Raw genomic sequence first — 71,473 nt, 5'->3', positions numbered from 1 at the left:
GTTTGATCAAGAGAAGGTGATGATTACTAGCATGTATCTTTTAGGAGATGCTAGGTTAGGGTGGAGAACTTGTGTGGAAGATGATGCAGATGCTGGTAGAGGGAAAATTGACTCCAGTTCTTGCCTATCAATACTGTCTGGGTTGCAAGAGATTTCTTGAAGAAATTGAAACACACTGGTACGATGCAAGAATATATCACGACATTCAGTTCTTTGATGCTAGATATTAAGAATATGTCTGAGGAGGACAAGCTATTCAATTTCATGTTTGGTTTACAACCTTGGGCACATTTGGAATTAAAGAGGCAAGCTGTGTGTGATCAGCTTGCTGCAATATCTGCTGCAAATGCCTTTGTGGACTACAAATACACTAAGCCTTGTGGGGATGATGAGAAGCGTAAGTCCAAGGACAAAGGCAAAGACAAACAGAAGAAAGATGGCAAGAAGAACAAGGATAAGTAGAAAAAGACTTAAGCTAACAAGAGTAAGTGGGAGAGTTCTAACTCTCAACAAAGTAAAGAACAACCACAATTTAATGTAGACTGTTTTATCTACAATGACCCTCATCAAGCAAGAGACCACCCTAAGCATGAGAGACTTAATGTAATTAAAGTACCATAGAATTATTTAATTTTATTTAGAACATGAGTATAACTTGTGCTTATCACCAAATTTAATTGTATGTTCACCTTTTGTTCATTCTCTTGAGAAACAAACTCAAACTTTATATTTGATTAATTTATTTTTCCCCATATATAGGACCAACATTTTACCCCTTCATAACTAAATTATAATTAATAATTCAAGATATATTAAGGGCATATTTGATAGACTGTAATAGACACTGTAATGTAATAGTTATTCCTATGGTTTAGCTATTTTTTAGTTTGGTTAAGTTTTTATTATATGGAATAGTTATTCTTTATGAATGACTATTCTTTAACATGAGGAATAATTATTCATCTCTAAAAGTACTGTAATAATTATTTCTTAATAGTGTGTAATAATTTCTAAAATTAATATATTTTCAAATAAACAAACTTTCCATATGTATGTATCAATTATAAAAATTAAAAATCATAAAAAAGAACTCAGCTCTCTCTTAAATTAATTTTTTTTTAAAGAAAATATATTTATATGAGTAAGATATTTCTTAAAATAAATCTTTAGTTTTATTCTAAATTACAAATCACAACCAAACTTATAAATATGGTTAGTTATTTCGTAATTCCATTACAAAATATTTTATTTTCAATAATAAAGATTACAATTTAAGTTGCAATTCTCATTCAATGTTCTAAACATACCGAAGATAGGTTTGTTGAAAATGCAAATGCTTCAAATTTTAAATTGACACTGCGTGGATGATAGCTGGTGTCTATCATTACTCTAGTTGACAGAATTAATGCATGTGGCAGGTGAAAATTTAAAATAGGAATTGCAGTTTCCTAATAATGATGTCTTTTAATGAGATGGAAAACAATAGAGGAAAAATATTACTACAAATTAGCTAAAATGAGGTATAAAGAAATAAATATTGGAAAAAGTTAACTGATGTTCTAAAAATGAGGGTCTTTTGAAAAGTGAGGTTATTTTCCCTAAGGAGGTAGGCAGTGGGAATCCTAGGGGCATGCCTGCGTGCACGCCGCGCTGCATCGTCCCGCACTCCAGCAAAATTGACTTGTGCCTTTTCCCATTTTTGTGTCCCTAAATTCATTCCATGATTTTAGAGGAGTTTTCCAGCAAGCGGCTCGGGATTGAGATCTTTTAGAGTTCCTAGGGTACTCTACCATGTAGAGTTCTTTTAATGTTAACCTTTCATTTATAATAAAAGGTCTAGATTTTGCCATATCATTAATCCACTAACAAATCTACAAAAATAATGATTTTAAAAAATAATTGCTCATAAATGATAGGTATTACCTTAAATGCAAATAGTGGCTATGACATTGCACCATTAAATGCAAAAGAAATTTGCTTATTTAGAAAATTGATTATTATGCACATAGGCCAAGAAGCATATATATATATATATATATATATATATATATATATATATATATATATATATATATAATTGATATATGAATGGCAGAGACACCTGAGTTTTCATTCCAATTTTTTTAGTCTTCTATTAATTTTATTAAAATTAAGCATATAAATGTTTTTCGTTTCTTTTCAAGTACATGATTGGCACTTAGGATCATAAAATATAATTTTTCTATGTCCTATTTCAGTCGAACCTATGCTTTGAAATTAACAACCAAAATGATTTAAGGAACAAATTGAAAAATGAAGAGGGGAAGGAGAAGATGACTTCATGTTTTCTTAGAGACCTGCTTTAGGTAAAAGAGGTAAGGCAATAATTATCATTTATGAGTAGTTATTTTTTAAACCATTATTTTAGGAGATTTGTTAGTGGATTAATGGTATGGAAAAATTTGGACCTTTTATTATAAATGAATGGTTAAGATTAATAGAACTCTACATGGTAGAGTACCCTAGGAATTCTAGATGATTTTAATCCGATGTTCTAAGGGTATTAGCTTATAAAATACTTATAGAAGTTTTTTATGGGAAAAGAAAAAAAAAAATTTTGACATCTTTTTATATTTTTCATAAAAGTGGAATAATTTTTTTTTTCTAAAAATAACTTATTAATAAATTTCTTAATGACACTCGTTAATCAAATTTATAAATAATTAATGATGTTAATTGTTAGATTTTCTTCAATGTAAAAAATTGTGTATCTTGAGCCAATCTTGTTTATATTGTTAGACTTGATTAGATAGAATTATTTTCTTTTATGAAGATGATTTTTCAAAAAAGAGGGGTAAGGAAGATGGTACAATCTTCACCTTATTTGCAGTCACAATATTTGACTTGGTAGGTTAGAAACCAAACTTTATTTGAAGGCCACTTAAAAATAGTATTAAGAAGTATTTATAAATTTTAAGGACTACGTATTTGCTTGGGAAACTGTGTAATCTTCTGAACAAGAAGGTATTACATGTTTCCGGTGCATGTTACATGTACTCTTCGGAAACATGGTGAAGTTTTTCCTTCTGAACTTACTCTTTGAATCCCTCCCTAGTTAGATTGTTATAAATTTAATTTTGATGATGCCATTCAACCCAACTTCTCCATCACTTCGCATTTTGTTGTTGCGCGCATAAGCTCAACTTTGTCTTTCCTGAGGGAGACTCCAAGCCAATAATGGATGAACTAAACAATTTCTCCTCACTTGTTCATGCTCTTGAGGCCTCCATTGCTTTTGCATGAGCCACTTACCATCTCCTCTCTTTCGTCTTGTGTCTTTGTACATGATGATAGAGATGGGTTGGCCCATCTTTCTTCTCTTAATTATCCTTATGCATGTAAAAGAAAGGATATTCCAACCTATATATTTATTAATTTTATTAGAAATTTGAAATCTATATATTTATCAAACCTATAAATAAATATATTGTAGGTGTACATATGAATATCTAGTTTTGAGCCTACTTTTATTGAAAATATAAAAAATTGTCAAATAAATCAGATGTTTTTAAATGTGTTTTCTAAATTAATGCCTTTAGGATATTCATTGACTTTTTCTAACATATAGTATTATTGGGTATACACATGTATAAATAAAGTCTTATATTGAATAATAATGACAATAATAAGTGTTTAATATAATATAGAATAGGTCTTCCTAATGTGATATCTTTTTGACAGTTTTAGGCCTTGTTTGGTGAGTGAGTTTTAATTCACATTTTCACATTTTAAATAATATTACACACATTTTCACACACTTTTTCACCTACACATATATCAAAAACACTCAAACAACATAACTCAAACTCCTCTCCTAAACACTCCCTTATTTTCTAGAAGATATCTCTTGGTGCAGACCTGTATAGTACATCCTACCAGAAAAAGAAGAAAAGAAAAAAAAAGAAATACAACTTTTACATCATGGATTGAGAATTTGAGGCATTTCAGCCTCTTGGTCTGGGATCTGCCTCCTTGCCTTCTTGCTATGTGTTATCTCGCCATAAAAGTATGAAACAAATCCCCAACTACACAGTGCAAGAGAAACTCCTTTTTCTGTAGTAAAACTTTCTTTGTAGAAAAAAAAGGCTAAGACCTCTATCACTGGGAGCAGAACCGCAATTATAATACCAGATAGTAAAGATGAAGCACAAAAAATTACTCCTATTGCTCCCAAGAAGAAAGCCTGCCAAAAAATTGCGCTAAACACTAGAATCGTGTAGTACCTTGTTTCCCCAAGCCCAAATTCCATTGCCTCTCTTGGAATTGCCTATACAATACATACATCATCATCAAATACGTGTTGGTGAATTTAAATATTTAAATAATTAAAATTAAATTATTAATTAACTACTTAAATTAGGATAAAGTGTAAATGCACTTTTAGTCCTTACATTTTGGGGTCGTTTCTATTTTGGTCCATATATTTTCATTTTACCACTTTTAGTCCCTAAATCAATTAACGTGTTCTATTTTGGTCTTTACCGTTACTCACTTAACAGAAATTGCTGACGTGGCTGACGGTACAGTAAAATAATAATTAAAAAATCTATTTTGGTATTAAAAAATTTCCACATCAGCATTTAAATTAAAAAAAAAAAATTTATTAATTTTAATTAAATAAACAAAATTAAAAACAAAAAATCATATTAATTGAGATCTAAGAGTGCCTTGAACAAGAACATTAAGAAGACAAACCCAGATCTAAGAACACAAACCCAAAAATTAAAATTAAAAAAAAAAAAACAACCATTCAAGATCGTAAAAAACGCAGATCAAAAACCATAGATCAAAAGCCAGATCAGGCCCACCTGACACAGATCAAAAACCACACATCAAATCAAATCAAATAAAAAGTTTGTATGATAGTCAAGAAAATGAATAAATCTCTTTTATTCAGCTGAACCAACATTCATCATCTGCTTCCAATACCCAAGAATTCATTTTTCCATTTCTTTTCATTGTTCTTTGGAACCAAACAAAGCACAACTAGATCAGCACAAAAAAAAATTCATTCTTTCGAAAACCAAATAAACCCCAGCAATTAATTTTCTTTCTAATCATTCCATTTCCCCAGCAGACAAACAGAGCACAAGAAACTCAACAAAACCAAAAATTTAGCTAAAAAAGAAGAAACCTAGATCGGAAAGAAAAACCCAAGACGGATTGCAAACCCACCACCACGGCGCCGGATTTGAGCAAAGGAGATTGAAATGTCACCGGATCTGACGGAGGAAGTGACTAAAACACACACCCATAACAATGGTGGTGACGAACGTGAAATCGGAGATGATGGCTCTGATGGACGAGGAGCGCCTTGGAGGCCGAGATGAACGCCATCATCGACCCCCTCCTCCTCCTCCGCCGCAGGATCCAAATCTGGATCCGGGGTTGGGTCGGGTGGCGTGGCGCGGGCGCAGGCCTGGGCGATCCATTTAGGGAGATGGGTCGAAGGTTTGAGTGGGTTTGGGGATTGAGAGAGAGAGAGAGAAATGGTGAGAGAGAGTGTGATGTTCTGGGTTTGAGTGGCCGTGCATTTCTTGAGTTTGAGAGAGAGAGAGTGATGTTCTGGGTTTCTTGAGTTTCTTGTGTTCTGTTTGAGTGGCCATGCATTTTTCACTTTTGGGTTTGATGTTTGTATGGAGGGTTTGATTTTTCATGTGATGTTGCTAGAGATTGAGGGTTGGGTTTGGGTTTGTGTTATTTGTGTTTTGAATCTTTGAAGGTCTTTGTATTTTGTAGATCTGTGCCTTTTGATTTTGGATGTTTCTTGTTGGCATGTTCTTGATTTTGAGGAAGAACTCAGGATGATTGGGAAGAACATTATGTAATTTTTTTTTAAAATTTAATTAATTTAATTTCTTTTTTAAATAATCAGTTTTTATTTTTTTATTTAGTTAAAATAAATAAATAATTTTTTTTAATTTATAAGCCGACGTGGCATTTTTAATATTATTTTATTAGACACGTCAGCATTTAATGTGCCAACAGTAGATGTCGTTTGCCACATCAGCAAAGTGAGTAATGGTAAGGACCAAAATAGAACGCGTTAATTGATTTAGGAACTAAAAGTGATAAAATAAAAATGTAGGGACCAAAATATAAATGATTCTAAAATATAGAGACAAAAAGTGCAGTTACGCCTTAGGATAATTGAAAGTTTGAGTTCGTTAATGAGTCTAAAAAACCCTTTTGTGGAGATCAGTTTTTGGGTTTTCATGTATTTAGTAGCATCAGAAAATAACTACTCTCTTTTATCAATAAAAAATTATATATATTAAAAAATAACTTAAAGCAGCTTTATCTTATATCAAATTGAATAAAAAAAAAGAGTTAAGAGGCAATATATAGGAAGAATTGAAAACAACTTTATCTTATTTTTTAATACCAATTATAGGAAAATAATATAATATTTCCAAAAATATTAACTAATATAAGAAAGTGAGATAGCTTTTTTAAAAATATATATTTTTAAAAAGACTCATATTTATTTAGAAAACATTACTATCAAAACAGCACAGTTCCATAATTGTAAAATCTTATAGGTTTGGAAGATGAATATATTTAATGCATCGCACAAAAGTAAAAAAGGATTGGAACATACCTTGAAGTCTTTGTTAATCAGCATCCCAACAGTGCAGAAAAGAGTTGCAAAAAAACACATAACAATCTGAAATTCCATCACCAGCGAATACGTAATTTCCTGCTTAGCCTTCTTGTACGACAACTCTATAAGTGGTAACACAAATCCATATAGCGCAGAAGCACCTAGAGTCATGAAGAACCCGGCAAATTACACGCTCTTAGATTCACCACTAGGGCGATCACTACTGGTATGTAAAGCCAAAACACTAGCTCCGATGGTAAGCAAAACCACAGCGTTGATGTTATAGGAAGTGAACTTTTGCCTCACCAAAAGGAAAGCAAAGATAGCAGTGAAAGCAAGCTGTGTGGCAATGATCAAAGAAGAGGTTGAGACTGGTAGGCGCTTGACACCGTAGGCGTAGAGATAGTCATCGAGGCCAGTGAGGACTCCTACAACGGCGTAGGCAATGAACAAAGTTGGCTTCATGGAGAAGAGCTTGGTGCTTCCGCCTTGTTTGGCACGGCGGCGAAAGTATGCGATTATGAGAGGGAAGAAAATTATGGGCCAACCACCAGTTTCAAGCCAACTTGAAAGCCAGACTCTGTTGCCACCATGGGTGAAGTAAAGTCGCATTATCAATGGACCGCCGCAATTGCCTAATGACAATAAGACACAGTTTAGTATGAGAAGAATCATGTTATCCTTACCTTGCTCAGCCATTACCAAGGTCTTTAATAATAGAAAACACACACACACTCTCTCTTTTCCACGTGGCTCTGTGTGTGCCTCTGTATGTGTGATTTAACAGCGTGGCTCTGTGGCTCTGTGTGTGCCTCTGTATGTGTGATTTAACAGTGATAAGTGATACCCAATAGTTGAAAATATATATAGAAAGCTGTAGAGGATGAGTGGGTAGAAAAGGTCAATGTATTTATAAGAATATTTTGGGAATAGGAAAAGATCCTGCTATTTCATGCCAGGAATCCTAATTGTTAATTATTACTGTATTAATTAAGCACATTACCTATACTAAGGGTCCGTTTGGATAGAGCTTATTGTTAAAAATTGAAAACTGAAAACTGAAAACACTGTACCAAAATAATTTTTAAATGTGTGAATAGTGTCGTGGGACCTATTTTTAATAAAAAAAATTCTGAAAAGTGAAGTTTGTGGGTCCCATGAACAGTACACGGGACCCACAAATGTGCTGAAAAGTCAGCAAAAGCGGGCTACTGTTCATGCACAGTGCATGAACAGTAACCTTTGTCCCTCCTGACCCGTGCAGCAGCAGAAAAAAAAAAAAAAAAAACGCACAAACGCGGACACAATAATTTTCATCCGTATCCAAACTCAGCCTAAGTGTTTTCGTGTTAGTTTACATGTTGATGGCTTATCTAATTTTTTGTTGGAAACTTTTAGTTGAAAGTTTGTTAATGAATATTATTGATTGATTTAATTTTATTCTGAAGCATAGCTTGAATTCACCACTAATTTGATTGCATGGTTAAGGGTGAGTTTGGTTGGGTTTTTTGAAAAAGTGCATAATAAAAAAGTTGAGTTTTCAAAAAGTGTATAATGAAAAAGTGTTTTTTCAAAAAGCTGAGTGTTTGGTAAAAGCTGTTAAAAAGTGCTTTTTAAAAAAACTGAGTGTTTGGCTAACACTATAAAAGTTGCAGTTTAAGGGATAAATTACCAAAAAGAACAATGTATATATAAGGGAGTTTATTTTATACTTAAATCAACTACTTCATCTACTTACTAAATAATAATAATAATAAAATATATATTATTGGTATTATTTTAATAATGTTTGGGCAATTATTCTTTTTTAGTGTCATAATTATTTGTTATTACCATTAATGACTTCTTATTAATATTAATTAAATCTAAATACTTTCATCATCATGAAGCACAAAATGAAAATGTAAAAAGATGATAAAATATACACCAATAATCCAAGTTTAAATTGTGCTATATAAAAATGTAAAAAGATATAAAATATATATCAATAACCCAAGTTTAAATTGTACAACACAAAAATGTAAAAAAGATGATAAAATACATACCAATAACCCAAATATAAATTGTACTACATGATATTATAAAATAAAAAAATACAACTACTAATTATTATCCCCCCAAATGGAATCAGTAATGGAATCACGAAGAACCACCATCGCAGGGTCTCTTAAAGATCCTAAGTTCTGCTCATAACTGCTACCTGCTTCACTATTATGTTCTCTTCTAGAAATTGAATCTTGATTGGCGTTTATGAACTCCCTATCATTTAGTCTAACAAAATTATGAAGAGCCATAGTAGGAGATACAATAAGTATTTGGATATGGAATGGAAAAGATGGCATGTTTCTGATAATTCTCTATTTATTCTTCCACACACCAAAAGTGCGCTCAATCACACATCGAAGAGATGAGTGAGCATGATTAAATTTTTCATGTCTAGTTCTAGGGCTTCCACCTCTCCTTCAAAAGTCCTGAAGATGGTCTGATATCCCTTTGTATGGTGTCAAACAGCCTTTCATCATTGGGTATCCAGAATCAACTACATAATATTTCATTAGACAAAAAAATTCAATTGTATTAACACACACACAATATGTCATTATAATGAACAATTGATTAACCAATTACAAACCTGGTGGTGGGTGCGGAAAGTTGTTACTTTGTTTACGAATAATATCAAGAAAAATGTGGGTGTCGTGTGCTGCACCTTCCCATCCAGGCAAAACAAATGTGAATAACATATCAAAGTCACATGCAGCCATCACATTTTGGGTTGGATATCCCTTTCTTCCAAAGTATGGAATGGACTTCTCAGTAGGTATAATCGCTATCACATGTGTGCCATCAATCGCACCGATGCAATCCTAATAAAAACATTAATAGTTTTCAGTTCCACATGCATTGTATTATCTTATAGACAATAACACTTATTCAAATATATAATAGTACACATACTTTGAAATGTGGCCAATAAATTGGATGGTCTTGTATTTTGGTTGGAACTTCACTAAAAGTTGGATCCGAAGGCTTTACATATGCAGCTGCAAAGCGAGCACCCAACAGAGTGATCATCTTCTCAAAATGTCTACTTATGGTTTCACCCGAATGCTGAAATAATTCTTGAACCATTCGGTTACATGTTCCATGACCAAGTATCACTAAACAGATTGCCACTAACTCTTCTAACCTTATATTCCTTGAATGTTGAAGTCCAAAGTCATGTTGTAAAACTTGACACAAATTATGAAACACCTCCTTTTTCATTCTAAACATATTGTAACACAAATTCTCATTACCTTCCATACAGTGTCTCAGCCAATCCCACCCTGTTTGTTCAGAATCATAACAAGGAGTCTTATTAATGTACTTATTGAAATACGTCACAACTGCTTCACAGGTAACTGTCACAAGCTGGTAAAACTCCTCGTCAGAATCTTCATTACTATCATCATCATCAGAATCACCGTCACTGTCATCATCACTGTCACTACTCTCACCATCACCATCATCATCATCATCATTGTTATCACCATCATTATTATTGTCCGCACCATCATTATTATTGTCAGCATTGTTATAATTACCACCATCATGATCATCACAATAATTTCTGTAATCCCCATCCATTAATAGTTCCATAAAATGGCCACTCTCATGAGTACCATTATAATCATCCATATTGGTTTAAGCTACACAACAAAGTAACAAATACTCAATCAAGACAATTCAGAACATCAAGTACATAACACTGTAATGAAAATTTCAAATGTGTTTACATTACACATATATTAGTCCAAAGCTAATACTAAATATCACATAACTTAGTTTAAAGTTAATACAACATAGCTAATACAACATAGTTAATACAACATAGCTAACTTAGTTTAAAGTTAATACAACATAATTAATACCACATAAGGTTAGTCACTTCTTTTGGTTATAAATCATTTCTTGTAGCCACTCCAGCTGTGACTCTGGGTCCTTGAAAGTTAGGAACATCTCCCTACGTGACCTTTTTAGTAAGATAATGAAGCTTGAACCACAAACGTACTTTCCACTCTAGGAAGTGCTCTCACAATCGCCATGACATTATCAATTGAACTTGGTGACTCTCGAGAAGTACCTTCAGACCTATTCTGACATACAGTTATTAATTGACTGATACGATTGTCCAACATTGCAACTCCTCCTATCTTCTTCTTTTTCTTCTGTGAGGGTATTGATTCACTAGTTCACTTTTGTCCTGAACTACGTGATTGACTAGTATGTCGTTGCTACAAACTATCAATGTCTAAACTCATGTCACATTAGTTATCCTTAAATTCGAAGCTACCATCTGAATCACCAGCACCCTCTTTTGGCATTGTTGGAGGTAATGTATCTGAATAAGGGGTCCATGCAGCTACCCCAGTTGCTGCAACATCCCTAAACATTATCTCAAGTTGTTCTAGATTCTATGGACCTTTCTCTCGAAATTTTTTAGCTTTGGGTAATTCCTACAAAATGTAATTGTAATTTCACTCATATAACAATAATATAAAAAAAAAACTATCTCCAACTAACTACATATTAATAAAATACTCAACTCACTTTCAACTTTAGGTCCCACCAATAATCAGGAGCAACAATCGTTCCCTTCACTACATCCCAACCTAAACTTGTGTCAAGATTCCTCAATTGTTCCCACACTCTCCAATCACCTTTTAATACATCCCACCTACTTTTTAATTGGTCCTTATCATAGTTTTGACCGGTCTCATCACAAAATTTGGTCACCAAATTGAACCAACCTTTGGTACTAAAGCTAGCACCTTTTGTTCTATTCCCGGCTTGAATTTGTTCCACATAAAGGTTACAAAAAGTAGTTGTCCACGTTGGTTTAATATCCCAATCTGCTCTAGCCTTTTTTACCTCGGGGTTGGAAGTGGTCTTTTTACCCATCTATAAAGTTAACCAACCATAAGAAATGCAAAAAATAGAATACATAATATTCCAATTTAGTGAACTAGTTACAAACATGATCTAATAATTCTAGGCTAAAGTTATGCCAAACCATAACAATCCATTTCATTTAAATTGGGTTTCTTTACCAAACCTACAAGAGTAACTCTTCTACTTCTATGGACCTTAATTTTTATTTATTTATTTTTTTTGTAAGTAAAGGATAATTTATTAGAGACGAATAGGAGTGCTTCAAGTATATGTATACAAGAGGTCCTCTTAAAAGTCTTGCACTGTATAGCTTACAAAAGTTTTGGTTTGGGGTCTGAAAATTAGAGGAGAAAAAAGAAAATATGTAGCTGTTGTCAGGGTGTGCATGCCCCATCAGCAGCAGCCAAACCGTGTGCATGCTCTGCTGATGTGGGGTGCGACTGCTGCTGATGGGGCATGCATGTGCAGCTGCACATGCATGCCCCAGCAGCAGTAGCCACTGCATCAGCTGCTACTGATGGGGCATGCGTGTGCAGCTGCACACGCATGCCCCATCAGCAACAGCCGCACCCCACTGATTTTCTCCTCTGATTTTCAGACCCCAAACCCAATCTTTTGTCTTTTTTTTATTAGAATTATGAGCTACAAGTCTACAAACCATTCATAGCAAGATTCAAACCACTGTAAATTCCAATCAACAAAAACAAATAACTAAACAAGTAAAGGAACAATACCCATTAATCTATAACAATAACTCTCTTCTGGGTTGCCGAGAAAACAAATCAAACACAACAAAAAACAAAAAATTTGAAGCAACCCAATACTTTAAAAATACATTCTTTTTTTATCTGTTTTAGCTTCCCAAAAATTGTGTGACTAATTACAAAAGAAAAAAAATTACAAAGCATCCACAAAGCATGTAGCTAATATTCAAACAGAGCATCCACAAAGCATCCTCAGTCAAACAAAGCATCCACAAAAGAAATAAAAATTACAAAGCATGTAGCGAAAAAAATTTTCAGTACCCGGCAAGAGAACAAATAGATCATTAGCAACAACAAAGCATGCAAGATCTAGAATTTTTTTTTCCCGCACTCGATAAAAAAAAAAGAAGAAAATTTTCAAATCAGTGTTGGTACCTAGTGGTTTTTGGTAGCAGATCAGTGTTGCTTGGTGTTTTTTTGATCAAATCTCTACCTTCAAAATGTATTTCTCAGATCAGAAAGTCTCATAAATAAATTAAAAAAAAAAAAAAACAGATTAGAGAAGACAAAGAAAGCAGAAGAAGAGGAAGAAGATTCACGGATGACTTACCACGGAGAGACTGGTAGCAGCACGGAGAGTGCAGAGCAGAGAAGAGATTAAGCACGGAGAGGGTAGAGCAAGAGAACAAATAGATCATTAGCAACAACAAAGCATGCAAGATCTAAAATTTTTTTTCCCACACTCGGTAAAAAAAAAAAAAAAATTTCAGATCAGTGTTGGTACCTGGTGGTTTTTGGTAGCAGATCAGTGTTGCTTGGTGTTTTGTTGATCAAATCTCTACCTTCAAAATGTATTTCTTAGATCAGAAAGTCTCATAAATAAATTAAAAAAAATACAGATCAGAGAAGACGAAGAAAGCAAAAGAAGAGGAAGAAGATTCATGGATGACTTACCACGGAGAGACTGGTAGCAGCACAGAGAGGGCAGAGCAGAGAAGAGATGAGACGCGTTGAGCTTCAGGGATTTTAGCGGAGCAAAGAGATGAGATGAGAGGAATGAGGGACAGCTGCACAAGAGAACTGATGATTTATCAATGGGTAATTTAGTAATTTTAGGACGAGCCCAACGGATAGCTGAAAACGTGCATGAACTTTTGTTTATGGAGCTCCAGAGCTCCATAATTGGATTGGGCGTTTTTGCCTTGGCCCAAAACGCAACTTTTACCCAAAAGTTGCGTTTTTGCTTCACCAAACGCTCAAAGAAGTCCAGCTTTTAAATAAAGCTGCGTTTCAGTCCCTAAAAGCCCAACCAAACGGGCACCAAATTTGATTGATTCTTTTTGAACAAATTGGAACTTTTTCACGTTCTTTTAGATTAATTTAATTATTTATTCTTTTCTCTCATAAAGCAAACGTTGTGAGTCTTGCGAGTAATATTTATTCTCTTACCTTTGATAAATATATATATATATATATATATATATATATATTAATATTTAAAAATTATATTAAAGTTAAATTTCATTTAATAATATTATTAGACTTTTTTTGAGAGAATTATATTATTAGAGTTGACTAGACAGAATAATTTCAATTTATGAATTTATAAAATTTGGACTCACAAAACTTATTTTGTAAAAACAATCATACATAATTTTACCTGAAATTTGATTTTTTTTTTGGTTTAATATCATAATTTTGTTGTCATTGCTTCTTAAGATCAAATCTAAAAACATATTAAATAAATATAAAATAAAAGCTGCACATAATCAAAAGAAATTATAAACATGAATTTGAATAAGGACACGACATACTTTCATGTCAATTATTGTTATCTCTTCTCCTTCATAATATTAGGAAAAATGTCGGCATGTCTTATTCAAACTCATAAAATATCATCAAAACTGCATCGAAACTAAAAGAAAATATGATAAGAACAATAAAGATTATCTTGGACAAATTATGAATTTGATTTTTTCTAATTCCTATATATAATTATGTAACTCTCAAATATGTCTCTGAAAATCCTGTTGAGTGTGTGGGTCAAATGTTGGGCTGGGCCGCCTGCTACACTAGGCCCAAAGATTTCTGGATCAGGGAGCTGTGACCGGTCCAAGAGCAACCCTCCTTGGTCCGTCTTGTACGCAAACGATGTCCCTGTTAATCAGGCTTTGATCACATATCCATGGCAGACAGAATTGTTACATTAACTACGGTAGACAGATACAATAAAAACAATAATGAAAATTCCTTTACGATTCAGACAGAAGTGAATAATGGGCTTTGATAAGGAATGTCCGTTTATGAATAATAACAAAAGGGTAGGTATTGAATGAACAACAATAAGCTTATTAAAAGAAACAAATGTCAGTCTGCTGCATAAGCTACGTTGTCAAGTCTAAGTCAAGAAGGGAATCACCTCTTCAACGCGATTAACCTCTCTGGTGGAGAAATTAACTGCTTTGAAGGGGCGGGCTTGAATGGTGTTCAGTGAGGTCCTTCTTCGTTACCAGAGAACATGGGTTGGAGAGGGAGAGGGAGATCGACCCATTTGGTACATGCCACCAACTCTGTTCTTTCTGTCTTTCTTTGCTCCTCTCTCTATTCCTGAGTTCTTTCCTTTCTTTTTCTTCGTTCTTACTCTTCTTTCTATTCTCTCTAATTCTTTCTCTCTTTTACCTTGATTTTTACTCTTACTGTTTTTTTTTATTTTAAATTCTTGCCATTATCCACCCAGAGGTTGCTCCCCCCTGCCGTGCACAACAAAGGCTCCTTATATAATGCCAGCCGCTTGACTTTTACCATTTTAGCCTTCAACCGTTTTTGTCTAGTGTGGGTCTGACCATTACTAACTGGCCAGTCACCCAGCCAGCGCCATTTACCTGCGCTGGTCGCGCCACTCCACCTCACCAAACAGAAGGCTCTTTTGTTTGTTTGCTTGCCGTGACATTCTTACCTGCCACGATGTAAATACTCTCTTTCTCTCCGTCCCTCATGGCATGCACCTAGTGGTTCCAACTCAGCTTTGCCTCTTTTGGGTGGTATGTCATCTTAGCAGGATGTTGCCTCCAAAAGAGCTTGAGCAGGAAACACGAAAATGAGATTTTTCCCCTCCCCACCGCCAGACCATGCCCTCTTACCTCTGACCCATGACCTCACCACTTCTTGTATTGGTTGGGTACAAGCTGGTGATGTCTGGGCCTTGCGTGTGCCTTACCTCCATGCTCGTTCAAATTTTGCCCGCTGCTCATGTGTCTGCTGCGGTCTGAAGGTCCATCTGCCCAGTCTGCTGTTCATCTTTGACCTCTTATGGCGTGAGCTGTTTTTCCAGACTTCTCATTTATGGCTTGCTTCTTTAGGGGCTGGGTCTTGCCCAATTGTGGGTTGTTGCGTGCTTTATTCTCAACCTTGTTATTTGCTTCCTCCCACATCATTCTGTTATGCCTGCCGTGAAGTTTGCTTGGCCTAGGGCTACTGGGCCTCTTCGGGCTTTTCTGTTTATTCCTTCTTTGAAGGCCCAATAAACTCATTGGGCCCTATACTACTTGCAGGCTTCCTCGTCCCTCCTATTTTCCTTTGGGCATCCTTGTCCTGTTTGCTTTCTTGGGGCATCCTCGGCCCTTTCCATTTCTATACTTCCCAAGGGCTTTTACCAACTCCTCAGCTTCCCTGGCCCAAGTGCTTCATACTTCATCCTTGGGGCTCATGGATTTTCCATTGCCCCTTACTCTCTTTATTTACATTGCTTTGGGCTTGCTGTGACAGTCATGGCCCATTCTCCCTTTTCTACATCCATACTGCCCATGGATTTTCTATTTCTCTCTTCCGGGCCTTCTTAGCCCCATTTACTTCTTCAAGGTCCATTTGTTTACTTTATGGACTCACGACCCATTATTCCTGCCACTTGGGCTTAATGGTATTTCCATCCCACTCTCTTCTGCCCATGTTTTTGGGCTTTTTCTCCTACTAGGCTTCTAAAAAATGAGCATCTACATTGAGATAATGAATTTATTTGTTCATTCTGAAGAAGATGGAGAGCTATAATGGATAAGGATGGTGAGATGTAATGTTTTATTTTCTGGATGGGGAAGTTTTAAAAATTTTTTTTGGTAAACTATCGAATGGGTTTTTTTTTTTTTTTTTTCCAATTAATTATTTGTACGTGAGTTAGATGCTGAAGAAACTATTTAAAACTAAAACACTTGATTTTTTTTTTTTAAAATAAAGAGGTAAGGTGTTGTGTGGGTGTTAGATTATTTATAAAGATAAAATATTAGAAACGTGAAATAATGTTTAAAAGTGAGAGAGATAGTGTCCTAATTTTTAGGATCTTTCTTTACGGAGAAGAGAATACAAATAGTCAAATTGAGCTTCATACTTAGTTTGTTTGCAAAGAATATTACTATTAATTTGTAAAAACAACATACATAATTTTACTTGAAAATTGAATTTTTTATAATCACACGATCTATATAATTATATTATATACAAATGGTCAAATTGAACCCCATACTTAGTTTGATTGCAAAACATATTATTATGTTTGAACCAATAAAGAGAAAGGTCGAAGGCTCCAGCAATAATGAATACATAAGGTGGGTTCTAGTTAGCTTAACTGGTAAAATCTCTGATAGTTGAATAATAGATCTGAGGTTCAATCCCTACCTACAGCAAAAACCGATTAGTGTCTTGATCTGATAATAAAGAGCTATTATCAGGAGCGGATGCCATTGGTTAAAATTCTCCACAAAAAAAAAAATGAATAGATAAGATGCATGTGTCTAAAGAGATAGTGATGTGCTTAAGAAAAAAAATGAGACAGTGATGTGGGCATGACTAGCTAGCTAGGTGATGTGAAACTTTTTAGCTAACTTCATGGTCAACCTTTCGAAAATAAGCTACGTCTTCTGAATGTAAGCTATGTCTTTTAAAAATACTGACTTGCCTGAAATGGAAGACTCAATGCAACAAGAATGGACAAGTAAGTCATCTACCATATACAAGAACGGACGAGTAAGTACTTGCAAGCTTGACCTTGACACTCGTTCGTCACCCCTGTAAACAAATAGTGAAGATGGGCATCCAAAGCCTACACTACAACGCTTGCATAGTAGCTATCACCTCAGGCTCTTTTACATTCACACAACTGCTAGCAAAGAGATTACTCCAATCTCCTACAAATCAACTATGAAATAACTCCCACCTCCTACAAGTCAGCTGGGGGAGAACCTTAAGTCCCTACAATTTAGCTAAGGTGGTCATCCACAGACCTCTATATAAACATCAAGACACCCCAATTTCAAGGTATGTGAAAAATACAATTCTAAATCTCTTATGCTTTGAGAGTTCTTAGAGATCTTGTGAGGTGTTGAGTTAATCATTGGAGTGTTGTTCGCTAGTAGGCCGAACCCACATTGATGCTCTCTGAGAGAGTGTTCATCCTTACAGGTCTTTAGGAGCTCTCCATTTGGACCATCAACTCATTGACGATTTTTTATGCATCATCACTAGGCAAGCAGAAAAGGGAGATGAAGACTTTGAAAACAGATTAAGGTTATAAGTAGATTCTCAAAAAAGAAAAAAGAAAAAGACACACTTCAAACTAGACTTAGTAAGGGAAACTTATTGAATACTCCGAGAGTACCATAAATGTTTACTCCTCCCTCTCACATGAATTGTGGGTTCTACCATAAGTTTAATTAGTGGGACTCACAGTTATGTAAGAAGGGAGAGTACACATTTATAGTACTCTAGGAGTACTAAATAATTACCCCTTAGTAGAGGATTGGGAGGTCAGGTCTCCTTAATGACTGATTTTCCACTATTAAGTAAAATTTATGTAAATATGGGATGGTCTAGTAATATTTATGTAAATGTGGGACGACCTAGTTCTAAAGTGACCACCAAGACACTTATAGCTTAATTGACTTTATGCACAAAGTACTCAAGGGTTTAAGAGGTAGGAAATGGTTCGAGTTACATGGTTAGCAATATATTATAACTATCTAAAAAAAAAGTTCTAAAGTTACCAAAGAAACTTAGAATGCCACTTTAGCACAAAGCAAAAAATATTGATAAACATTTGCAAAAAAATGGATTCCATCACTAGAGCTTTTTGGTGGGATCATGTAAGAAAACTTCACCTCTTGAATTGGTATACAATATGCAAGTTTAACAGGGAGGGAGGGATGAGGAGAGAGAGGGGGGAGGGGGGAGGCTCGGACTTAAAAAATTCAGTATTGTCAACTAAGCCATGCTTGCAAAACAATATTGGAGAATCATCCATAAGACAAGCTCATTGATACCTAAAACCTTCAAAGCAAAATATATCCCTAGATCTGCAATTCAAGACCTTGAACCCAAACCACATCATTCATGGATTTGGAGAACATCATTAGTTAGAAAAATTCTCTATTAGGGGATGGGAGATGGCTAGTTGGAAAAGGTTTTGATATTCCTCTCAATCATACCTCATGGTTTCGTGGTTCACCATAGCCTCCCAATGGGAGCAACTTTTATTTAGGCACTATTATTGATCTCATCAAAAAGCAACACTAAAGCCTAGAAGCCCGACTTAGTTAGGCAAGCTTATTCCTACCTAACTAGCAAAGAGGTGCTTAAATATCCCCTACCAAAGACTGATAATGGCACTGACAGATTGCTGTGAAGGCATCCATCCACTGGTGAATAGCGGGATTAGAAAGTGTATGATCTGTTAATTTGAGACCTTTCCACTCATTCCATCCATGAGCAAAGAGAACCATTATTCCTAAGAATGTGTGTGGAATGTCATTTGGAAAATCAAAGTCCCTATTAAGATTATTACTTTTATTTGGAAACTTCTTCATAATAGTTTGCTAGTAAAGTTCATATTAAATAGGAGGAGAATTCCTACCAGCAACACATGCCCCTTATGTCATGAAAAGAAGGAATCCATATCCCATCTCTTCCTATATTGTCCATTTGCAAAAGCAATTTGGCATCGATCAAACCTCTCAATCCATACCTCAGAGTTAAATCAAATAACAGCCAACTAATAGTTATCTGCATATCTATCTTCAATCTCGTTTGACTACCCTATGGGCTTTGTGGAACCATAGAAACTAGGTGGTTCATGAAGGCATAACACCAAATCCTATGAATGTTGTATTCACCTCTCAATCTTTTATTCTTCTCTCAAATGGATGTTAAGATAGCTTTCCTAAATGGTGATCTTGATGAGGAAGTTTACATGGAACAACCTGAGGGTTTTGTATTTCCTAGAAATGAAAAAAAAGTTTGCAAGTTAATCAAGTCTTTGTATGGCTTGAAATAAGCTCCAAAACAATAGCATGAGAAGTTTGACTCAGCAATTTTGTCGGATGGCTTTGTGCATAATAGTTCCAACAAATGTATGTATTCCAAATTCACAAAGGAATATGGAGTCATTGTATGCCTTTATGTGGATGATATGCTCGTATTTGGTACGAATATGAAAGGTGTATGTAAAACCAAAAAGTATTTTTCTTCTATGTTTCAAATGAAAGATTTAAATGAAGTAGATACTATTTTGGGAATCAAAATTAAAAGACATGGTGAGGGTTTTGCACTATGTCAATCTCATTATGTTGAGAAAGTGCTTCAAAGATTTGAACATCTTAATATAAAGGAAGCAAATACACATTTTGATCGGAGCATAAAGTTGGGTGAAATCACTGGAAGAGTAATAGCACAGTTTGAGTATGCTAATGCTATTGGTAGCATGATGTATGCTATGCATTGTACAAGACTAGACATATCATTTTCAGTGGGAAAACTTTCTAGATTTACAAGTAATCCAAGTGTGGATCACTGGAAAGCAATTGGTAGATGTGCGTTCCCAAAATAAGGCTACTAGGCCTAAGGGGAGTTTGGGCTCACAATCTATTTGTATAGTGGACTTTTGGATTTCCTACCATGGGTGGCTCTATGCTTGGCTGCCCCATTTCCTGAGTCTCCCCTCTTTTCTCACTAACACTCCCCTTTCTTCCTTGAGCATGATTAGTATTACTTTTTCTAGTCTCTCCACTCTGGAATTGCCAACCTCTTCAATTGAATCTTCCCTGCCTATTTATAGCCAAACTTAGTGGAACGGTCATGATTACTCCCCTGGTGGGTGGAAGGAGGGGTCCAATACTATTACCCAAAAGTGGGGGTTTAGTTGGGAGTGGGAGGATGTGAGAGTGGCATTGGAACTGGCTCCACCGCTGGATTTGATGCTTGGCAGGGGCGTTTCCTAGGCAATGGAAGGGAGGTCCAATACCGTTTCGCCTAAGTGGATGTTTGGTGATGGGAAGGAGAAAATGATAATGGCTTTGGGACCAGCCCCGCCTGTAAGTTCTGTGCTCGGCAGGGGCATGCCACAGGCTGCTTTGAGCACTCCGAGCTTGAACCCTTCGGACGGCACGTGCGTTACCATATGTGATCAGTGCGGGGCTCTTATACGAGTTAGTCTTCATGGGCCATAGGACGATTGGGCTTGACGGGGGGTGAGGCCCATACAGTAGAGTTCTTGGTTATTTAAAGAAAACCATATGTTTGAAACTCTTTTATTCTAAATTTCCAGCTATGTTGCAAATTATTCAGATGCTAGTTGGATTACTAGTGTGAGTGATAACAAATCTACGTCTGGTTGGATATTCACTTTTGGTGGGGGTGCCATCTCTTTGGCATTAAAGAAACAAACGTGTATTTCTCACTCTACCATGGAATCAGAATTTATAGCCTTGGCGGCAGCAGGCAAGGAAGCAGAATGGCTAAGAAATATGTTGTTAGATATGGTGTTGTGGCCACAACCAATACCAACCATTTCGGTGTACTGCGATAGTGAAGCCACCTTGGGCCGATCATACAGTAAAATGTATAATAGTAAGTCTAGACATATAGGTCTAAGACATGATTACATAAGATAATTAATAGAATCTGGTACCATTTCAGTTGTCTATGTAAGGTCAAATAATAATTTGGCTGACCCTTTAACCAAAGCAGTGTCTCGAGATATAGTTGGGGTAACATCCATTGGAATGAGAGTAAAACCATTCTTTTAAAAGAATCACCAATAGTGGGAACCCAACTTCAAATCGATTTATTCTAAAGAGGTTTAAAGGGTAACAACAAGCTATTGATACGTGGTTAGTAAAAGTACCAATTTTGTGTCTCATTCAGGATGGATTAGTGCAGACTGTTACGATGTAATTGAGGATGAGTTTTACACTCTTAATGAAGTTCATAAAGTATAAATGTTTGTGTAACAAGGACATTAGAAGGAACTTCACCTTTGTGAACATAGTAGTGGTGCTGTTTCTAGCAAGAATAAAGGGTTTTCTCCTTATAAATGCTTACTAAACTAGGAAGAGCACAAGACCATAATAGTGCCAATAACAGTGAATTTCTAAATGTGTTGTGGTTGTTCTCATGTGTGTGTTTTTTCCGATTTCAACACATAAGAGTTTTGGTTTAAGCACCAAGCCACCATTAACTCTGTTGATTTTTTGAGCAATTACACTAAAGGGAGGTTTAAGTTGAAAGACACCTTTCGTTTTGGATGATAGGATATCAATCAAGTAAGACATATATTATTAAAACCTAGTGGGGGATTGTTGTATATATAGGTATATACAAGGATAGATTGTAATAATGATGTTTGAGTTTGGAGAATATGGTTTCATAAAGTGAAAATTCAAGTTCTAGAATTTTCTAAGTGAAAATTTGAAAATCTGAATTTTCTAAAATTTTCTGGAATTTTCTGGTGACTGTTTAGAAAGGTTGAAGATATTTCAATATTTGTTAACCATTTTATGAAAAAATAACTAACTCTCTATACATGTCTTTTCATGAAACATAACCTTATAGGTATAAATAGAGGCTTATGTTTACTTGAAAAAATAACTAACTCCACAAAATATTAAGTTTGAGAGAAACACAAGAAATCTTGTGATCATTCTCTAGAATTGCTATCTGTAGAACCCAACATCTTGGATGTATCCTGAAGACAAATTTGCGATAACCTTTTAGCAACAAAAGTGTGGGGGGGCAAATATTGTCTAAAGAAAACGATATAGTGCCTCCAAGTTATTTATTTTTGTTTATTTTTTGTGTTAACCTTGTTCTTTCATTATTACTTTATATAATATCCCTAACAAACTTATCATCAAAGTAGCAGGTTCCAGGAAAAGGAAACCCAACCAAGGATGATATGACTATGAAGCAAAAAAACTTATTGGGCAATATTAACTTCAATGAAGGGGCTAGTAGTGTTGCACCAACTTACCCAGAACTTGTCTAGGAAGCAGTAGTGGAGGCCTCAATAGAAGCTAGAGACCTTGGTTTTTTTTATAAAAAAAAATTGATCCTTACAAATTGCAAAAGAATAGAACAAGTTTGAAATAAGAAAAGTCAACCAAAGTGGTAGGAAGAATCCATGATGACAGACCTGCAACATCTAGCACAACTTGGGTTTAACCATCCACACTATTTTAGACTTACCTTCTTTAGCTATTAGAATGCCGATCCAGTATTACTGGGGTATCTCTAGTAGTTCTGTAATGATACTTTAACCTCTTCTTGTTAATGTTTTTCATGGTATCAAAAAAAGAAAAAAAAAATTGAGTTGGACTTGAAGGATTGCAAAATTTCATAAGGGCGATATTTGGATAGGAAAAGTATACTTAATCCATAAAACTCTTACTATTTCTACTATGAATGAGTAGAGTAGTATATAAGATAATATATCTTTATTTATTTGTGAGAGAAACCATGATAGAATGGTATCCTACCTTCCTACCAAATTTCATGGGCTCACACTTAAAAAAAATGAAGAACAAGAATTTTGTTTCATCAAAACCGAGTAAACCAACATATTACATTTACAAACAAACAGCTTTACTGAAAACAAAACCAACATGTAATATTCTTAGATTAAAAACAGAGTATAACAATTTCCAAATACAACACAAAGATTTGGGATGCATTGTACATATCTTCATCTTGATCCTATTAACCACTCTTGATATCGCATGAATTTGCATATTAGGTAAGCAAAGTAGGACATCCCAAGTATCACCTTCGAAATTTTCCACATGCAAGCCAAATTTAGAGCTTTTTTCCCTAGTGATATTATCGAATTCGAGTGAAGCGAAGCCATGCTTAAATACCTTCAAGCTTCAAACATATCCTAATATATGTGAAAATTCAAGAAATACAACTAGTTTTGTTATCATGGCTTGGGAATATCCTGAGGTAATTGTGTGTCTACCAGAGTCTGCTTCTTTTTCCTGTCATCTTTTATCTCACCATAAAAGTATGAAACAAATCCCCATAGAGAGAGTGCAAGAGCAACTCCTTTTTCTGCTTGAAATTTTTCTCGGAAGAAAATAACTGCTAGGATCTCTGTCACTGGGAGTAGAACCGCAATTACAATTCCAGATAGCAAAGACGAAGCACAAAAGATGATTCCCACTGCTCCCATGAAGAAACACTGCCAAATAATTGCACTCCACACTACCACCACGTAGTACTTTGTTTCCCCGAGCTCAAATGCCCTAGCTTCTCTTGGAATTGCCTACAGAATAATAGAATTTACACTGCATGAAATATTCGTAGCTACAATATTATGGAATTAACTTTTTAAAATTTCACTTGGGTTGGATTTAAACTACATGTGATATACCATCACTGCTTCTTTACATAACACAACCCACAGCTCTAGAAAATGTTTTATTTGGAGTATTTATTATGTTTCCAGCATCCAAATTTTCAAGAATGTGATGTTTGAGAGTGTAATTATGTTCACGTTTAGCTTAATTAGGAAATTGATCCAATTGAGCAGCTGTCACTAGCTACTTACGTACGCAACTATGGATCCATTCTTCATACATGATGCAACTTTGCAACCATTTCCATTCAACCGTCTTGCTCTTATAAACACTGATCATAAGAGCATCCCAGCAGTGGAGCTAAAAATTTAGTTATTTGACACTATAAAAAGTTACTTATATCTATTTTACTTATACACATACTGCAGAAGTGGATCTATTTTAGCTTTCAACACAATAAAATAATATAAACATCACAATAAAATAAGATATCTACTATAATAAAATAATATATATTACACACAACCATCACAACCACACACACAACCAGGCAAGGAATATATATATTTTTTTTTAGCTCTAAGCTACAGTGCACATCCATAGATACATGTGCACTGTAGTAATGAAGCTTAAAAAAAAATAGTTTTACCTCCACTGCTGTATGGTTATTTTTGTGTTTTAGTGGAGCTAAAATAGCTATATAGTTTTTTAGCTCCACTGCTACAAGTACTCTAAGTGGCAAAAGCCACAGGAAGCTTAGTCTTTTTTTATTTAATTATCAGAAATTTTATTAGTTGAGTTACCGAAAACTCATAAATTATTTATTCTCATAAGAATATTTTTATGCTAATAAACCTTTTTTTTTTTTTTTTTTAAATGTGAATGCTTACATACACTCATGGAAAAAAGTTTTAAGTGGTAGACATATAATGGTGCGTTTTAATTAAATATCAACATAAAAAGCCCACCAAAGTGAAGCCCTTTTTAGAATCTTATAGTATTATTCATCAAAAAAAAAATCTTATAGTATTGATGACATAGTAATTTTTTAATATTAGTACTGTAGTAGTGCCATCCATCAACCCGTGATAATCAAAGCATATTGGACCGACCTTATCCACATATTTAAGTAGAGAAAAAGATTAATACATTTCACTATTCATGTAAGACTTCAACATAAAGAGGTCGCAGTTAGAATCATTAAAGAGAAAAAACATTGTGTCACATTAGACTACCCATGTAAGACCTTCTACATAAAGAGGTTGCAGTGCCACTCATTAAAAGCGCCAAACTAGGGGTAATTTTAAAAACTGCACCACCAACAAAAACAAGCATGCTAATATTGGGCTGATCGGTGACTATTTTTACAAATGCAATGGTGTTGATGCAGACATTGGTAGGGGGCTTGGAAAATCGGAAAAAAAAAAATCACATTTGATTGTCTACACCCCCCCCCCCCCCCCTCAAACGACCTCCTTAATAAAAAGTTGTGTTGGGGTGACAGAAATATGATTCATTTAAATTTTTTTAATAAATTATTGTATTTTTTTACACACATACAACTCATTTCAATCTATTTAAGTAATAAGACCTAAAATAATTAACATATTTTTATATTTTGTAAGCACCCAAATTACAATTATTAACAAATAAATTCTACATAAATTATTTTTCGTAGTAGTAAAATTAATAGAAGTACTAGCAACATGCAATCTAAAAGGTTTTATTTAAACCTAACGAAATTCCACTCAAATTTACAAATATACATAATTTAAAGAAAGATAAAATGAAATTAGCATTTATTTATTTTTCTTTGTTTTCAATAAAAGGTAATTTTTATACCTTCAATGATGAGTTTTTCATTGAATAAAAGTGACATTTGTTTACATAAATTAGGAAAAATTACACTTTAACCTCTGAGCTATACTCTTTGTTACACTTGCACATCTAAACTATGAAAATGCACACTTTATCCCCCCTAAACTATTTCCCAGGTAATACTTGTCCTCCTAAACTATGTGCATTTTCATAGTTTGAGAGGAGTAAGTAGGGATGGCAATTTTTCCCCGTCCCTCCCCGCTTCGCCCCGTGCAGGTTTTCCCCGCCCCGCAAAGGTGATGGGGCGAGATTTTAGACCCGTATCACGGGGCAGGGTGGGGATGGGTTTACACTTTTTAGACCCGCCCCGCCCCGCCCCACCCCGCGTTAATAAGGATTAAGTTATAATTTTTTCATACTCTAAAATCTTACTATTTAAACAAAAATATCATCAACTTATTTTATTCTACCTAACGTGGTTCTACCTCTCTTTTTTCTCAAGCAAAGTTGGAAATAAGGTACCGATTTTAACTCTTTTTTTTTTTTTGTCTTTTCATTCATGATTCAAATGTCTTTCTCAACTTACTGTTCATCATTAACATAATATGAGATTTTTGTGTTATACTATGAGATTTTTGTTGTGACATTGTCTTGTTAAACATTTAGATAATATTATTTAATTTTTGCTAAAAATTAGTTTGATTTGACAGGATAAATTTATTTATAATTTCAAGTATATTTTTAATATTGAAACATGTCATTTTATTTGAAAAAATGGTAATAGTTATAGGAAAAATTAACAAGAAATAAAGTTTTACGGTATAGGGCGGGTTTCGCAGGTCTTCACAGGGCCTTAAGGGGCGGGGATGGGGCAAGAAATTTTCCCTGTCATGCGGGGCGGGGCGGGGCGAGGATAGGGCAAGAAAAATCTATACGGGGCAGGGGTGAAGATCCCATCATTTGGCCCCGCCCCGCCCCATTGCCATCCCTAGGAGTAAGTGAAGAAGGATGTATAGTTTAGGAGGGTAAAGTGTGTAGTCTCATCATTTATGAGGGTAAGTGTAAAATGGATCATAAATAAGGAGGTTAAAGTGTAATTTTTCCAATAATTCAAGTAGATTTGTATCAAAACTGGTCAACCCAATAATGATCTGAGTTATTTTAGGTTGTAGGAAATACATAACCCATTTTTTAATCAATTTACATTGAGCCAAACCACTGTGACATAAATTTATTAGACTAAACATTAAATAGCAAAAAAAAAAAAAAATCATGTCATGTTTATATTGGTGGATTAAGTTATATATTGTCACCCTTTACAAAGAAATTTGAATATGAAATGATTTTTTCCCTTTTTCAATGGCGACAATCAATTGATCACGCATATAAAAAACAACACTGTCACAATAAAGCTCATAATTTTGCAATAATTTGTCTGAGTAGCAAGTTGTGAGTAATGGAGTTGTATATTAACCACTTTTAATAAACTACTTACAATTCACCACATAGACAAGTTGTAACAAAAACTATGGGTTCTATGGACAAAATTTAAGTACAATATGTGAATAATATTCATTAAATTTCTCTTTTAAGATTCAATCATGTAGTTGTACTTAACTAAAAATACATTTTCATCTTATAAGGAAAAAAACTACATAATAGAGTTTAAAGAACCGTACCTAAATTCTGTTTGGGCTTTATTTTGGCACTTTGTTTGGGTTTTATTTTGGTACAAGCATTATTCCACTTTAGACTTTCCAACCTTTGGGGGTGCGGAGATGATTTCGACTTTTGGGGAACTCATTAAATTGATGTGATATAAACATTTCTGACCCGAATGCCTCTAAAGACATGTAAAGCACATAATTTCAAGAATGTTTTAGTGTTGGAAAAAGTCAAAAAGTAGTGGTAGGAGTTTGTGTAGAAAAAAAAAACAAAATTTTAATGATTTTACTCAGGGTATATAATAGTAAATTGAAATATTATTGTCATTTAAAAAAAAGTTAACTGCTTTGAAGCCATGACAAGCGTATAAAACAATTTTTGTTTTTTTTTAAAAAGGTATTAGACAATTTCTGTTATTATTATTTAATTTATTTCTTTGATGGATATATATATATATATATATATATATATATATATATATATATATATTAACGTGAAATGACTACTTAATTATATATATATTTGGCTGAAGTCTGACGAATACTTAATTATTATGCCAAAGAAAGTTCTGACATAATCCAACGTTAAAAATATAGAAAATTAAACTTCTCCTATACTCTAAGAAAAGAAGAAAAAAAAAAAAAAACCCTTGTCCTATTCTCAAAAATATATTGGTCAACGAAAATAATTAGGCCAGCGAAGAAAGAGAGAGGCCAAAGATGGACTGGCAGAGACATTAACATATACCAAAAGAATTTAAATTTCACAGGCGTAAAACTTATGGTTTATACTCTTTAAAATAGATTTTTATATAACTTTTTACTTAAAACTTAATATATTATATTCTCATTAAAAAAAACTTAATATATTATACTACATCTAATAATATTTTAAAAAATTTTAAATTGAGTTCAGTTTTCAAATAGATAATAAAATTAATCTGGTATAGTTGTACTTATTCTTTAATATATAATATAAAGATATAAAGATATAAAATGTTGAGATTTGAGCCTATAAAACTTGAGTTAATCCTATTATAAATTATCAGTTATTCTAAAACTTTAAACTAAATGTTAAACTATTAAAAAATGTAAATTCAATTATTTAACTATAAGCATATCACGTACCTGGAAGTCTTTGTTAATCAGCATCCCTATGGTGCAAAAAAGAGTTGCAAACAAACTCATCACCATCTGAATCTCCATCACCAATGAATAAGTGATGGCCTGCTTGGCCTTCTTGTAGGTTAATTCCACCAAGGGCAACACAAACCCATATAGTGCTGAAGCACCTAGTGTCATGAAGAACCCAGCAAAGTACTCCTTACTAGATTCACCACTAGGACGATCATTGCTCGTATGTAAAGCCAAAACACCAGCTCCAATGGTGAGTAAAACCACTGCGTTGATGGAATAGGAAGTGAACTTTTGCTTCACTAAAAGGAAGGCAAAGGCAGCAGTGAAAGCAAGCTGTGAGGCAATGATTAAAGAAGAAGTTGAGACAGGAAGGCGAGCCACGCCATAGGCGTAGAGATAGTCATCAAGGCCTGTGAGGATTCCTATAACTGCGGAGGCAATGAACAAAGGTCGTTTCATGAAGAAGGGCTTGGTGCTTGTGCCTTGTTTGGCTCGGCGGTTTAGGTATGTGATTATGAGAGGGAAGAGAATGATAGGCCAGCCACCAGTTTCAAGCCAACTTGAGAACCAAACTCTTTTTCCGCCATGGATGAAGTAAAGTCGCATTATTAGAGGGCCGCCACAATTGCCTATAGATAATAGGATGCAGCTTAGTATGAGAAGAACTTTATTCATGGCGGGGTTTCCTTGAGCTTCCAGTTCCATGATTGTAGTGTGATTGTGTTTCTCACTTTGCCTTATCTCTATGTATGATAATAAATAAATAAGTAGGGGTGGAAAAGGAAGCAAAAGACCGGTCAAGAATAAAGATATTTATTGAGGAGATATGAATTTTAAAGGTAATTTATATTTAAAGAGAAATGATATATTCATAACATTTTTATAATATTTTTACAATAAATTTTAAGTAATAGGTTGTTACTGGTTGTTATTGTTGGGGCAAAAAAGTAATTTTAGTGTTAGGTTCAAATTTGAACCAATAATAACTAATCATCTACGATTTGTTGTGAAAATGTTGTGGACGTAGCACCTCTTTTATTTAAATATTTGAGTAGTTGAATAGTCCAATAGCTGAATTTTAAAAATAAAACCTAAAAAGTAACATTTAAAATACTATAATTAAGTTTTATTTTTTAGTTAAATAGTCAAATAGTTGAATTTTAAAAATAAAACCAAAAAAATAACATTTAAAATACTATAACTAAATTTTGTCACGTGCGGCGTAGTTTTGATATATCTAACAAGAGCTATCCACGACTTAGGTACAAATGTGGCTAACAACAATTCAAGATTCCCTTGGGGGTTGGGGCTTCTTTCTGTTAGGTGATTGTTTGTCGTCCTACTAAAGCAATATTGTGGTCGATTCTTGGGATATTATTGGTTGTTTGTGCAAGTTAGAAAAGCTTTCGGAAAGTTAAAATAATAATCATAATGCTTGTCCCTGTCACTATTTACTAGTATTTAGGAACCTCTTTTCATTTCTGAATGATTTTTTTAATATATCTGTAACATTACCTTCCTACTATATATTCCCTTTTATTCTTTTTAAAATTTATATGGATTTGGATATGATAGAATGCTTTCACTCCATCTTTAATTTCCATCAAATGACTGATCAAGAAACTCCTAGAATTGCTGTTGAGATTATTAAGATTAAGAAAAGAGAGAGCAATTATAGAGCATAAATAGAATTAATGTAGAATCGGCTTGATGACCCAAGTCCACAACACACAAAAATTGAGTGTATATTTTTATAATGTTTTTTTTGGTAAAATATATTTTTATAAGGTTTTTTTTTTTAATTGGTATATTTTAATAAGGTTGAACTATATATGACAATAGAACCAACTATTTTAATGAGATGGGCACATCATCATTATCGCGGATATATCTCCTTGTTCTTTTCCGTTTTAAAAAAAATTACTTTAGTGACTCGTTCTTCTTAATTTTCTTCTCTTTTGTCTTCCTAGTTACACAATTATTCATCTCAATTGTCAACTTCCTTCGTATGGTCCGTCAAATTTTCTGTCCCTTGTTTTAGTTTCTAGTTTTCTGCATCATTATATATGTTCAAATCACGTTGGTGTTGGATCAAGAAGTGTGGAATCACCAATACTGACTAAGAGAAAATAAATCTAATGTTGACAATGTGTAAGCACTAAGGAGTCCAAGCATTTATAGACTCCTAATGGCTGTCGGTAATAACTATGTTTCTTCTCTTAAAAATGCATCTTATCTAAGAAACATAACCTGTCAATAATATGTGGTAAAAGTGCCCTGTGTTATAGTGTAATCACCCATCATTATTATTATACAGTAACATCTCTCACTTGATTGTACCACAACTAATGGTGTTAACTGTGATAAACATATGCTATGATGTCATCGCGGTCTGGTATTGCCCAATGTTGATTCTTATTTATGCTCTTTATAAATTGATGTTAGTGTTCAACTTTGACAAAACTGTGTACACGTCTTGTCACACACAACTAACCTACTAGTCTTGCCTTTTGGTTGGCAGATAATTTTTCTTTTGTCACTCTCAAACATAAATTCTACTAACTACTAACTATCAAGATTAGTACCCATGCAAATGATTCCTGACCCATTTCTAGGTTCTCATTGTTTCACGATTAGAGTGGTCGATACCGTATTGGTACCGGCCGTACCGGTCAGTGCACCAGTATCGGTACACTTCTATTTTATACCGAAAAAAATACCGGCTGTACCGGCCATACCGGCTAATTTCAGGCAATACCGGCCGGTACAGAAAAAAAAACTTTTTTTTTTAAATTTTTAGTTTTGTAATTTTTGAATTTTTGTAAGGGTATAATGGTAACTTATTTACATTAAATTATTAGTAATATTTGTTTTCTTAGTATGCAATGAACAACTAAGCTTTCTATTTTTTATATTATGTTTTTTTTTTCTTTTTAATTGATACTAAAATCTAAAACTATGAATAATTTGTTCTGAATTGAGGTAATGTTTTATGATAAACTTTTATATTTACTATAATATAAGTGAAATATTATATGCTTATAAACATGGTTCTAGATATTTTGGTGTATATATATATATATATATATATATATATATAAAATAGCAGTAAATCCGAAATGGTACACCGATATTAATCGGTATCCGAAATATATTGTACCGGTGGCCAAACTGGTACAGTCTCTAATACGGTATTGACTTCCTTGTTCACAATACCACTTTTTGAAACAGATCCTTCAAAAGTAAATTGTAGAAATTTAATACAAAACTCTTGAAAGACGTAGACAAAGGTACTTGTCATTGTAACGTGGCTTTAATTAAATTACTCTTATAAGCTGGTTCCGGGCATGGCAGGAAGATTCTAGCCTTTGTTTTAACACCTTTGGCCGACCTATACGGTTATACCTTGTCAAATTTGATTGGAGTTAAAAAGACCACTAGCTGACTTTGAAAAATATATATCAATTTGTGTGTCTTTGTCTAATGGTGTTTTGTGCTGCAAATTATACAAGAGTAATAATAAAAAATTTGTTCTTTTCAATTTGTTACAGAGAGTTTTTAATTTTTAATTTTGGTTTGGAATTTGTGAGAATTATTTTAGTAACATCTACGTTTTATTAGTGAAATTTCCTTCTCATTATCACTTGCAAATATTTAGTATTCCCTCAAGTGTTTTTAGTGTTTATTTTTCTCTCAAACTTTCTTTGTTCCTATCATTTGTTTATGATAATATTTCTCAACACCTTGATAGTTTTTTCCAATCTATTTCGTAGTTTTTTCCATGGTTTTAAAATCCAGACCGGACTGTACAGTCTGATCCTATTAACCAAAAACCATTCGCTAAGACGTTTCTTTTAACACTCAAAACCGTCCTATGTTAAAAAGTCAGTGAACTGTATAAACCGCAGTTGAACCACCCGGTTTTGAAAACCGTAGACGGTTCTTGTAGTTCTTGCGGTTTCAAGCCAAAGCTTTAAAAAGGGAGAAAATAGTAAAATAACCCTCAGTTCCCAACTATATAGTTAGCAGGCCCGGTTCCGAAACTATATAACATAATAACATCTCGAGTCTCAGAGGCTCGATTTTGGGCGTAAAAATCGACTCTTTGAGGCTCGGTTTTTATAGGTTGATGTGGCCTCTTTGCCACGTGGCCTCCACCTGGAAATCGAGTCTCTAAGACTCGAGTTTTATACCGAGCATTAGAGACTCGATTTTTATGGTGAAGTCCACGTAGGACGCCACTTTGATCTCGAGTTTTTGAGACTCGGTTTACTAAATGGAAACCGAGTCTCAGAAACTCGATTTTTGAGTGGGGTCTTCCCATGCCTAAGTCCCATCTGTCACTTCCATGTGTTGGCTGAAGGATATTTCGTGAATCTTTAGGCAGAGAAGGCATGTCTAAGTTAGTAGCATGTGAATTTTTAGGCAGAAAAAGCATGGTCTAAGTCATGCTTCTAAGTCAGTAGCACGTGAATTTTTGGGCAGAGAAAGCATGGTCTAAGTCATGCTTTGGGCAGAGAAAGCATGTTTGAATAAGTAATCTCGTGAATCTTCAAAACAAGAAAGCATCAGGAATCTTAAAAAAAAGAACTGTACAGAAAAGCAAATATTTATATACATATATATATATATATATATATTTATATACATATATATATATATATATATTTATATATATATATATATATATTTATATACATATATTTATATTTATATATATTTATATACATATATATATATATATATATTTTTAGAAAGTGAGGAGAAAGATATATATATATATATATATATATATTTTTTATGATCTAGGAAGTCTTTTTGCTAGCTTTCGGTGAATTTATCTGCTTCATTTTCTCCATAATTTGTATTAAATTTCAGTTTGTATATCACATCTGGTATATTTAACTGTATATTAATGCCTTGATTTTGAAATTAGATGATATGTCTAATTTTGATTGCTCATGATCAAATTACACTCATTCATTTGCACATGCTCATGACTTTTGTTGTTTGGTTTGATATTTTTATTTATATTTTTGTTAGAACTGAGTCGAAATTTTGTAATGGGGGTGAGTTTTGTCCTTAGTTTTTTTATTTGTTTGAGTACGAAATGATAATGATTGAGTGTGTTTGTATGTGATGTGGGGTGAGTATATGCAATTGTGGGGTGAGAAGCTGTAATTTTTGTACTTTGAGTAGATATTCAAGGTTTTGTAATTGATGTTAAATAAAAGAGATAAAATATGTCACTAACATATTATACTTTACTCTCTAATAGGTTCACAATCTCTGAAGAATATTGATATAAATGTATATTATGGTGGACCCCTTGACAATCTTGGAGAGATTGACGGATTCCCATTTAGAGGGCCGGGTATTGAATGCTACTACATGATGATACGTCGTAAGTTGAAGACGTTGGATGATTTGAAGAGGAAAATAATGCACTCATTGAATTTGAACCCTGCTTGGTATGACATCAAGATTATTTATCGTTACCCACAAGAAGTCCTTCATGAACGAATAAATTACGGGTATATGACGATCAAAGAAGACAAACATGTAAAGATGATGTTTAATAGGATCCAAAAAATGCCCCAAGTAAATGCTGCTGAGTTGTACGTAAGTTCGGAGCCGCTTGTAGAAGTTGATACTGAAGTGGTGCAACAAACAACTACGGCTTTACAATTTACAGCCCTAGATGATGGATGTACTACAATGAGAGGGTATACAATGGGAGGTTATATGCTCCCATCTCAAGATCATGTTGCTAGTACTGGTGAACCCCTCCATCCTCAAGAGACACATTTAGAAGAGGAAGACGAAGACGAAGATCATGCCGCGAATGATGGTGAAAATATTGATGACGTGGATGAATACGAAAAGAGGATTGAGCGAGGTGACTTTGAGAACGATATGGATGACCATGAAGTCGTTCCCAATTTTGAAGAGGAAAATATGGAGTACCATGATGAAGGTGATGCAGACGATGATATTGGCATCCAGCATGATACAAATACGACCATTGCCTACAGACCTCCTGCCGACTCATTTTTCGCAAATACTTGGGAAAATATGGTTGATCCTTCACGTCTTCAGATACCATTTGTTTCTACTTGGGAAGATGGGATGCATTTTCATAAAGGGTTGACTTTTGCAAATAAGGAGGCGGTGAAGCGAGCATTGATAATATACGCAGCAAATGATAATAGAAATTTTATAATCCGGAGGTCGACCAAAAGTAAATTGTGCGCTGCATGCGTTGATGACAACTGCAAGTGGTACGTTGGGGCATTCATGAAGGTTAAACTTAATGGTCTATGGATGGTCACGTCTTATGTGGGTCCACACACTTGTATACCCTTTGGCCTGCGAAGAGACGGTAAAATGATGGATTCTAATTTTGTTGCATCAGAAATTGTGGGAAAATTGCGACAAAATCACACTGCTCGTATACAAGATCTCTGGGACATCATACATACTAAGTATAAACATGAGCTTTCTTATTATAAAGTATGGGACGCAAAACAAAAGGCAATTGCTAAGATATTTGGGGATTGGGAGGAGTCTTACCAAAGGTTGCGAAAGTTGTTGTTGGCATACTTGGATCAGGATTCGGGTACCCAGTACAACTATCACACCATACCTAGGCCATACGAGAATTCTGCGTTACTACGCTATGTATATTGGGCATTTGCTCCATGCATTGCTGCATTCCAATATTGTAGGCCAGTGATCAGTATTGATGGGACTCATTTGTATGGTAAATACAAAGGGGTTTTGATGATTGCAATGGCAACCGATGCCAACCAAAAGGTTTTGCCTCTTGCCTTTGCTGTTGTGGACACGGAGTCAGAGGCTAGTTGGGGGTGGTTTTTAGAGTGTCTCAGGGGTTCGATTGAGCATGTTACACCTGCTAATGGCATTTGCATTATTTCTGACCGACATCAAGGTATCAAAAACGCCATTCGACAGTGGCCTAGAGGGAGGGACGGAATAGAACAGGTATATCACCGATATTGCCTTCGACATGTTGCTAGCAACTTCAACAGACGCTTTGATGACCTGATTCTAAAGGCATTGGCCTTGAAAGCTGGATATGCGACCCAAGAAGCTAAATTTGAATCCATAATGCAAATCATTAAGGAGGCCGAGATTAATTTACTGAGGGGTGTAGACCCTACTAATCGCCATGTTGCACGTTGTATGCCATATACATATTTAACCAGTGAGGATCTGGACAAATGGACTTAGTCACATGATGGTGGAAGACGTTACGGGGCAATGACAACCAATATCTCTGAGTGCTTTAATGGGGTACTGAAAGGTGCCCGCAGTTTGCCCATTGCGGCAATGGTTGAGTTTACTTGGTCCAAACTTGTTGCATATTTCCACGATTGACATAAAAAAATTACGGAAGATCTCTCTCGAGGTAAGGTGTGGAGTGATTATGCAATGGAGATCTATAACAAAAATGCGCAGAAAACTGCAGGTCACACTGTGAGGAATTTTAATCATGAAACTGGTGTTTATCAAGTGCTTACCCCGTACAACGACCATAGAGGTGGAGGGGGAAACCAACGTCATGAAGTGCACGTATTTGATAGAATATGTGGTTGCAGAAAGTGGCAAAGCTTGAAGATCCCTTGTTCACACGCAATTAAAGTTCTCCAAAGTCTGCACCTCGATGCGACCAGCTATATTGACCCATGTTATAGTTTGAACAACGTCATTCACACATATTCACATAATTTTGTGGTGCCAAAGTCAGAGTCATTGTGGAGGGACGTTCGCGGACCACGGTGGGTGCCTGACCCACAGCTGTTGCGGGCCAAAGGTCGTCCTGTGGCCTCAAGAATAAGGAATGAAATGGATGGGGTACGACGAGAACGGGGAAGCCGGAGGGAAGATCCGGACTTGAGGGAGATTCAACCAAGGCAGCGATGTGGAGTGTGTCATCAAGAGGGGCATAACCGTAGAAGCTGTCCCAATTCTCGTGGGGCTTCGACAAGTGGTAGTGCTACAAACTAGGCAAGTGCTCTCACTATTTTTATATAATATGCTATGAATTTCATTTGGTTTTTGTTCTTCGCATTTGGAAACTAACGATTGTATTTTCATGTTTGTCAGGCGAGTGAAGACTCGATTGAAGTTTTGCCAATGTACGTGGGACTTGTCGTTATCTTCTGTATATGCATGTGCTAAATGTTGTGGTTATGTACAAGTGTTTTTTTTTTCTTTGTTGAATGTTGTTGCCGAATGTAGACTATGTTAATTTTAGTTAGTTGTTATTTTCTATATTTTGTTTATTGTTGAATGTTGTTGTAATTGAACTATTTGCTATCCATTGTACTCGTCACATTAGTTGCGTTGTGCAGCTTTTGCCTAGCCAGCAATGAATAGTAACTGTTTGAATCCGGTTGTTTGTTTTTGATGTACTACTCCCTTTGATTGGTTGTATCTAGTTGTTTACTACTGTAGGGGAAGGAAAAAACTAAATCTTGTTTACCACTGCTGTAGCTACAACAAAAAAAAAAAAAACAAAATCCCAGTAGAAATCGAGTCTTTGGAACTCGATTTCCTTTGGTAAATCGAGGCTTTTAAACTCGATTTTCAAAGGCGCCATTTCTGCGGAATATTATTATTTTTAAAAGAACCACTAAACTGAAAATCGAGGCTTTGAAAAACGATTTTCAATGTAAATCGAGGCTTTCAAAGTCGATTTTATATGTACATCAAGACTTTGAAACTCGATTTTTAAAGGCGGCAGTTCCTATAATTATTTTTCAAAATCAGAACGATTTTCACTGTAAATCGAAGCTTTTAAACTCGATATGTAAATTGAGGCTTTCAAACTCGATTTTATATGTAAATCGAGGCTTTGAAACTCGATTTTTAAAGCGGCATTTCCTATATATTATTTTTTTTAAAAACCACTAAACTAAAATCGAGGCTTTTAAACTCGATTTTACATGCAAATCGAGCCTTTTAAACTCGATTCTAATAGGAGAACATTTTCACTCTAAGTCGAGGCTTTTAAACTCGATTTTATATGTAAATCGAGGCTCTGGAACTAGATTTATATTTTATCTTTTTCCATTTATGCCAAACCGAATTTGAAAAAAGCTACTGTAGAAATTGGACACGTGATTTTCATTTATCTTTTTGATATATTTTTAAAAAGTCACGTAATAAAATCGAGCCTTTCAAAGCTCGATTATTTTTTACTATGTTTTGAGGGGATATATTTAAAAATCGACAATTTGAAACTTGATTTTCACATTAAAAATCGAATTTCAAAGGCTCGATTTATACATTTGATAATTAATTTCAGATAAATAACAAAACTATGAAATTAATCTAAAATAGAGGGTGTTTAATTTCAAACTTCTGCACAATTACGTGTTTCAAAGACATAAATTAAATAGTTTAGTTTCTAAATTTGATAACTAATTTCAGATAAATAACAAAACTATGAAACACATCTAAACTACAGCTATGAAATTTCAAACTTCTGGAATTAAATAGTATTGCAGAGATAGAAGATATAAATTTTTTCCTCTTATACATGGCTCATCAAGACTGAGAAGTGGAGTTTTTTATATAATAAAAATCATGCATTGGATTAGGTGGCCTACGTGAAGTACTTGAATTGGATTGAAGTTGATGCAACTGAAGAAGTTACAACGTAAAATCTAAATATCTGACCATTAACATAATGACCATTACTTTAGTTTCCAGACTTTACAACAACAAGATCACAGTTTATTTTATAGGTACACCAATACATTTTATGATAGCAAAAAAATTGTCATATCTCTTTCAAGATGCCTCAAGACAGTTAACCGCAAAATCAGCTCCATATATTGAAAGTGGTTGAAGTCTCCAACGACTATGTGTCCATAAACTCACATCATAACCCACACCGCCAGATGAAATCAATCATTGGGTAGAAATGTTGCTGATTTCGTCATTTTATGGAGGTTCATATGGCGGCCGGTTTTCAAGTTCTGGTTCAACAGCAGCGAGATTCTCTTTAGCTTAATGATTCTTTCTTGACAAGATTCTTCTTGCTCCTTAGGTCTTCCATTTCGTTATATTTTTCCCTCGTACTTCCACACCCTATAGAAAATGTAAATGAACCTCCAAAACTGAGAATAAATACAAAATATTTACAAGAAACGTACAGCTACAAGGCACCACAGGAGATTCTTTCTTGACAAAATTTATTAATTAACTCTTCAAAAGTTATAAGATAGAAAACTTATGTTAACATGCATTGTCCTTAATTTCGCCAGTGAAGGTAACATCAGGCAAACGCAAGCTTAATAAAAAAATATTGTGACATTAACTCCAATTTCCTTCAGATTATAATTGAACACTGTAAATGTTCCAACATCTAACACCAGAGTCACAATAGACAAATATATTTCTCATAACAATCAAGCTAAATATATCTTGTGTACCTGATAATCATAAGCTACTATAGAGAACATAAGATGGGACTATAATGAAGGGGGTTCTCGATTTTCAAGTGTTCTTAGTAGTAATAATGGGAGCCATGAGTTGGAAACTGTTAGAGTAGGACATGGGCCAATCATGTAGGATATTGCCTATTTGCGTGATCTACTTATAATTACAAAAGAATTTCTGACAAAATGCAAGTGAAAGCAGCAAAATTATCTGTCCAACAAACACAACCTACCAACACTGCTGACCGAATTGAACATGTAAATCATCATGAAACTGAGCAATCAAAGCACTCCCTATAGAACTGACCTTGCATTCCGAGATTACGTGCAGACATGACATATCACTAACCTCTGACCACCAACCACAGAAACAGCACAAGTTCCAGTTGATGTAGATTCATCCTTCTAATAATGTACCTGATTACAATTTTCATAATTGTCTTAACATGAGGAAGAAGGTGAAGACATAACCAACGTTCAGTGCAAGTCTAAGACGAAGAGAAACTGACATTAACACCGGCTGATTTTTAATTTTTTGTCATCTCCTCTCCAAACTTCTGATTTCCAATGGAGCCAATGTAACCAATTGCACCATTACATTTGGAGCATCCACTGGGAGAGACAACAAAAAACCACTAAATTGTACGGAGAATCCTCAGGAAAATCTATTGCAGTAGAAATTTAGCTTCATTTGGAAATGAATAATTTACCTTGATTGAATGTGTCTTTGTAGCACCTAAAGTGACACGATATGCATATACTATTTCCAGCAAGGTTTTCACGTAGGCCACTATGTCAGACACTTCGCTGTGAAGTTGAAGTGCATAGTATGTCTCTAGCACAAATCAGCAACATTTTCACTCTTGAAATCCCAAAACGACTATGTGTCCATTCATTTACATTTTCTATAGGGGGTGCAAGTACGAGGGAAAAATATAAAGAAATGGAAGACCTAAGGAAGCAAGAAGAATCTCGTCAAGAAAGAATCATTAAAGCTAAAGAGAATCTCATTGCTGCTGAACCAGAACTTGAAAACCGGCCGCCATATGAACCTCCATAAAATGACGAAATCAGCAACATTTCTACCCAATGATTGATTTTATCTGGCGGTGTGGGTTATGATGTGAGTTTATGGACACATAGTCGTTGGAGACTTCAACCACTTTCAATATATGGAGCTGAATTTGCGGTTAACTGTCTTGAGGCATCTTCAAAGAGTTATCAATCTGCAAGCTGCCTATTTTCAAAGTTTATTAGGGATGGAGGGCCAATTCCAGCTTCAAATCTGTATGTGCTATTGTCCTACAAAAATGAAGAGTGCGTACATTTTTAAATCTAACATGAACCACTAAACAAGAAAATTAATCATGTTCCATTGGTCATATTAGTTGGGTCAAATTGGGTAGAAAGGCAATCACTTGAAAACGTACATTTTTTTTATCTATGGTAACCTCTTGTTTAATTAACAGTTCAATGCATATTTCACAATCAGATGGTAATGTGAGGATACCAAAAGAACCACTAAAGCACTCAGTTTCTTGGTACTGTAACTCCCTCCAAAATCACAGAGCTGATTTTCTGACTTTTTACCTCGCATGCATTTACCCACAAACAAACCCCCCATATCTACTTATAATTCAAGCATGTGAAAGGCATGTACATCCCAATAAAAATTTAAACTTTGCTAATTCAATCATGAAGCTAACTTCGACTACCCTATTAAGGATTTCTGCCAACCCCAACAATCCTACACGTCATTGCAAATCAGGCCAGAGGATATAACGATTTTTTAGAATATATACAAAAGAACTTCATAATAAACCATTGCCATGTTATATTTAATCATAAGTTACCATCAAAATCCCTATAATTCATCTGAGGAAAAATTCTATATATAAACATAAAGAAATGGGCAGCTTTGAATAAAAGGTGCTAGTTTCAAATGAATAATGGAGTCTGTCATTTGTGTTTAAACAAAGATTTTACAACACACAATTATAGTTTGATGCAATTAACAAAGAACAATATTTGACTAAATAGTTTATCACAAACCGCAAAACATCCTGTAAGATCACCTTTAATAGCCCAAACTGTATAATCTATTTGAAACTTATTTTTATTTTATTACTTTTCTGTGCATACTTTCAGCAAAAAAAGCTAGATAAATTGTTTTCAAACATATAGTTACAGCCATGAAAAGGGAAATTGCTTATTTTGCAAAATTGGATTGAAGGTTAATTGCTAAAGAGAAAGTTGGTTTGGACCCAGTCACAGCAAAAGAGTGTTCAATTTTCCTCCCTAAAACCTTGCAAAATGTTCTATTTTTCAAGCTTCTATCTATGTCCGTTAGTTTATATATCCTACGTGGCTTAACAGAGTGATAAGACTTGGACAATATTAATTTATTTTTAAAATTTTAAACAAAAATGTTAACAGATGCCCTTAGGGCAATAGTTAACAATCTATTTAAAGAAGAATTTGTTGGAAAAAAAACATGGATTGAACAATTTAAAGTGTGTTTGAGAAAGTATGTATATTGAATTAAACATGGAACAATTGAGTTAGTAGTAGTTGTTGAACATCTTCCAATTACAAAAATTTCACTGCTCACCATCTTAGCCAGGGACTCAGCTGCAATTTGGGGATGACCAGCAGCAGCAGCAACCTGTGCCCTAGCTAGGAGAACAACCTTGGACTTATCAGGGAACTTTTCAGCAAACTGTCCTAGAACTTCTTCAGCTCTCACAGCTTTGTTCTCTCTCACAAAGACAGCTGCTTGAAGCAGTACAGGCATCACACTATCAGCAAACATGTCAGACAGTGCAGCAACAAGTTCTCGACCCTGTAAAGAATCCAGAGACATTGTCTGTTGATCAAGAAAATCATCCCACCAACAATGGCTCACTTTGTTAGGATTAAATTGAAATTAGAAAGGTTAAAAATAAAGAGTGCAAAACCTGATCCAGCCTATTTGCGTGGAGAAGCAAAAGAACTCGATTTGCATATACTGCTTCCCTTTGTTTTGGTGAAAGCTTCAAGTTAAGTCCATGAGCAAGCTGGAAGTTCTGTGAATCTTTCTCTTTCAGCCTATCAAGTTTCTGTAGGCCATCAGAAACATCTTTTGGACCTTTCAATGCAATGAGGTTGTTCACTGCCACTGCCAGTGATGACTCATCTGCCAGATCTCGATTAGTAATGTCTGTGTAAGCTTCAATGGCCTCTTGTGTGTGCCTAAGCCAAAGCCGAATTTATGCTGAGATTTACATTACTCATGGAACCCAAGTTAGAAAATCATCAATCTGATAACTAGACTCTGAATCAACACAAGGCAATTTTCTTCTTGTCTTTAATTTGAGAACACTAAACCGAAAATTGTTCCACCTAAATACAGCATTTTTATAAATACAATTCCATTTCACACCCACAAGGACATTAAAAGAATTTTATGACATTCTACTCCTTCTTGGACTTTGAGAGAGCTTTCTTCCTCTGCCCAAGCATATACCCATACATGTGACGACTGCCTGCAATATATAATGTCATTTCATCAGTTAAGAAGTCTGCAAACAAATGAAATTAGCCAACTAGATAATGAGTTATTAACTTCCAAAGAAGAATCTGAGTTCATGCCTGGGACATAGATTCCGAGTGCAAGAATTGCAGCATAGAAGAAATCAAAAGAGAAGTAAATTGAAAGTTCAATGGCAATAAATTAAAAATACTTACCTGCATATTTCCAATCAAATGGGCAAATAATACAAGACCCAGGATGGCAATAAGAATAGCAAATGATGTCTCTCCAATAAAAGTGCTTGTGGACAAATTCTACCCATATGAACTGAGACAAAAGAAAGAAAAGAGATATATGTAAACAATTTATTTTTGGGCAGACTAGCCATGTGTCAGAGAATATACTTCTTAATGATCCTATCATATGCATTTACTTGTTAGTGGCAGGGGCTAGGATCTGTCTATTTCTTGGTTTACAGTTCTTCCTATCATATGTCAGATTTGGGAGATAAAAGATAGTAAAATGAAGTTATGATTGATCCTCATGTCATGATTGCGTATCATAAATGCCATACTTCAAAGAGTTTTCGTTAAGAAATCAAAACTAATTTGTCATATGGTTATTGCATTGGCAACTAAACATGCATCTGTTGGTGCAAAAACTGGTCTGTTATTGTAAACCATATTTCCAATAAGAGCCAATGCCACAACATATACTTAAAAAGAAATTAAAAATTATTGCGGTCATCAACATTGTTTTTCAATAAACAAAGAGAACACGTTAAAAAGAGAATGATAATCTTAATGCTTGAAAAGAATAATCATTTTTATAAATTCATAACTTAGGTTCTACTAAATAGAAAAGAAATTATACCTTAGATTCTGTAAGCCCCACCATAAACAATAGAAATACTTTTCAATGAAATTTGAGAAAAGAAGATTTTTTGTCACTGCATTTTGAAATAAGCCATAGTTGAACTCATTATCCTCATCCGCATTACAGTTCTTAAACACATTTGTAGTACTTTCCCATGTCTTGCGATCAATAAGGTTACCACAATCAAAATAATTCAGCCTGCAACTTGTAGAATTAGATTCCTCTTTACAATACTTTTTCCAGCATGAGGAATACCGGTCAATCGATAGCAAATACCATGCTGCCCCTAAAACCTGCAATCATTGAAGTGCATTCACAATTTGGCATCCCACTGTGTTACTGAAAATAGAAATAGTATTTAACAAATAAATCTCCCATGATTAGGCCAATAAGGGATTGGGGAAAGAGAGAATTACAATTAGAGGAAGCCCAACAAAAATAAAAGGTTACATACATGGCTAGCCAACATGTACAACAGCAGATTATATGCAGCCCTTGCCCAGGCAGTCTTAGTGACCACTCCGGTTGCTTTGATTATTTGCGAACTTAATGGAAAAATCAGATATAATCTTGGAACATATTGAAGCAGAACAATTAGTGCAAGGGCATTGTTCTTATGATCAAGTTGGGACCTTCTTGTTGCTGGTATAATAAACCAGATCACCATCTGCATAAATAATTTCAATCAGTTGTGCTTTGACTTTATCACTTGGAAAGTTTTTGGAGCAAAACAAGAAAAACAAAATCATGATAAAGTTTAGATAAAAAATGGCTAAACACATCTCATTTTTGAAACAAAGAAACCATACCCACTTCATAGCTTGCCACGATACGGGAAGAGGAAATTTTAGCTATGGTAATCTAATGCGGATACATTTCAAATGTTAATTCCCTTTTAAAAACTTCATGCCTACCAATGAAGAAAATTAAGAACAGAATAGATTTTTACAAAGTGAGCATGATCACCATTATTTCATGCAAACATGACAATAAGTTTGAGATTTCATATATATAGCTACATGACTGGCTCCTAACAGAAAAACCAAGTATGTGGATGGTCCTGAGAACTTGAATGGAATAAAACCATCCAATCAAAGCGACTAAGGCTCCTCTTCAAAATTATGAAGTGCATACAAAAGCAAATATCCAAGGTATGGGGTGATCAATGAGCAAACCCCAGTGGAACCAGTTGGTTCCGTAAAGTTGAAAAGGAAGTGCTGTCAGAGACCTTATCCTTTTCAATTGGCATTATATACTACCAATCTAGGTTGGCTCAACCCAACCAAACCCAGCACATGAACACCCTAAGGAATTGATAGAGTATTGTTCAAAGTTCAAGGAATGTAGTGGTAATGAAATTCCTTCACCATCTGGTTCACAGTTCTACAAGACGGTTAAGGGAATTCAAGGTTTTCCACACCTAGCTCATCCTCAAATCTTTGGCAGCTAGTTTTTCAAATTGTATGAGCTATCAAGCTGTATCCTGCAAAGGAAATTCTAGGGTAGATCACTTGCTTACATGGTTCTTCAGCACAAGATGTTTGCCTTTTCTGTTTGATAGAATAGGGATTTCCTCTAAATTCTGGGCAACACATGCATGAATCAATTTCAAATTTCTGAACAGTAGGATTTCTTGTAGGATCAATATAAAGGATTACATTTTCTTGATTTGTTCTCAATGAAGATTTCTCAATAATGAACAGAAAAGGAATCTGATTCTATGTTTTTCAGCCTATTGGGCGGGGCATGGGAGGCAAATAGAACCAGCCAAAGCAAAGGTATATATTGCTATAATTGATTAATAAGAATGTAAGCACCACAAAATTGTTCAAATCAGAACATGTAAAGACATCTTCTCGAGAATTCATCAATCCACAACATAAATACCATAGAGAAAAGCAAAAATTCTGATATTGGAACATAAATACCATAAAGAAAGAATTAAATTCTGAAATTAGATAAAAACTCTTACCATGCTTCAGGTTCCTAGTACAGACCAGCTGAATCGCCAAAGCATGACTCAAGCATGTCAGTTTTTATAACACCTGGATTAAGTGCAATAACTGCCATTCCATCAGGCAATTCCTTTGCTACAGATCTGGTCAGACCCTCAATGGCCCATTTTGATGCACAATAAGGTGCAACCTGTCAAAATATGATCAGGTTTTAGTAAGAAGATACTTGATGTTGATAAAAGAGTCCAAAATGACAATATCACCATGAGAGACTTGCACAGGCCAAGATAAGGCTATTGCAAAACTCTCAGATAGAATAGAATTGCATAAAGTAATATCATTACTATAATTTATGAATCTACATATAACAAAAAATGTCAGTATTTCTGATCTTGTAGTCATCCTTAAAATCCAGCTTTTCAAGATATTTTACTTGGAACTTTTTGATAAGTGATAAATAACTTATATTAGAAAAAGGATTAGTTAGAACCTTTTTGATAAGTAATGAATAGCTTTATTTGAAGAAAAACCTCAAGTATACAATATGTATACAAAGATTTACCTAAAAGACAAATAAAAATTTTAATTGAGCAAACAAATCTCCTCTCTTTTTTTTTAATATAAGTAGTTGATCTATGAAATTCTTCTATGTTAGATCTACGAAATTCTTCTATAATAGATCTATGAAATCTAACATAAAAGAAATTAAGTATAGCCAAAAGCAAGCAAAGAGGTGTAACTTTCCAAATCAACCCATTTCCATGCCTTCAAAACAAACTTTTCCAAATAAAAACACATCAATAACCTTCAACTGCATCACCCAATGAACTCCAAATAAAGAGAGAACAAATTACCACAGCTCCCTGGTGGTAGCCAGAAGCACAATGATGTAATAAATCCCACCCAAACCTCCCTATAAAAATTCCCAATGTAATAGTTCCAATTTATTAGCCACATGAGAAGGTATACTGAACAGGGAGTAAACCTCCATCCCTTGACACATTTAACTTTTCATCCTACCAACTGTCTTCACATGATTGAATTTCAAACTTCCACTTCCTTGTATGATGAGCCTAACGGCATGCCCAAATAATTCTTAAGTAAAGAGCAAACCTTACAATGCATAATTGCAACTGGCTCATCGACTCCTTCCACCATCCCTACAAGAACTATTTCACTTTCACTAAGATTAACCCTTATCCATTCAAAGGTGAGGGTGGCTGAGGAAGAATCGCATAAGATGGTTTCGCCATGTACAAAGACCAACTAATACACCAGTGAAAATAATCAACTTAACTCAAGTCATTGGAGTGAATAGATGTAAAAGAATGTCAATTATTATATAGGTAGAAGTAGAAAAGAATAATATGTGGAATTGGGTGGCAACAGAGTATGTTCTTAGAAGGTAGAACAGCAAAAAATAATATATATGATTGGCCCCAATTAATTGATGAAAATCCATTATCTTATTGGGACTAAGGATTAGTTGAGTTGACTTCCATAGAATGTGTCATATTCTATGTAGTTAAATTCCTTATCTGATTTAATTCTTGATAAACTTGATCTAATGTAAGCCAATTCCAAGTCTTTTTGCTTCACAATCCAACTATATTCAAAGAAAAAGCAAATTTAATAGTAGGATATGTGTGAAATAAGATGTATAGAAGGTCCTACACACTCCGCAACAAAGTACCTGAGGAAGGGGCAGTGTGGCAATGAGATCAATAAAGGAGTCAGATCTAATATACCTCTGTGCAATCTTCTTTGGATCCATGACAAGTTCACCCCTCCCAAACACCTTAAAATTCCCATTTCTGAAAGTTTCATTATATCTATTTCTTCCCCCCACCAGCCCATTATCAGGTTTTAGCAATGAAGATGGTGGAACCTTATATGCAGATGATGACCTTTCTAGCTGTGATGGTTCAGTTCTTCCTAATCTCCATGAAGACTCGTTATTTTTTTTCCCATCAGAATAAAACCTACAACAGTTTAGGCCCAACAAAATTGTTGTCATACAGTGCATTTGGAATGCAAGATTTAATCAACTGACAAAAAACTAAAATTTTGGCAAAAAATCTATAATAGGATCTGGCTAAATAGGAATCAGCTTTAACAACACACCATTGACTGTTTTTTAATCATTCAGCATCTTGTTAGCGTCTGGATCATTTATACTCTCCAAATCCTTGACTTGTCTGCCAGACTCTTTGATAAGCCTGAAAAGGATAGCACAAAATTATCATTCTGCCTGGGAAAAAAAAAACTAAGAAAAAAGGAATAGAAAAACACTTGTTTTATATGGGTAACTAGAACATAATGACCACCAGCATGGGATTCAATCCTTGAGCTATCCTCCACCTCTTATTTAGGTAGGGAGGAAATGGCATTTGATCCGAGGATCATTTGCAAAAGGAAAATGAAAACACACACACAAAACAGAACCAGTAGCAGCAGCAAAAAAAAGACTGTTTTGTAATAATTTTTTGCTAAGCAATTAACCCATTGGCTAATACAAAACTAATCTCAGAACTCAGATCACCAATTTGTTGAGTCACAACTTTCAAGCATCAATTATTAAAGTAAAACATGTTCTTTGGGCAGAAACTAAGCATCCAAGGGTATAGGCAAATGTTAATTAGATGTACTTAGGCTTGGCAGCCCAAGACTTTACCATAGTAGCAGACAATGGCCATTGATTTAACCGCCAAAGTCAGAGTAGTTGCTTACCGTCTTCTACACCCGCATCACTGTCATTTTGGCCCCCTTCAACCACTCGTTCCCATCACCTACTTCGAAAAATGTACGTTAAAACCATATTGATCTCCATAATAATATCATTAAGTAATCAATAGTAGATTGAAATGTGAAAAGAGGAATACCACTAGTTATAAAGTGTGTTGTTTCACATTTAGCTTTGAGTTACCTTTTTTGAATCTTATGCCGTCTAGTATAATGAGGAGGAGGTCTTGCATGTCCTTCGTCAGATGCCTCGAGCCCAGCATTGTGTCCATGTTTGTGCCCCCCTGTCCCACAAGGAGGTGCCTTTGATATGCGTTTCGGCCGACCTTCTGCCACTGCAGGTAACCCAACAGTCTGCTCAGCCTGAACATGGGGTAGGTCGATGGCTGAAGACGGGGCAGTAGATGTACTGTGGGAGGGTGGCTCCTGCTGCATGTCAGGTGGAGTTGGATCAATACCCAGGTCAAAGGATGGAATGGGTAACAGCTGAGGAAATGACCGTGGAGTAGGTGGACGAATGTCAGACCCAGGACAAGGATGTGGGGTGGGTGTCAGTATGGTGGGGCGAGGAGATGGATGTGGGGTGGGTGAAGGAATGGTGGGGGTAGGGGATGGATGTGGGGTGGATGAAGGGATGGTAGGGCTAGGGGATGGATGTGGGGTGCATGGAGAAGGATCGGGGGTAGGGACAACCCGAGGGCTAGCAACAGGCGGACGAGGGCGACATCCGGTCGGGGTTGTGCTCGTGCTTGGGCCCGTTGGAGTAGGTACCTCCTCATTCGGGGCCTCAGGAATAGGAGGTTGTACACGTTCAATTGCATGCACTGCCGTTAGGACCTCAGTAATGTCCTTGTGGTCCTCTGTGCCCACTGGGTGACGCCTCAACAAACGGACGTATCCCTCAATCTGCACATGGAAAAACCACACATATTAGTAATGCAATACCAAATCAACAATGCCAATCGATAATAAAATAAATGTTGGTTCAGAATTGGTTGTGCTAGTAATAATTGCAAATTATAGAGAGACCAAGTGCTAAGAAAAAAATGTGATACTATCATGTTATCTAAACAGTGGTTTCATGCTATTTCAGTATGGTAAGATGTAAAAGACATTGAGAAGTTACCAGCAGAGTCACTATAGCACCAGGCCTATCTATGAACCTCCGAGTTATCCTTTTGAACCAGTCATGGTACTCGTGCTGTGGAGGCATATCACCAAGCACTGCTTCACAACGTCGTTGAAGGCGATTACCCCACTCATCGATATGCACAGCATGCTTTCGCGTCCAATCAACACCGACCTTCCCCCTCAAATCAATGCCATAAAGCACAGTGTCGGTGTCAACATTGCGAGGAATTCCTTGGATCATCCCAAATTGACGAACGACACGATCCGGTGTATGTTTTTCTACTAGGTGGAAACATACAAGCGGCACCGTTGCCGTCCACACGGCCCTCCCTGCAACGCACCACGGCGGAAGGTCCTCTAACTCAGCTTCATATGGCTGCCATACCACCTACAACAACCAAAAAACAAGTACACAACACATTAGGCGACAATGTTTATATTTCAAAGCTCACCAAACCTATATCTTATTCCTAAACATGTAAAACAATGCATTTTCATACCTGGTCTGGCAACATTGAAGCTATTTGCTCGCGATATCTGTCCCTGAAGATGTGGGCGGGCCTATTTTTCTTGTTTGGGACCCACAACCACCTACAATCAAGAACAATAGATCAATATCTACAACTTTCGTACTGAGATAATTCCAATGTTAAAACTATAATGTAATCACATATAACTACTGAGATAATCTTATAGATATTTACTTAATTAATAATATCACTAGAACAAGAAATAGTCCTTATAAAACACAAAGCACATACAAGCCACATGACAATCACAAAATTAAAGTATATTAACGTAATAATATATATTGAACCATAAGGAATGAAATTTACGCAATCTTGACATAAAAATTTGCTAGAATGATCACATAATGTATATAACGTGCATGAGGTAAAGACTTACTTCAAGGATAGTGGACCACGCACTGGAGGACCATAAGCACCCACTGGCGGGCCATGCTCAACTGCGGGGCACAAATAGGGGAACCTGGCCCATGCCCAATACTGGAGTAACAGTAAGCACCCACCAATCTGACTAGTGTCCTCGCTTGCCCTGCATAGCTCTCGGTACAACCATGCAAGGCAAGCACTTCCCCAACTGCACCTTCGTGGGTTACAAAGGTCTTCCAACTGCTGCACCCACATTAGATGCACCCTATCGCCAGATTTGTCCATGAATATTGTGTCCCCCAGTAGCGCTAGGATGTAGCATCGTGCATACTTATGCAGCTGGTCCTCTTCAGCATTAGGCGGCAATGGATTAGCAACTTGCTCCAAAAGCCGGTTGATGAGAATCCTCTGACCAGTAAGTTGCTTATGATTGTCTTGATTTATAGGTTCAAAGCCAAGGAACTCTCAGCACACATTCACCCAAGTTTTCTGCGTGCTCCCTGTTATAGCGTCCCCATCAACAGGAAGCCCGAGAAGAACCTCCACATCCTGCAATGTGATGGTGATCTCACCATGTGGCATGTGGAAGGTGTGAGTCTCGGGCCTCCATCGCTCCACTAAGGCCGTTATCAGACCATGGTCGATCTCTCTACCCGGGACCCAAAGGAGTCCCTCCAAACCAACTGCCTTGATGATGTTCCTGACTCGGTCGTCCACCATTGGCTCCCGATTAGAGAACTCTGAACTACGGCTACGGCAGGTAACGGATCCTGGATCCTACACAGAATAGAACCCTGGATTAATATATGACAACAAATGCATGTACATTGTATGAATTAAATGCATGTACTCGATTTAAATTTAGTGTTGTGTTTTACCTGCCCATTCCAATTAGCTTCGGACCGATGCTTGAGCTGCTTTGACAACACTGACCTGTCAATGGGTCCAGGCTCTGTATAGTCAATCCGCCCAGTATTTGCAGCAGCCATATTGCAGAAGAATCATAAGCACTTAGTTTGAGACATGAACACACAATATGCTTATGGAACTAGGTATGAGTTAGAGCAACTAAAGCCAATTTGTACAACGAGAATTCAGTAAAAGATGAAAGACTGAACCAAAAGCAAGAAAAAGAGTAGTAGTAGCAATCAACTGCAGCCGAACCAGATTAGAATTAAGCCACTAAGATGCAAGCAGAAAACAACCCAGATTGTTAAAACTCAACCCCTTAAAAAAAAAACACACAATAATTCCCACACAAATCCAAGAAAATCATAGAAGAAAAATTCAAATGGTCCCATCCATGTACATCAAGGTAGCCAGAGAAACATCAGTTGGTTCAAATTGAGCATGCATTTGAACATCCTATGGAAATTAAAAAGAACTATTATTTTATATAACTTCATAGAGAAATCTATCACAATGTATTGGAGGAGATCTCTTGGAGAAAAAAAAAAGGGCATATTATTCTTATTGTGGCTAAAAGGAGGTGTTAGGGAAAGAATCTCCCAATTATATAATGCAATTGTGCAGGAGAGGCAAATTCTGGGTTCAGTTCTTATTGCAAAAAAATGCATAGACCACAGAGTTGTCAGGCAGCCCCGGAATTTTAATTAACTTTTTTTTTTAAGATACACTTAAGACTAACCTGCATTTTTTTGTATATGATCCATGAATACACTTACACTAACCAGAATTTTTTTAGAGTGTAAGTGTATTCATGATTATTGTGTAAGTGTAAGTGTATTCATGATTATTGTGTAAGTGTACTTACACTAACCAGAACTTTTAGGAACACTTACACTTACACTAACCTGAATAAACTTTTTCATGATTATTTTTCATAGAATCAAACTCCCTTACTCGTTCAAAAAAAAAGTTAGGAACACAATTTTCATGAAAAATAATGCTTTTATTGTGTCCTTGCACTAATTACACACTGGCCTACATCAATTCAGCATACCAACACGGCCAAAGCAAACCCAAAACTCCAAAATCCCAAACCAAACACACACAGAATCATACCCATTCTGAATAAAGAAAGATTCAACGCAAAATACATGAACAAACAAAAAAGGAAAAGACCATTCACTTAAAAAACAACAAATTTAGCCCCACTACTCAACATCTTAATACAACATTATAGAACACCCATTTTCCCCCCTCAGAAAATAGGGATATTGAATTTATGGTAAAACCTTAGGCTTTACAGCATCAGGAACCAAAGAGTACTAAAACCCCCAAATTGAATTTTTGACCCTTGAACACAAACTACTTTTAAGTAATGGGAATTGGGTTTTTCTTATTTTGGTGAGTAAAATGGATGAGATAGTGAAATTGAAGACATGGGTATTGTTTTTCTCTAGTTCAATTTCTCGGTAACCAAACAGAATAATTTTATTTTGCACAAAAAAAAAAAAAAAACCTGATGGAAAATGGTGTGGAGGCAGTGGAGGCGCAGAGCAAGGGTTATCAGTTTTGAGAGACCGCGTAGCCTGATGGAAAATGCTGTGGAGGTAGTGGAGGCGCAGAGCAAGGGGACCGCGTAGCCTGATGGAAAATGCTGGAGATTGAGTGACAGAACAGTGGTGAGTACGAAGAGGGTGAGTGAGTGAGAGTGGAAAGGGTGAGCAAGTGAGAGAGGCTGAGGTTCGGTGTGTGAGAGTGAGGGAGTGAGAGAGAGGGAGAGTGAGAGAGAGTCTGCTATGTTAGAGAGAGAGGAGAGGAGAGCTGTGCGTGTGCGAGAGGCGTTAAATTTGAAAAAAAAAACCCAAACTGAAATCGAGTCTTACAAACTCGGTTTCCTATTTTCCACGTGGCGAACCACGTCAGATCCAGATGGCCACGTCACATAAATCGAGTCTCTAAGACTCGATTTCTAGGTGGATGCCACCTGGATAAAACGCCACATCACACTCAAAAATCGAGTCTCAAAGACTCGATTTTTAGGCCTAAAATCGAGTCTCTGAGACTCGAGATGCTAGTAAATAATATAGTTTGGAAACCGGGCCTGCTAACTATATAGTTAGAAACTGAGAGTTATTTTGCTATTTTTGCCTTTAAAAAGTTAGAAGAAAAGAGAAGAAGGTACTTATAGCACCCTCTCACCATTTGTAAAGAAAACCTCCACGAAAAATAAATCAAAACAAAGAACTTAAAAGAAAATAGTGGTATAAGACCATATCCAAAACTTTGGTCCTTATTGTCCGTTGCAGCCTCCAGTCGATGACCAGTGATCAGATTTATCCAAATCAGTGCATAGTGACACTGAGACTCTTTCTCCCTTACTCGGACTGTTGTGTTTTCTTTTTTTTTGCTGAGATTTCTTTGGGTTGATGAAGTCTTTTTCAGTTTGGTAAAGGCATTTATAGCCTAGTAATTAACGCCAGTCATGTCTATATTCTCGCCTACTGTACCAGTCTCTGTTTTGGCCACATAATATGTTTATAGCTTAGTGTACCAGTCAAATCTCTTTCTTTTCACTTCAAAAAAAAAATCTCTTTCTTTTAATTTAATTTATTATATTTAGTTTTTTGCTTGGTTGATATACATGTATCACAGTACTGTACCACTACTGCCACAATAGGCAGTAGCTTCAAGAGCTGTAGGCTTCATAAAGTCTCCTTTTTAATGTTTTAATAATATTTTATAGGCAAAAATATTAAATTAACCTTCTAATTTTAATTTTTAACTTTCACCGTTTTTCATTTCAGTCTTTTAATTTTTAATTTTTAATAATTCAGGATTTTGTTACAACTCAGTTAATGGTTGTCGTTAGAACTCCTAAAATGACGCTGTTTTGTAGAGTTTATTTTTTATATTATTATTTTATAAATTCAGAATTAAAATAAAATAAGAAAAATTTGAAAAAAAAAAAAAAAAAACATTAACCCCTGAATCAAAACAAAACAAAGACCCAAATGCCTAATGTAGAGATTTTGGGGAAAAGGAAGAGAGGCTGAGTCGGATTTGAGAGAGAGAGAGGGGGTCAGGGTTTGAGAGAGAGAGAGACCGAGTCCGTGAGAGAGAGACTAAATCGGTTTTCCGAGATGAAGGTCAAGGTGGGCATGGAACTTTCGGCGATGATTCTCGACAGCAATACGGCAGCGTATAGAGGACGAAGGCGACTGGTCTTTCTCCTCCGAGTGGTAGGGATTGGACTCCCACGGTCACAGCGTTCTCCGTTCTTCTTCCGACAAAGGCAACTGCGTTGTCTCCGTCCTCGCTTTCCCTTCCTCTAAACCTGTTAGCCTTATGCATTCTCTCTCTCTCTCTCTCTCTCTCTCTCTCAACAATTAAATTAAATAATAATTTTTTAAACCAGTCATGTGCTTCAGTGGTGTCTCAGCTTGAGACTAATGGGGTTGCTAACGGCATGTCATATGGAGTCCATTTTGAACTAGATTATTCGGCGGCGATGATTGATGCTGGTAGGGGCATGGTAGAAAGCACATATGGGAAGAAGTACCTCGAACCCAGAAAATCGGGTTTAGGTAGTTCTGATTATGAGTATTTTTGTTATTCAATGTTTCTCTGTTTTGATTTAGGTTAGGGATTTGTTTCTTTGTTTTGTTTTGATTTAGAGGAAGGGGAATGACCCTTAATGTTTTTTTTTTTCCAGATTTTTCTAATTTTCTTTTAATTTCGAATTTGTAAAAAAAAAAAAAAAAAAATCTACAAAATGGCGTCATTTTAAGGGTTCTAACGGCAGCCACTAACTGGGTTGTAACAGAGTTTTGAATTGATAAAATTTGAAAGTTAGGGGACTAAATTGACAAAATTAAAAATTAAAGAATTGGAATGAAAAATGATGAAAGTTAGAGGGTCATTTTCGTCTATTTTATATTATATTTAAATTTAAAAACAGTAGTTTTCTATTCAGTTACTTGTTTTTTTTTGAATTATCTATTTTTTTTATTTAGTTACCTCATTAATGATCTTAGTAAATTAACTAATTTTTATAATAAGTAAATCAACTATGATATTTTTTCCCAAAAAAAAAAAACTACTGTAATATTGCTATATACTTATATATTTGTTTATTTATTATGTTTGCTTATAATTTAATATTTCTTATTTGTTTTATAAAAATTATAATATGAAAAATACTTTTTTTTTTTAAATTTTTACTAATTTAATATATTTATTTATATTTAATTAATTATTAAATTAATTATGACATCATCGCGGTTCGACCTCGGATCGACCTCAGTCGAACTGTAAAAACTTTAAGTGCCCGTTTGGTACATGTGTTTAACTGAAAATTGTTGTTTGAAAATATTTGTAAAAATATGTGTAAAAATACGTGTAATATTGTTTAAAAACTGAAAAAAAATATATTTAAAAACACAAATGAAACCCTCCATGATTTTTCTAGTTTTATAAATGGACCGAATTTCAAAACCATGGCTTTTCCAACCGATTTTGTATGGGAGTGCTTCTAGAGGCCCTTTCACATGTATAACAGTTGTAAATTTGTAATTAACAAAATGGTCCTCTCAAGGCATTGATTAGGCTATCCCATGAAATTTTTGTTGTCTTTTCCTTTGCATGCTAATTCCAGCAGAGAGTTCACGTTTGCCTTATCTATACGTACAACACATCATTAATATCGATAAAGATGTAACAAAATGTTCGCCTTTCTCCATATATTGCATTTGTAATATAGGCACAGCTGTGCAGCTAATGTTGATGTTTTTCTTTCATAGAAACTAATGGTACAGCGCCATCCACGATTTTGATATGAGTGATACAATAAAAGTAATATAAAAAAGTTCACAATATTTTGATATGATGTTACTCTTTTAAGTACACTAGGAGAGGCGGGTTGTAACTTTCTATAAACATCTTATGGCTTGTTTGGATGTTTAAAAAAGGAGGGGAGTAGAGTAGAGGGAATGAGAGTAATTCAATTACCTTGTTTGTGAGTTTTTTAAGAAAGGAGGGGGAGGGGTTTGAAGGGGTTTCAACTACCTCCAACCCCCTCATTTTTAATTCCCCAAAATTGGAGAGATTTGGAGGGAGAGTAGAGCACATAAAATTATTAATAAAGTAAATTACCTAATTTACCCTTATTATATTTATAAAATTACAATGTTAAAAACAAGGGGAAGGGCTAATTACTCCCTTTCCCCTTACTAATTATAAAAACATCCAAACAAGGTGGAGGGTAATCATTCTCCTATACTCTCCTCCCCACTACTCCCCTCCCCTCTACTCTCCTCTACTCTCCTCCCTCTCTAAACTCCCAAACAGGCCATTAAAGTTTGGCCATAACTTGAAAGACTGTTTTTCAAAAGTCGTTTAAAAAACACAAACTGTTTCAAAAATTTAATTTAACCTGTAATTATGTTTGTTGCTTCACCATAAGTTACTTCTAGTTTATTTTTTTCGCTTTTTAAGAAATAGTTGAAAAAGCCCCATGAATTGTGACCTCATTTAACTCGTTTTCACTAAATCTATATTTTATGAGTGATATATCTCAAGAGAATTTTAATTCAATAGCATTTTTCAATTATTTCATAGAAGACAATTAATTTGATTCAAATCCTCATATCCTGATTTTTTGTATTAAAAAAAAAAAGAGAGAGGAAGAATAAGCTATATATCCAAAATAAAATCTTAAACAGTGTCAATGGGGAAAAAAATTAGGTTATTCAAATTTATATGTAAAATACGCAGGAGTGTTGTTAGATAAGAACGTATATGTAAGTTTAGTTTTCCCATCAGCTTGCTCAAAAGTTCTGCAAAGGTTATCTTAATCATTTGAACTTTCTAGAAGAAATGAGAAGTAATTTCATTTTGCAAAACAAATAGGCCTAACTCGAATTTGATCAGATTGGTGCAATTATGACGGCAGAGTCATGTGGTACGCTTTGCGGGCTAGCGTGCTGGTCTAAGCCCATGATTACATCATTAAGTCTAATAAATCATTGGGCCTTAGCTGTAATTTTGGGCTTTCTGTTGTCCAGCCCACTCAGCTAACTACATCGGTTTTTTTTTTTGATAGGATACATCTGGTTATTGGTAGTCATATTCTAGATAAATAAGTTTTTATGTTCTGCTTCATACTCTGATCATTTTTTTGTGTTCTACTTGGAACGAAATTGCAATTGGTTGAATCAATATGATGAAATGAATTTTGGAGTTTTAAATAATGGCCTAGTCGAAATGCATCCTTTGTAGTGTTAAATGTTTGTAGTTCAAATCCCATCTCATACTCTCCCACAACTTATCAATAGAAAAGGATTTAAAATTAAAATTAAAATTCACAATTTAATTTGTTAATTGGAATGGAATGAATTGAAATTTCAATCCAATTCAATTCATTTGTTTAAAAGACACAAATTGAAATAGAATTTTTTGGATGTGTGATTTTTTTTTTTGGACAATTAAATACTTAGGGGGACTTGAATTCTTGAAGTATGTTTCTGCTGATAACAACATGATCAATTGAGTTACAAGAATCTTAGCAAATATTAATAGATGTGTGAATAATGTATGATATTTTTAGGACTATGGTAAAAGGTGTAAATCACGTTTATTGGCTTAATGTGGAGGAAAGTTACAGCTGCAAAAAAATATAGTCGAAACAGATTTTCCTATATGGATTCTGCATTCTGTTCTCTTGTCAAAGAACTTTCAAACTGCTGATGCATATTTATTTTTCCTAAGCCTTAAGATTTGGATTGTCCTAAATATTGCAATTAGAATTTTTTTTCAATATTATGTGGTTAAATAACAATTTATTTGACAAGCTATGGTGCAATTTTGCTTGTTTTAGAAGCATGGTAACTTCTGTATTATTATCATCTGCTTTTCTTTGTATCAAACCTTAATCTACAATTAGTTCCCTTCTTGACTTTGATTGTTCATTGCCAATACCCAGGCAATTAAAAGTTATAGAGGCAAGAAAAAGAGAGTGCTAATTGCTTTAATCTTTCAATGTCTTTAACTAAAGTGGAATGAATATATTTATTAAGAACGGCTCAGATAACCAAATCTTTTAAGACCTGTAAAAAAGGGAGCAAAGTAGTACTGAGGATGGTGGGATGAAGGGACCACTGGATCATAAGGGATTATTAGTATATTTCAGTAGCATATACTGCAAATGAAGCCATTCTTCTTAATTTTCAATTCTCATTCATCTTCTGTTAAATTTCTAGAAATGACAAAGCAAACACCAATGTGATGGTTCATTGTAATAAGCTTTTGCAAACATTTTCAGTGCCAGGTTATTTGGGTTTTTGCATTACTGAGTGTTTATGAAGTTTTTTTTTTTTTTTTTGGTTGAGTTTATATGATGTATTAATCTTTGATTTGATTTGAAAATGTTAAACTACCTCTATATATATATATAACATAATTTTATACTTTATAATGTGCCAAACAGAATATTTTAACTCATTGCACCAAAACAGAGAGCTCCACATCTCTTCAATATTGTGTTAATCACATAATCCCATTAAGGATTTTGGTAGAATTTTGGGATTATGAATATATACATGTAACTTGGTCATGTGAGACAAAAGTTCCAACTTTGACACAATAGCATTACTTCTTTCTGTGTTTTGTATCTTCACCATTAATTTTTACCTTATTTAGCTAATTTTCACCAAATCTACATTTATGAGTGATACATCACAAGAGATTTGTAACTCAGTAACATTTTCCAGTTATTTCATGAAAGAAAATTTGATTCAAATCCTCTTATACTAACTTATCATTTTTTTAAAAAACTATTGAAATTAGCTTATTCAAAATCTTAAACAATGTTAAGAAGGAAAAAAAATTTAGTTTATTCAAATTTTATATGTAAGATAAGAACATGTATGTAACTTTAATTTTCACATCAATTTGCTCAAAAGTTCTGTTTAATCATTTGAACTTTCAAAAGAAATGAGAAGTAATTGCCAGGGAGCGTGCTGGTCCAAAGTCCAAACCCATGATTGCATCTTTTAGTTTAATATGTTATTGGGCCTTAACTGTAATTTTGGACTTTCTCCTGTTCAGCTAACTCAAATAACTACTTCGACCCATATTAATTCACAGAGTAGCTCAACCTAAAAATAATGTCCGTTACCATTTTCAGTCATATCATATGTTACAAGTTTTGAGTTAAAGAATGAAAATCCTATAAATCATTTCTCTTTTTTGTGTATGTCACTTTATACTCTATCAATAACTTTTTATACTCTATTTGGAAGGAAATTGCAATTGATTGAGTAAATCTAATGAAGTGAATTAGAGTGCTTAAGTGATAGCTAGTGATAATACATCATTTGTGATGTTACATCTTTGTAATTACTCTCCCTTTCCCACTATCTATTTATATATATTTTAAAAAAAAAAAAAAAAAACTAAACCTCACATTCATTCATATATATATATATATATATATATTAATTGGAATGGATTGGATTGACTATTCAATTCAATTCATTTATTTAAAAGACATGAGTTGAAATAAATAGGATAGGAGTTCGGTAAAAAGAGTAATTAAATAAATAAAAACCGAAGAAAATTTTCAGTCAATTGCATCTTTATTGGTCAATTTACATTAATCATAATCCAATTTAATCTAATATGTTTGCTCTGATTCCAAATACATAAATTGAATTCAAATTCAATTATGTGAGTAAGTCTCCAAACTTATTTCTTTTGTTCATTGTTTTGTAGAATTCTATTTTATTCATTTGGGATTTTGTGATTTTAGTTAGCTAAATTGGTGATAAAGCCCCCTATTGTCAATTAAAGGATTTGAGATCAATCCTGCCCAAAAAACATGAGACACTTTTTATGAAAGTAACAATCTATGTATAAAAACATGAGACACTTTTTATGATAGTAAGTAACAATCTATGTATAAAAACATGAGACACTTTTTATGAAATTGAATGATTGTCAAAAAATTCACACAATAAATGACACCCACAACATGTGAGATAAGAGGTACATACATCATTAAAATTATAACGATTTGAAGAAAGTACTAGATACATCTATACTTATACCCCAAAAGGGCTAGTCGAATGGCAATTAGGGCTCCTTCTTGTGTTATCATTTATAAACTCAAGATCCACTTAGTAAATATTTGATGTGGGATTAGCACACACTTGCACACCACACACACAAATAATTTATATTCAAAACCACACAATAGTGTAGATGTGGCTAATACTTTTCTTTGACCATTGCAAATGGTATCAGAGCAAATTTGGTAATGTCATATGTCTTGGGATCACTACAACAAAATGCGGTTCCTAACAAAGACATTAGAAATTTAAGTGGAAAATATATTGCAACACCCTAAGTAGTACACAGATGTACGTAGATATAGCTAATGCTTTCCTGAATTTTTTACGAAAAGAAGTTTTAAAATATTACATCATATAAAGTTCCTACACTTTAACCTTCCATCCATGAATGCTTTGGATTGTGCCACATCAATTTTTATTTATTTATTTTCATTTTATGGCTTTTTTCGGTTTCTTGTTTAATTTGAAGATTGCATGTATTGGTTTTGTTCATGTTGCTTGCATATTTGTTGTTACTTGTTAGGATTTTTAAAAATAAAAATAAAATAAAGTTTCTGTCCGAATCATGTTGCCATAAAATTCTTCATTTCAACTTAACAGGTAGTCAAATCTTGAAGATTTCATGGTCTATAATGATAAATGATATAATCAGAGTCATTCCAGAAGTTTATGGTTTTGCTTGTTCATTTGGATCTCTTAAAATTCTTTCGAATAGAAGATGATGAAGACGGATGAAATATTAAATTTATTTACTGATTAATCTGAATTTTTTTCTTGATAGAGAATGATTAGAGGGAGAGAAAGAGTCTTCTCTTTTAATGTGACATACATATAACCTTTTTTTTTTTTTTTTTTGGAGACAACAATATGACATGACCTGATTCTTTTTTCTTTTTTTTTCCTTCCCCTGAAATTTTTTCTAGTAACATGTTGATATGATATAATCTGAATTATTTTGATATGCATAGGTCTATAGGGTCTCTCACCCATATGCACAACTATTACTCTACTTTTTAGGATACACACCTTTAAAGGGTCGCTATTATTTTGGTATAGTTTGTCTTGCGCGTGATGTTTTCCCTACTAATATAATTGCAATTGGACACACTAATCATGCACATAATCGCGTGACAGATAACAATACCACGAAGAGAATAATTCCTTACTTATCATCAGTAGTCAGTCAAACAAGGCAACTACGTAGTCTCCACCAAAATATTTTTTCCCAATATAAATGCTTTCATAAAGCATTGAATTGTCTTAAGCAAATTAACATAAAGTATGTACTATATAGGTTTGTAACACTTTATTTATGTTTTCATAATGGGATAGTGCTATGGAACTGAATTGTAATGTTCTTGGCGTAATGTGTTAATTATTAGACACACAATTTTTATAGAAAAAATTATTAATTTTAATTATAAAAATACTTACAAATTGATGGTGACAATAAATAAAATTTTAACTTTTTTCTTTCTTATGTTTAAAAGATGACACATTAATTTGTCATGTAGTAAAATTTATAATATTTTTAACATTATTACACAATAACAACAAAAAGTAATTAAATTATTTATTTATTTTATTATTATTATTATTATTATTATTATATATTATAACTACAGTATCTTTAGAATTTTCCATAAATTAATAAAGGAGCTAATAATAAAGCATAAATAGCGTATGAAAAAAAAAATCATGCTCTAATTATAATTACAATTATATCACAAAGTAATACTTGCTAACAACCTTCAAATTTTATATTCACTGTTGATACTTGATACAGCCACATTATTCCCTTTCTGCTAGCGGCTAGGCCAATCACTGAGCAGAACATCCTTTTCACCGCTCCATTCTTTATTTTTTCATCCACTCCACATAAAAATAAAAAATAAATAAACAGTTGAAACGCAGTACAGGTTGCAAACCAACACAAGATAAAAGAATAATTCTAAGACACGCCTAATTTCATACTCAATTTTATAACATACTGATATATACAACTGTGAGTACTAGATATTTTTTAGCCACTTCTGTTTATATAGATCACTCACAGTGTATAAGTCAATAAATTATAAATTTTGGTATGAGAAATGGATGTACCCATAGTATTGTTCTAAAATAAAAGTGAATGCACCTCACACAAGCAAAAGGATTATAATGCATATGATAGATGATTTCTGCTTATTTAGTAATGTTGGTGCGGTCCTGGTGGCGGTGGAGGATAAGTGTAAGCCCCAGGTACCTCTGGTTCACACGGAGGTCCTCCTCCATGCAAACCAATACCACTACTAGTACCCACAGCTTCATGAATTCGGACATCATCTTCTATTGTCACAGTTTGCTCGCCATGTGGACCGGTTACTATTGTTTCATGGACTCGTTCTTCTTCCTCAATACAAACTGGTGCAGGAACCATCACTGGCCTCTGCTTCTTTTTCTTGGCTAAGCAGAAGAGGCCGACTAAAAGGAATGCAAGGAAGAAAGCACCGCCTAGAGAGACACCAACAGCTATAATAGTTGTGTTGTGACCCCCAGATGGAGGTGACAATGATGGTGGGAAAGCATTTGGAGGAGGAGGAGGAGGCACATAAATTGGTGGGGTTTTACCAGGGAAGTTTGGTGAGGATGGTACGATACTATAAGGGGTTGGAGGTGTTGTTGGAGTTGGAGGTGATCTTGGGTATGGTGGTGGTGTTGGACCTTTTGATGGTGTCGGTGGAGATGATGGGGATTTTGGTGGCGGTGTCTTACCTGGTGTTGTTGGTGTTGGTGGTGACGTATGGATGGGGTGGGGTGATGGAGCTGAACCTTGTGGTGGGGTTGGGCTGGTTGGGGGATAAGCATTTTTAGGTGGTGGTGCATGTGAATGTGGTGGTGACCAAGATGGGGTTGGAGGTTGGGGAGTTGGACCATTATGAGGTGGTGGTGGTAGTGTTGGGCGTGTTTCTGGTGAAACTTTAGGTGGTGGAGTTGGACCGTAATGAGTTGGTGGTGGTTTCGGGTATGGACTGCGTGGTGGTGGTGCCCAAGATGGGGTTGGAGTAGTTGGGGGAGTTGGACCATAATGAGGTGGTGGTGCATGAGTTGGTGGAGGTGGTGGTGCATGAGTTGGTGGAGGTGGAGGTGGCTGAAAATAACCAGGGTAGTGGGCTGGTGGTGGCGGTGGCGGTGGCAATTTGTGATGAACATGATGATGTGGCGGCGGTGGTGGTGACGGTGGTGGTGGCGGCGGTGGAGGATGGGCATGATGGTGGTGGTGGTGGTGGTGAGGTGGTGGTGGTGGTGGTGCCACGACAGGATTACATGGCAATGGTGATGGTGGTGGTGGAGGAGGTGGTGTAGATGGTGGTGGAGGAGAGTAGTATGGGTAACTCATCGCTGTGAAGATACTTTGAAAAGAGTTCTTTGTTGAAGTATAGATGAATACAATGGCTGAATAGCCGTGCTCTATTTGTACTAGTTGGGACTCTCAAACTCAATTCACTCTTTAGTTGCTTCAGTCAACGTTTGCTGCACTTCCTCAAAAAAAAAAAAAAAAAACGTTTGCTGCAACATGTACATTTATTTAGATATTTTTCGGCTTGCCATAATAATAAATTTACGTCGAGTTGTCATTGCATTAAAAATTAAATGAGTTTTTATTACCCAAAAATAAACTTTTAAATGAAATTCGAACCCAATGATAGACGACAGAGCATCACTCTTTTGAAGTCCTTTATTTTGTTCCCACCATTTTTAATTTTTTTATAAAAAAGAAATCCTTATTCGGTGTAAACACACATTTTAATTTCTTTTGGTGCTGTACCATGGAACATGCATTATTGGGTCGGTCTAGCTGGAAGGGCACTCCACGTTTAATTATATAATTAATCACGTGATTGAACTGAATAAACATTTTCATAAGCCTAATAGCCAATCATGGGTCAGAAAATCCTTTGTTTTATCAATTTTATACTGTTTTATTTTTTTCAAAGATCATGTACCAGATTGCATATAATGAGTTAAAGTAAATGGTTATCAACTTACTCATCCATACTTCTTTATTAGTTTGGGGTTTTTGAATTTTATACTTTAATATTTTAAAATTTAGATTTTATTCATAAAGTTTAAAGTGTTTAAATTTTACCCTCCTAAATTTTAAAATTTCAAAATATAATATTCAAAAATCTCAAAACTTAAGGGAAAAAAAATACATACATTTCTAATATTTAAGGGGTAAAATTCAAATTTTAAAACGTTAAGGTATAAATTCTAAATACTTCCAAATTTTAGAGATATAATTTACAATTTACCTCTTTTTTTTTAATTTTTAAAAGTGATCATCAACTACATAATATCATATATCTTCCTATATTTTCTAAAAGAAAAAATATATATGATTAATAATTTAACGGTTTGTCTTTCTTTGAAGCCACCCAATAAGAACGCTAAGCACATCTTAGTTAGGCCACGTGCTTTGCGTTTCGTGGTCTAACCTCCCTCGATGACTTTTATTCATTAAATTTTTGATTAGGTGAACACTTCCTTAATTTATTTGTTTCCTTTACTTTATAATTGGATGAATGGAAATTATTTCAACCAAAAGGTGCCATATTACAGACTAGCATACCATATAAAACAAATGAAAGCTGCTAGTTTTTTTTTAGGTATGATCTCATGGCTTCAATTATTGGCTGTACGTACAACTTGAATTCAGAAATTCTTCCACCAGGAAATGTAAATATATATAATCATCTTGTTTGGATTTCATTCTCCTCAAGATAAATATATTTAAATGTAATAAAATAAAATTACTAATTTGTTAATCCTAACTAACTAACTAGTAAAATCACTAAAAATAGAGTTCTTAGAGCTTCAAGAATCAATGCTGATAAACATGGAAAATTGCTTCTGACAAATTGGCTGAAATCCATAATAGGTTTATTAAATCAAGCGGGTTTGTGACTTTGTGGTCCAAAATAGCCAAACCTCAAACTATATTTTATGTGCTTCCCAGTCCAAAAACAATAAAAAAAAGATTCTGTGATTGAAGCTTAAACAAGGCAAGGATAACACATCTGGCCTTATCCATTTGGTAAGCAATCAACATTACATTTATAGGACTTGGATGTAACCCACTCCTTGGACAAGTCATAGCCCTAGTTTGTCAAGTTTTGTTGCTTGATTCTCACTGTGGAACATGTACAGTTTTGACTGTCATATGGCAGATCCATAATCCATGGAGTTTTAGGCAAAAAATATCGATTAAAGTGATGTCAAATTCGTCCAAAAAATTAAAATACAATCAATAAAACTTATACATAATTAATTTCTTAGGTGTTGTACCGTAAGTATCTTGATAGTTGAAAAAAGTCTTTGATGGTTGAATAAAGATCTGAGGTGCAATCTCACTTTACATAAAAAATTAATTGGTGTTTTAGTGTGATGATAAATAGTAGAATCATTCGATTAAGAGTAGAATCAATGACCAATAAACTACAAGATTAAATTTAATTATTTATGAAAATAAATATTGCTTAGATTAATACATTTCCATGATTAAATTTATTTGGGTACTTAAAGAACAACAGTTAAAAACATTGTATCTAAAATTTATATTACCTAACTCATCATAATTAGAATGTTGAAGTCAATGCTAATTTTGTATATGATATTAGGGCGGCATCGAGGCAATTTCTGTGGTTGGTCCCACGACAAGTATAATTATAAGCTGTAAAGATATATATTCTCTTTTTTCTTTTTTCTTTTTTTAACTTCCCTATTAATTAAACATCAAGCAAACCTAAACGTGATGCTTGTCGTACCTCTGCTACTTATTGCAAAACATTATATTACTATAATAAGGAAAGTATAATATAAATATAGGACATCATATTATAAGACAACATGGAGATTGTGAATTCTCAAAAAAACATGGAGATTGTGGACAACATTTCTAGTAATTAGCATTTTATTTATTTATTTAGAAATTCACTAATTAAATAAGACCTAAATTGCGTGTACGTATGAGAATCTACTCTTGGTAGATAAAATTCACTAGTCAATTTTAGAAGATAACACGGTGAGACTTTAATATCAGCTGATAAGTAAGAGTCAAATCTTTATTTATTTTTTTCTTTTTTGATCTTTTGTTTTAGACCACCACGGCACCATTTCAATTAAAATGTTTCCCTTCATGAATCAAATTCCAATATAAGTAAATTTACCTCTTAATTTTCATGTTGTGGTGGAGATATATATGCAACTCTAATCTAATTGTACGTGTTGGAGATGCTCTATCTATATTCTATATATATTCTTAGTGCATGCACTCTCTAGTAAATAGCATATGTTTTTAAAATTTTATTTTTAAAAATAAATTCACTGATTAAATAAGACCTAATTAAAAAAAAGTTTCGTGTATGAGAAAATGAAACTACTTTGTAGATAAATTCACTAATCAATTTAGAAGATAAAATGGGGAGACTACACCTGATAGTGATAGTCAAAAGCTTTTTTTTTTTTTTTTTTTTTAATTTTTAAATCTTTTATTTTAAACTACCACGGCACCATTTCAATTACAAAGTTTATCTTCATGAATCAAATTAATTTTTGATTTTCTTAAAATTTTGCAGGCATGAAAGATATAATAAAAACATTCAATATAACGGTTAGATTTTTAAAATTTACACTTAATTAATATAAAAATATACAAGAAGTTGAAGGGTTTCTTTCCAAATTAATTTGGAGAAAAACTTTGTTCTAAGAGAGATACCAGTAGCAAACTAATTTCTATTTAGTAAGGTAAATTCTTTTCTACCAAAAATAAAATAAAAATTTCCAACTATTATTTCAAATTTTAGTTCATTGTTTTTCCCAGTAGTGTTTCGTGTGTACGTTGGTGTACGTGTAATATGTGTTTTCTATTAACAAAGGTCAAAGGCCATATGTCATATGTGGAGACTAATTCGTAAGATGTCTTACTGTTATCCTCAAGATTACATTTATTTTAGTGTGTTACTGACGTAATTTTCAACTAACCCACTTGAATACATCCATTGGCGTCCATATTCGATAATCATTAGACCATTCCTAACCGGTTGGCAAGCCTTTGAAGCGACAAATTCAGTATAGAATTTCTTGTCCCCTTTAATCCAATCATCTACCATTGTTCATAAATAATACCCCTACTAAATGATGAGTAATTATAAAGTATTTTTAGTGATGTGACATGTTGGTTCATTTTTTCACATCCATACTAAATCTCACTAATTGTTGAGTAATTATTAGATATTTGGAGTTCGAGACTTAGTACCTTCTCTTCTCACATTATAATGGATCTCCTAATTAAATTCTTTGTGAGATCTTCTAATAATTAATGATGGACATCACTTGTACGTTTGGATGAGTTTATGACTATATGGTATTCTCTCCTTTTACATTCATGATGAACCTTATCATGAATTAAATTATTGGGATTCACCATAAATGTGAGAGTCAGAAACACCACGTCACCATAATATTTTGAAGTTGTAATTGTATGTAAATATAACGCACAAAAGAAAATTGATAAAAATAAACTTATCCAAACAAATGACTAATAAGTAATATTTATTTGGTTGTATAATATATAAAAACTATTAGGGTCATCTTTTTATGTAATTAACATATTTGTTGACAAAACGCATTTACTTCTATTTGGGTCTTAGTTTTTAGTGTGTACAAGAACATCACAAAGAAAATCTACAAGTATTATTTAGAAAACAAGACTACTTAAGAAACTGGTCAAGAAAAGCTAAATTTACAGGTACCAATACCTCCTCAATACATGTTGATCTATCGAGACTTGATGAAACTTGATACCTCTCGATCTATGGGATTTATGATATAGTCTACAACATTTTATTGTAAGCGGCTATTTGTTTATAAGTTTGTGTAACCTAATAGGATAGTCTATTTAAAAGGCCTGTTAAGCTCTTAGTTAAATAAAGTGGTAGAGACAAAAAAAAAAAAACCCTAATGCGTCATAAGTTTTTCAATATTGAAACCCGAGCTTCCTTCTTTTGAACCTATGAGTTCAGAAAACAAAAGAAAGAGATCCTGTTGGGTTTTGTCCCAAGCAAAGTCTTTGGTACTAACAATTGAAAATCTTACTAGTGTTTTTATGTGAAGCTGTTGCAAATCAACTACGACGATCAAAATGATTGTTATGGATTTAGTCACATACTAAGATCCATACAAGGAGAAGTCTCTACAAGAACAAGTTCATTTGGGAATTGGACTAGTATTAGTTAGTAGGTTCAATTGTAGGTTGCTATTTTAGAATATGCTAGTGGTGTAAAATTCCTTATATTGATAACTGTTTGTTTTTTATTAATGGATTTTTCAGAAATGGTGACCCGAAATTCACCTGGTGGGGTTTTTTTCTGTGAAGTTTTTCTCATTGTAATCAAATTGCCAAGTCAAATTTATTTTCCACTACACTCTATTAAGTTTGGTAATTTGATTGTGCCTCCACTTGTTTTACATGTAATTTGATCAATTAATCAATTTAGGTAATTGAATTAATTAACCGGAATTAATTTATAACCCAACAAAAGCTATTGAGAGTTTGAGATTGGAGCCAAAAAAAGGAAAAAAAGAAAATTAAAAAAAGTACAAAGTTTAACAACAAAATTGATTGTAACCTTTAGGCTACAAAATTGGTTGTAACAACCCTACATAATAAAATAAACATTATTACATATTTTGAAAATCTAACCTTTGAATTGCATGCTCTTTACTCTCTTAATACACATGTTAAATTTTGTGTCAATCGAATATTATTTACTATATGATCTATAAGCTTATATTTTATGCATAATTTAAAATTACAAAAACTTGTAATATAAACAATTTATTGATAACATAGCTATTAATCTTTAATTTTCTAGAAATTTTGTAAGTATAAAAGAATATAAGAAGAAGGCATAATCTAATAGTAGATTTGTCAATATTTACTTCCAATAAAAAGTTATTAAAAATGTAGCCTTAACTTACAACTAATTTTGTAGCTAAATTTTGCCAAAATAAAAACTTATAAGATGGAAAATAAGTTTAGTAATGTGTAGAATTGTTATAAAGCGGCCTCATCATGGGTGTAATAGGATTCAGATTCAAACAAAATCAATTTGCTAGTCTCAGACAATTAGAGATTTGGCAAAACTTGTAAGTACATGGCTTCCCTTCTCCTTTAATCCAATCATCTACTATTTATTTTAGATGGTTAATTAATTAATAATTACCACATAAAATGATGGAATTCACTTGAAACAGATGATAGGTGATCAATCTGTAATATGAATAAGATCAAAGGCTTAATGAGTTGCTCAATTATAATAATATAATATTAATATGCCCAAGTGATAATTAAGATGGTCACAAATACAAAATTGAAGGCCATGATTAGATTCAGATTCTTAAATTACTGAGAAGACTTCGTTATCTTTTTTCTTTTTCTTTTTTTATGAACGACTTCGTTATCTTCTTAATTAGGGATGGTAGTTTTTTTTTTTTTTTTTTGAATAATAAGTATTTTAACACACACATGGGGAGGGGGGAGAAAGTCTTAAAAAAAAACTAACAGTAATGTATATTCAAAAGATGATAGGTCTAACTCTTAAATACACGATACAGATTTTAAAACCTCTCTAACTCATGTTTATTTTCCAATGTGAGATGATAGTTCTAAAGTTCTAATTGATGACAATCAGCCATGTTTGGCTAGTCAGTGTGAACCAGAAAAGTGTTTCCCTACAAGTTGCGCGCGTGACACTCTCTTTACTTTCCTCTCTTCTCCCCTTTTCTCTCTCCCTTCAAATAAAACATGGTAATGTAGGATGTGAGATTTTTATGATGTTGTTTTATGTATTTATACTTACAATAAAAAATCATTTACATATGAGATTTATAAATTGAGTTTTGGTTATAAACTTGAAATAATTAAGTTTAATCTTTAACCAAAAAAAGAAAATTTTCATTGCCCCTTTTCAAATTTCAATTGCCATGCATTTTATGTGGTACTCAAACAAGAATAAAGTTTAGTTACAAAATTAATTAATTTTACTTAATATATTTTTATTAGAGCTAAGGTGAATTTTGATAAATCCATCATTGGATTACATTTTCTTCTTATATCCTCCATGCTTGTAAAATTTCTAGAAATTAAAAATTGATAGTTATGTCATCAATAAATTGTTTAAGTTGCAAGTTTTTTTAGTTTAAAATTATACATAAAATATAAGTTTATAGATTATATAGTAAATAATATCCGATTGACATAAAATTTGACATATGTATTAAGACTGTAAAGAATATGCAATTCAACGATTAAAATTTTAAAATATGTAGTAATATTTATATTATTGAGTAAGAATGTAGCCTAAGGTTACAACCAATTTTGTAGTTAGAATTTTTGTTAGGATTTTTTTTATGTTGGCTAATTCTATAACAAATTCTCATGTATTTTAGGTTTTAGTTGGTTAGGTCCAAAATATTGAATGTTGGCAACCCATCATGATAAAAAGGCTGAGTCCGGGCTAAAAATTGCTTAAAGACGACAAAATTTTGATGTGCTCAAGATAACTATGAAGACAAGCCTGAGAAAGAGGTTGCAGTAATAAACTGGGAGCTTAGATACAAGTCATGTAAGTCTTGATTGTAATGCACCTATTCCTAGCAGAGTTTACAAAACTGGGCTGAGCTTTGGAATGTTATTTTTTATTTTTATTTTCTACTGAGCTTTCACTTCATTAACAATTCATCATCTCTTGTGTGATTGATTATCTATATTATTGAATCTGGTTAATTAACTACTTGAACCTAATTTGTGAAATTGGTAAATCCATAGTAAACTGTACTAGATTTCAGAGCATATCCAACATTTTGAAACCAATTCCTTCCAATGGGATAGAGATGGAAAATGACATTCCATGCCAATATCTATCTTTCTTTAATATTTTATTTAAATGGTGTATTGATATGTCAAATATATTCCCTTTCTCAACTTATTTTTATTTTGGTCAGATTTTTGGATAAAAAATATAAATATTTAATTAATCTACTATATATTTTATTTTGATGGCTCTCACTTTCAGTTGGCCCACTGTTCTATTATAGTATTGACCTCTCACCTCCTATACTCCGCAGCCATAGCTCAAGACCAGGGGAGAACAAACCTAAACGTGGGATGTAGACAGGTTTTCTCCTTCACGGGATGTTGGCATTGTTGCATAAGTGTATTTAGTTGTTACCTGAGGACTAGCGAAATAGATGCTTCTTATTTTTCAAATGAGTACTTCTAAGCTCATTTTATTAAAAAAAAAA

At 34.2% G+C, this 71,473-nt stretch overlaps 8 protein-coding genes and 1 pseudogene across 9 annotated transcripts; 2 read left to right on the top strand and 7 right to left on the bottom strand.

Moving 5' to 3' along the window:
- Window positions 1–3,958: 3,958 nt before the first annotated feature.
- On the bottom strand, window positions 3,959–7,342 carry LOC142618287 (purine permease 3-like; annotated as a pseudogene).
- A 15,862-nt stretch (window positions 7,343–23,204) lies between these two features.
- Window positions 23,205–29,241, bottom strand: LOC142619126 (purine permease 1-like). Its single transcript, XM_075792193.1, has 2 exons — window positions 28,502–29,241; window positions 23,205–23,857 (listed from the first exon to the last, which is right to left on the bottom strand). The coding sequence occupies exons 1-2, from the start codon at window positions 29,213–29,215 to the stop codon at window positions 23,513–23,515; spliced, it is 1,059 nt and encodes a 352-aa protein (XP_075648308.1). The 5' UTR covers window positions 29,216–29,241; the 3' UTR covers window positions 23,205–23,512.
- A 4,408-nt stretch (window positions 29,242–33,649) lies between these two features.
- LOC142620242 (uncharacterized) lies at window positions 33,650–35,764 on the top strand. The gene is made up of 5 exons (XM_075793642.1): window positions 33,650–33,677; window positions 33,789–34,588; window positions 34,676–35,023; window positions 35,123–35,273; window positions 35,367–35,764. The coding sequence occupies exons 1-5, from the start codon at window positions 33,650–33,652 to the stop codon at window positions 35,762–35,764; spliced, it is 1,725 nt and encodes a 574-aa protein (XP_075649757.1).
- A 201-nt stretch (window positions 35,765–35,965) lies between these two features.
- On the top strand, window positions 35,966–36,541 carry LOC142620241 (uncharacterized). The gene has a single exon (XM_075793641.1). The coding sequence runs from the start codon at window positions 35,966–35,968 to the stop codon at window positions 36,539–36,541; it is 576 nt and encodes a 191-aa protein (XP_075649756.1).
- A 3,662-nt stretch (window positions 36,542–40,203) lies between these two features.
- LOC142620240 (uncharacterized) lies at window positions 40,204–42,376 on the bottom strand. The gene is made up of 4 exons (XM_075793640.1): window positions 42,372–42,376; window positions 41,940–42,213; window positions 41,594–41,824; window positions 40,204–40,284 (listed from the first exon to the last, which is right to left on the bottom strand). Exons 1-4 carry the CDS (start codon window positions 42,374–42,376, stop codon window positions 40,204–40,206), a joined length of 591 nt encoding a protein of 196 aa, XP_075649755.1.
- LOC142618830 (cyclic nucleotide-gated ion channel 17-like) lies at window positions 42,248–48,388 on the bottom strand. Of its 2 annotated transcripts, XM_075791866.1 has the most exons (8): window positions 48,251–48,388; window positions 48,055–48,113; window positions 47,449–47,543; window positions 47,018–47,306; window positions 43,824–44,036; window positions 43,367–43,662; window positions 42,709–42,820; window positions 42,248–42,506 (listed from the first exon to the last, which is right to left on the bottom strand). In XM_075791866.1, the coding sequence occupies exons 4-7, from the start codon at window positions 47,096–47,098 to the stop codon at window positions 42,808–42,810; spliced, it is 603 nt and encodes a 200-aa protein (XP_075647981.1). In that variant the 5' UTR covers window positions 47,099–47,306; window positions 47,449–47,543; window positions 48,055–48,113; window positions 48,251–48,388; the 3' UTR covers window positions 42,248–42,506; window positions 42,709–42,807. The 2 variants fall into 2 exon arrangements, with proteins under 2 accessions (XP_075647981.1, XP_075647982.1); XM_075791867.1 differs by lacking the exons at window positions 48,055–48,113; window positions 48,251–48,388 and adding an exon at window positions 47,649–47,805.
- LOC142618829 (uncharacterized) lies at window positions 48,247–49,355 on the bottom strand. The gene is made up of 2 exons (XM_075791865.1): window positions 49,193–49,355; window positions 48,247–48,972 (listed from the first exon to the last, which is right to left on the bottom strand). The coding sequence occupies exons 1-2, from the start codon at window positions 49,277–49,279 to the stop codon at window positions 48,247–48,249; spliced, it is 813 nt and encodes a 270-aa protein (XP_075647980.1). The 5' UTR covers window positions 49,280–49,355.
- A 744-nt stretch (window positions 49,356–50,099) lies between these two features.
- LOC142620239 (serine/threonine-protein phosphatase 7 long form homolog) lies at window positions 50,100–51,079 on the bottom strand. Its single transcript, XM_075793639.1, has 3 exons — window positions 50,969–51,079; window positions 50,571–50,867; window positions 50,100–50,498 (listed from the first exon to the last, which is right to left on the bottom strand). The coding sequence occupies exons 1-3, from the start codon at window positions 51,077–51,079 to the stop codon at window positions 50,100–50,102; spliced, it is 807 nt and encodes a 268-aa protein (XP_075649754.1).
- Window positions 51,080–61,865: 10,786 nt separating this feature from the next.
- Window positions 61,866–63,561, bottom strand: LOC142618501 (uncharacterized). Its single transcript, XM_075791446.1, has one exon. The coding sequence runs from the start codon at window positions 63,504–63,506 to the stop codon at window positions 62,316–62,318; it is 1,191 nt and encodes a 396-aa protein (XP_075647561.1). The 5' UTR covers window positions 63,507–63,561; the 3' UTR covers window positions 61,866–62,315.
- Window positions 63,562–71,473: the final 7,912 nt, after the last annotated feature.

The sequence above is a fragment of the Castanea sativa genome, chromosome 12, assembly GCF_040712315.1.
Source record: "Castanea sativa cultivar Marrone di Chiusa Pesio chromosome 12, ASM4071231v1".
Lineage (NCBI taxonomy): Eukaryota > Viridiplantae > Streptophyta > Magnoliopsida > Fagales > Fagaceae > Castanea > Castanea sativa.
The sequence above is the reverse complement of the archived record's forward strand: the minus strand, read 5'-3'. Positions and strand labels throughout refer to the sequence as shown.

Coding starts and splice junctions, on each gene's coding strand:
- LOC142619126 (XM_075792193.1), bottom strand. CDS start 29,215: ATGGAACTGGAAGCTCAAGGAAACCCCGCCATGAATAAAGTTCTTCTC. Junction 23,858..28,501: donor TGATTAACAAAGACTTCCAG/GTACGTGATATG, acceptor ATTATTCTGTAG/GCAATTCCAAGAGAAGCTAG.
- LOC142620242 (XM_075793642.1), top strand. CDS start 33,650: ATGTGGGGTGAGTATATGCAATTGTGGG. Junction 33,678..33,788: donor TGAGTATATGCAATTGTGGG/GTGAGAAGCTGT, acceptor ACTCTCTAATAG/GTTCACAATCTCTGAAGAAT. Junction 35,274..35,366: donor TGATGGGACTCATTTGTATG/GTAAATACAAAG, acceptor ACACGGAGTCAG/AGGCTAGTTGGGGGTGGTTT.
- LOC142620241 (XM_075793641.1), top strand. CDS start 35,966: ATGGAGATCTATAACAAAAATGCGCAGAAAACTGCAGGTCACACTGTG.
- LOC142620240 (XM_075793640.1), bottom strand. Junction 41,825..41,939: donor ACGCAAATAGGCTGGATCAG/GTTTTGCACTCT, acceptor GATTCTTTACAG/GGTCGAGAACTTGTTGCTGC. Junction 40,285..41,593: donor CTGAGTCCCTGGCTAAGATG/GTGAGCAGTGAA, acceptor TCATTTTTGTAG/GACAATAGCACATACAGATT.
- LOC142618830 (XM_075791866.1), bottom strand. CDS start 47,098: ATGGATCCAAAGAAGATTGCACAGAGGTATATTAGATCTGACTCCTTT. Junction 44,037..47,017: donor CCACACTGCCCCTTCCTCAG/GTACTTTGTTGC, acceptor TTATTTATGCAG/ATGGTGATCTGGTTTATTAT. Junction 43,663..43,823: donor TGTACATGTTGGCTAGCCAT/GTATGTAACCTT, acceptor CAATGATTGCAG/GTTTTAGGGGCAGCATGGTA.
- LOC142618829 (XM_075791865.1), bottom strand. CDS start 49,279: ATGCCTCCACAGCACGAGTACCATGACTGGTTCAAAAGGATAACTCGG. Junction 48,973..49,192: donor GTGCTATAGTGACTCTGCTG/GTAACTTCTCAA, acceptor TTCCATGTGCAG/ATTGAGGGATACGTCCGTTT.
- LOC142620239 (XM_075793639.1), bottom strand. CDS start 51,079: ATGGCTGCTGCAAATACTGGGCGGATTGACTATACAGAGCCTGGACCC. Junction 50,868..50,968: donor AAGCTAATTGGAATGGGCAG/GTAAAACACAAC, acceptor TATTCTGTGTAG/GATCCAGGATCCGTTACCTG. Junction 50,499..50,570: donor GGAGCACGCAGAAAACTTGG/GTGAATGTGTGC, acceptor CTTACTGGTCAG/AGGATTCTCATCAACCGGCT.
- LOC142618501 (XM_075791446.1), bottom strand. CDS start 63,506: ATGAGTTACCCATACTACTCTCCTCCACCACCATCTACACCACCTCCT.